The following is a 72089-nucleotide window of genomic DNA, read 5'->3' on the forward strand; positions in this document are numbered from 1 at the left end:
TGGAAGGGGTGGAGTGGGGGCTGGGCCGGGGCCAGAGGGGGGTTGAGCACCCATGGGAAAGATGGAACGTTGGCGCCTCTGCAAAGAACAGCAAGAATAATCACTGAAAGGGGGGAAGGGGGAATGCACACTCCCAGACCATAATGAGACCATCAGTCACTGTCTAATAAAGACAATTTAATGATAAGCAAACTCTCCTTTGGTTGCATGTATTTCATTAGGCAGCTGCAGTTTCCTATTGACCTTAGAGGCTCCAAACAAAATCAGTCTTTTTCCAGGTTAGACCAAATAAACAAGAATGCTAGTGGTTTCTCTTGTTTGGAGCTTCATGCTGTAGCTGTGAAACCCTGCCACTTGACTGATCCATTTGGGTGTCCATACTGTAACTAACAAGTCAATTAAACATTCAAGAGATTTTGTGTCTCCAAATTGATCTAGAGCTAATCCAGGCTGAAGGACTTGTTCCCAGTGATAAGGTGTTGGGCAGCAAGAATGCACATTAGAACACTCTTGCCTACTGCTGAGTCCTGCATACAGGACAGTGCTGGTCGATCCCTTTGCGGGATCAGAGCCATAGCGTTTTGGAGTACCAGTTTGCCCACCTGTAAAATGGGTATAATACTAATTATCTACATTATCGGGACAATGTGAAGTCATGGCAGATTGAGGAGTTTTGAAATTGTTGGATGAAATGTACCATAAATGTGAGCAATGTTATTATTTTATTATGGTAGCCTTAATTTCTTTTTTAGAAAGCTACTTTTTAGTCCAAATAATCTAAAATGTTAGCAGAATACCAGAAACAATGTGAGGGCAGAGGTCTGACTCTTTCTTGGACTGAAGCCTCCAAAGGGCTGGGAAGGAGGAAATGTGAAGAGGTCTAAAATTGTGTGTTTGATTAAACACAACTTTTTGATAATATTAAGGTTATTTTGTATTAGGAGCAGAAAAAATTAAAGAGCCACATATTGACTTTAACACCTTATCACTGGGAACAAGTACACTGATTTCCATCATCTAAGGATCTGGCCCATAAATTTAATCCTCATTCTTTCATTTTGGGGTTCTTGTTTATTTAACATAAAAACTTGGATTGGTTTGCTACATGGCTGAATAGAAATCCTGTTGAAATGTATATAGGAGTCAGTAAAATGTGTCCATTCTCTCAAATCTTTCACCACCGCAATGCTCCCTGAATCTGATTCATGGAATTGAAAGGCTGGCAGTCCAAATGCAGCAGAGAATAATCAAGAGAGCAGAGAGCTGCTATACACCCTACCGGAGGCATGCAAATGCTTGGTATGTGGCAAATGTTGCCATATTTTTTATTTTACATTATGGTTAAAAAATAAAGTGCCAGACGGGGAAATGGACAGCTTCCTCATTGGGATTTATATGTTTATGTGTGTCCAAAGTTGTTTCAAACAATTATGCATTTTACCTTGATCAGATTAACAAAGTCTGCTAGCCAATGAAGGATCCATAGCTCTTCCACTGGTTTCTGCCTGGAGGATGGAGAAAGAACATGTGTTCCTTTGGCTCTTATGAAAGGGCTTAAGTCTTCCCAATCTTGAGGGGCCCTTTGTAAACAAACCCTGAAAGTACTGGATGTTCCCACAAAAATTGTTTATGTAATCAGGCTTATATTGTTTGCAAAGGGGCAGCACTTAGGCTATCACGTGGAGTAGACCTGGTTTAAGATCTGTGTTTTGGATAACACAGAGCAAGCTCCGAGGAAGCATGAGACTGTACATCAGTCCCAGATCTTTATTTTTTCTCTAGAAAACTGATCCTAAATTTTAAGAAATGACCACACTATTGGTATGCAGTATTGTAGTAGCTGTGTTGATACTAAAGAGACAAGGTGGTTGAGGCAATATCTTTAATTGGAACAACTTCTGTTGGTGAGAGAGTCAAGATTTCCAGCTGAAGAGCTCCCTGTAAACTCCAAAGCTTGTCTCTCTCATCAGCAGAAGTTAGTTCAGTAAAAGATATTACCTTGCCCACCTCGTCTCTCTAACCAAGCTATTGTCATTCTCATTGTCAGCAATTAGCCCTGGGTAATTAACTGAAGATAAAGCATAGTGCACTAGGGATGGGTAACTATTCAATTCCTGACCCTCTGCCTGAGTGCTTAAGAGTACGTCTACACAGCGACTAGACACCTGTGGTTGGCCTGGGCTCGGGCTGCAGGGCTCTTTCACTACTGTGTAAACTTCCAGTCTCAGGCTAGAGTCTGGGATCTAGGACCCTGTGAGGTGGGAGGGTCCCAGTACTTGGGCTCCAGCCTGAGCCTGGAAGTCTACACAACAATGACCCAGCCCCATAGCACAAGCCTGAGTTGGCTGTCACAGGCAGCCACAGATTTTTCTTTGCTGTGGAGACATACCCTAAAGGTCCACTTAACTCTGCTTTATTGATTATAGCTGCTGACACATTTGGAATCTGGCTTCAGGGTTTGAAGATGATGCAATTTTTATAAAGATTAGTGTTTTCCTGATATTTTATACACGGAAAACCCCACAAACACTTTCTCCTGATTCCTGGTTCTGAAGACTTGCCATCAGTGCTGTTGTGATGCTGCATCAAAATGAAGTCTATGCCCAAGGTGCCTAACAACTGACTTTTCTCATTTCCTTTGGATTAAGTCAGGGGATGTGACTATGCTGTTAATGTGCTTAGTAAAGCTTCAGAGCAGTGCAAAGGAAACCCAGCCTCACAGCTGACTTTTAGGGCCTATCTTTGCTACAGTTATCTTGAATTATCCACTAGAACTGTCGATTCTGTGAAATCGAAACATTATGCAGAGATTATTCAATTTCACTGAACTTCTGACACAACCCTGCCTGTTTCCTGCCAGCTCCTCGGCCCAGCTCCTTGGCAGCCCACCAGTCAGGCTTCTGAAGAGCCAAAGTTTCCAGGATCTCTTGCTCTGGGCAGATGGCCATGCGGACTGCCGCAGGACCAAAGACCACAAGATTTCCCACAATCTATGGCTCTGGGGCAGCCTGCAAGGTAGACTGTCTTGGAGTGGGGGCACCATTCCTTTTCTCAGATAATTTTGAAAATTAGGGGATTTTTCTAATTGGAATTAAGCCAAATTTTGAAACAAATTTAAAATCTAAAACTCTCCTTTGGAAATTCAGAGTCCTAACCTCATTAAGGTCATAAAAGACTGAGGGTGAGATCCTGGCTGCAGTGAAGTTAATGGGGCCAGGATTTCACCCTAAGAATACTATTATTGTTATTATACATTATTTGCATTACCATAGTCCTGGATCAGGACCCCATTGTGCTAAGTACTGTACAAACACAGAATAAAAAGGCAGTCCCTGCTCCAACAAGCTCACAGTCTATGTAGATTGTCTTTTCTGCTCACACCTTTCCCCTCTGGCCCAGCCTCGAGAAGAAAAAAACAGCAAATGGAAAACAAAACATATCTACCTAAACTGTAAAATAATATTTTCAGGTCTCAGAAAAGCAAAAATAAAATAATTAATAATAATAAATCTTTGGAAATACAGAGAGTGCCTGTTGTTCCCAAGTCTTAGAAGGTCTGTTGTATTATATAAAATTTATGCTTGGGTCTGAATCAGTGAAAGGCAATGATTCTATGGGGTTTTGTTATGTTTTTCCCCCTTCCCCTCACAGGTTTCAAGTCTTGATCGTACTACAGCTATAGCCGTGATTTTGTAATCAGAGTCACAGTCAGCGTAACTATTTATTATAGGTTATTTGGCTCATTTTGTGTCCACACAGCAGCTTTCCTGCCATCACAGCTTTGGTTTTTTGCTGACACCTTCTCCACAGAAGTTGCTTTTAGGGTTTCCCAGAATGCAGTATCTGGAGGGACTGAATGAAGGCTCTCAGTGTAGGATGAAGCCAGTGATCTTGCACCAGGGAGTTATTAAGTCAGTATCCTGAATGTGTAAGAGGTGTGTCCCTGGTCAGATATCAAGAGGACAGGACAGTGATCTGGAATTAAAACAGTATCTCTGTTTACTTCCAGGCTGTCAGGGACAAGGACTAAAGGATCAAGGGGAAAGGCAATCCTGCAATGTGCTGAGTGAACCTTGCAGAAATAAGAATAATTACATTCTTTCCTCTGAGCTTTTCCTGGAGCCCCTAGCAGCACAACATCACCAGATATTAAATGTGTGATGCTCAGAAAGGAAGTGTACAAATTAACCTATATTCAGATGATATATTTTATTAATTTAAAAACCTCTGTGGCCAGTGCAACTGAGCAAGGACAAGGAATATCCTAATTTAATGTTCGTGTAGGCCAGCCGTAAATTACTAAGGGCACTTCCTAGAGAAAGAAGGAAGGCAATTGTGACACACTGTGCCTCCTTGGGCTATTCTTGAAGTGGTGTTCTTTACACGCTGCACTTTGTTCATGGCTGTGCCTGAAATTACACTGTAGGCCAGCGGTTCCCAAACTTTAACAACCTGTGAACCCCTTTCACTAAAATGTCAAGGCTCGCAAACCCCCTCCTAAAAATGAATATTTCCACGTATTTTCCCCTTTACCTGAGTATAAATTATAAAAGCAGTGATCTTGGACATATGTTTTTATGACATGCTTATTACACACTATTTATTATTAATATTATTTATCATTATGGTATTTTATTACATTATGAAAATGGCAACACTCTTCCAAGATCTCACTTTCATAGCTTGTATCACTTGAATAAGCCTGTGTTTGATCAAGGAGTATCAGATGTGAAACAGCATGATGGTATTTAAGAAGCCAACTCAAATCGTTCCTCCTACACAATCATTCAGGTCTTGAGCAGTCCAGGCAAACAACACACATTACAACAAAGCTTAAACTTGTTCTTCATAATAATTTTAAAAACAATACTAGCTGCCTATTTAATGTTAAAAGCAGCAAAAAATATCCACCTCCCTTTCCATTTTTTAATAAGGAGTCTTGAAGTTTAAATCTCCTCAGTGTGATAGATATGCTTGCTTTGATCTGCTTAGCTCTTGGAAGTCCAGGGGCTCCAGGCTGCTGCCCAGAGTCCCTAGGGACAGCTCGGTCCACCATTAGGGAATTTTTTCCCCAAGAACCCCCTGTAACATTTTGTGAACCCCCAGGGGTTCACGAACCCCAGTTTGGGAACCACTGCTCTAGGCCATAAACATTATCCATTTCCAGCTAATATGTCTCTCTAAACTCTGAGAGTATCTTAGAGAATCTAAATAAGGGTTTGGATGTCTTCTCTTGTCCTTCTAATTAGAATAGAGAGAGCAAAATATACCTCTACTCTACTGACACTAATGGGTTGGGGTTACTTTGCCTAGCAATGTTGACTTCACTCTGTAGACATCTGAACAAAACTAAAACCCTGTTTGTCTGAGAGAAAAAAAACAGGCATGGTTCTCACATGCAACTTTAAAAAGATCATGATGTACTTGTGATGGGGTGACTAACCCTACACTGGGCCAATGGGGACGGACCAACTGCTGTAAGCCCAGGAGGCCATGCCCCCTTTCCCCTACTGCGCGTGCTCCAGACCCAGGTGAAAGGGCCAGATAAAAGGAAGCAGCCCAACTTGGTCAGGGCTGGCAGCAGAGGAGGAAGGATGTGTACTGCAGGCTCCTGTAGAGGTGCCTGTGACGCTCTTGGTGATGGAGCCCAAGGATCCGGATTACCCTGCAGATGACTCGCTGACTGTGGAGACTGATGGGGAAGCCAAGCTGCCACCAGCTGAGGAGATCCCATGACACAACTTATGGTAGGAAGTGACCCAGGGAAGGTGGTAGAAGACTATGCCTGAACCCCTAATGGGGAGTTCCCTGGCTTTGTAGGGCCCTGGGTTGGAACCTGGTGGAGAGGGTGGGGCCGGGTTACCCTATCACCTGCACAGGCCACAAGGCATGGCTGCTGTCTGCTCTAGTCCCAGCCTAAGGGCTTAGGGGCTATAGACTGTTTGTTTTGCCCTGCCCAAGGGCCACAGACTGCTGTTTTGCTCAGCATAGGGGGCCAATTCCCTTATTGCTACTACCTGCCCCAGCCAGGAGGCTTAGGGGCTATAGACTGCTTGTTTGCTCTGCCCCGCCCAGGGCTACAGTTGGATTACTGGTCTGCTCTTCCCAAAATGGCTGATTCCCCCAATTGCTACTACCTGCCCCACTAGAAGGCTTAGGGCCATAGATTGCCTGATTGTTTTGCCCTGCCCAGGGGCCATGGATTTACTGCTATTTTGCCCTGCCCAGGTGGCCAATTGCACAGTTGCTACTGCCTGCCCCACCCAGGAGGCTTAGGGGCCGTAGACTGCTTGTTCGTTTTGCCCCTCCCAGGAGCTACGGACTGATCATTGTTCTACCCCGTCCAAGGGGGCCAGGACTCCAGTTGTGGCTGTCAGACTTAACCCGGAGGCGCAGGGACCATGGACTATTTGTTTACGTGGCCTCGCCAGGGACTGGAGCCCAGCTTTCTGCAACTCTGTATTAGCAGGAAAAGCTGACAACCTTGTGACAGGGTGTAACAATCCCACACTGGGTTAAGGGGGTGGCCCACCTTGGCACCCATAGCCCCCATTACAGTACTGATTATATAGGACTGACAGACCTCTACCCTGCTTTCTGGTCTTTCAGATTTGTCCTATTGTAAGCTGTTTCACCCTTTATCTCCCTACCTATGCACTAGTTTGTCTTAAAACTGAAACAAAGCTCCCAGCTTCCTTTTAGCACATTCCATCCATGCTGTCTCTTGCTACCATGTCTGCCTGCTCCTATAAGAAGGAACCTAGTTTTCTTCTCTACTTGGGGTGTCCTTCGGCATATCGAGAGCCTTACCAGCCCTGATCTTTCCACCTCCCCATATACGCCCTTATGGAAAAACCCACACTACAAACATAAGGATAAAACACCAATGTATTGTCAGGACATTTTGATTGAAATGTTTTAGAGCTTCAGGCCTGTCAAGGTTCCTCCCCTACTCTGGACGCTAGGGTACAGATGTGGGGACCTGCATAAAAACCTCCTAAGCTTTTCTTTACCAGCTTAGGTCAAAACTTCCTCAAGGTACAAAATATTCCACCCTTTGCCCTTGGATTGGCCGCTACCACCACCAAACAAATAAATACTGGTTACTGGGGAAGAGTTATTTGGAAACATCTTTCCCCCCAAATACTTCCCAAAACCTTGCACCTCACTTCCTGGACAAGGTTTGTTAAAAAGCCTCACCAGTTTGCCTAGGTGACTACAGACCCAGACCCTTGGATCATAAGAACAATGAACAATCCTCCCAACGCTTGCACCCCCTCCCCTTTCCTGGGAAATGTTGGATAAAAAGCCTCACCAATTTGCATAGGTGACCACAGACCCAAACCCTTGGATCTGAGAGCAATGAAAAAGCATTCAGTTTTCTTACAAGAAGACTTTTAATAGAAATAGGAGTAAATAGAAGTAAAGAAATCCCCTCTGTAAAATTAGGATAGTAGATACCTTACAGGGTAATTAGATTCAAAACATAGAAAGAAAAGGAGTACTGGTGGCACCTTAGAGACTCACTTCATGAAGTGAACTGTAGCTTACAAAAGCTTATGCTCAAATAAATTGGTTAGTCTCTAAGGTGCCACAAGTACTCCTTTTCTTTTTGCAAATACAGACTAACACGGCTGTTACTCTGAAACCTGTCAAAACATAGAGAATCCCTCTAGGCATAAACTTAAGTTACAAAAAAATACACAGACAGAAATAGTTGTTCTATTCAGCACAATTCTTTTCTCAGCCATTTAAAGAAATCATAATCTAACCTGTACCTAGCTAGATTACTTACTAAAAGTTCTAAGATTCTATCCCTGGCAAAGGCAGCATAAAGACAGACCCTTTGTTTCGCTCCCTCCTCCCAGCTTTTGAAAGTATCTTGTCTCCTTATTGGTCATTTTGGTCAGGTGCCAGCAAGGTTACCTTTAGCTTCTTAACCCTTTACAGGTGAGAGGAGTTTTCCTCTGGCCAGGAGGGATTTTAAAGGGGTTTACCCTTCCCTTTATATTTATGACAAGGCCATGTTACAATACAATGAGCTCTTGTTCAGTAATTCACAGCAAACAAGTGAATTGACCCAGAACCCCAGGATGGGCAGAAGTTGGAAAGGAATGCAAATTTACAATCAATACTTATTGGCAAATTAGTACAAACAGACACAAGCCTCAGGATAATGATAGAGAGGCATGAGTCAGTAACCCAAGAGCTATGCCTGTTTATTACTGATAGAGGGTACAGAGGCAGCTCCCTCTCCTGCTGTTGCTGTAGCCAAACAATATCCTTCTCTTCCAGAGACAGGAAGACCAGACACACCCAGTAGCCTCCTCTCAAAATTACCTCCTCAGACAGGGGGCCTGGCCATCTGGGAGGAGATGTGCTCTCTTGGGCCTGTCAGTGGGTGAGCCAAGAAACCCCCATTCTCCAGTCAGCAGAATAACTTTGTTACAGGTGGCTTAGAGATGCTTTCCACCTCCTCAGCTCAACTGAGCATGAATTCCACACAGATGAGAATCTGGCCCCAAACGTCCTACATCGGGCTAGGATATTACAGTCCTGAATGTGCTATATTAGCCCCCTACCCTGCAAGTTACTCCATACAGAGGGACTCTGCCCCTGCACATAGCTCCTTGAACCAAGTTAAACTCAAAGCTTTGATGCCAAACCAAGAGAAACTCAGTGGTTCAGGTGATTTGTGGGGGACCTCAAGTGGATGGAAAATGAAGAAAATGTTGACACCGGAATCACTGGGGAATGGAAACATAGTTTCCCCTGCCTGAGTTTTAAATGTGTCCTTAAATCATTGAAAATAATTAAACTTCATGAGTTTTCACATGATTGTTACACTTGCATTTGGTACACTCCGTGAGCAGAAGCTCTTTTGGGTTGGTAGTAGAATTTTGAGGGCACAAGAATCTGTGGAAAGGAGCTTGCAGGAGGGGCCTGGTATGTGTCTTCAACAGTAAAACCTGACTTGGATGCTACATCTTAATTCCTTCTTCTTATACATGGGCAAGTCTTTGATCTTTGTTTTTTGGAAAATCTAATCTAAAGAGCCATCTAATTTAATTGCAATCTCTACATAGTACAATTGCCTACATATTTTTAAGGCTCAGCCCTAGAAAGAACTTTATTTTGAAAGTGGATCTAGCATTTAAGACGTTGTTGAAGGTGGCTTCAAAGAGTGTATGATGACAAACAGCTGTTTTGACTCCTTAAGAGCGTTCTCCATCATATTTTCAAAAGGGACACAATTATTGCTCTTCATCAGGCAAAGAAAACCTATTGAAATTCAGATGAGACTTCAGAAATGAAGGGTCTGATTGTAGCTATTTTAGAAGAATGATGTGGTGTGGAACAAATAGTTAACAAAGCAAAATAGCAATGTATGTTTTTTATTTTCTGTCTTTTTTTTATTATTATTTCTGAAACTAGTGGATATGTTTTTTGCTATTAGTGCTGTTGATATAATTGGTAATAATGGCACCAATTCTCCACTATGTCCAAGCTGTGCTCAGATGTATTGGAGAGTGGTAGCCTCGGGAAGCCAGCTCTAACTTGTGAGGCTGGTGCTGCTGCATTGAAGGATCAGGCATGGTGGACTCCTCCCACCTCCAACATGCTCCCAGGCTACTCCAGACATGCTCCTAGTGCAGGGAGTGAGGGGACAGCTAACATAGGAAGCAGCCATGCTTCATCCACCAGTTCAGTGGCAGTGCAGATTCCCCAAACATCAGAGGAAATGTCCACTCAGACGCTCTGTCTGGTATAAAGCCACTTTCTGTTGCTAAGTGGCCTTAGCAGACTGGAGAATCTGGTCCAGTATCTGCAACAATGATGTAATTCTCGTTAGCAATGGGCCTAAACTAGAACTTCAGATCCAAAGTCCACTCAGCCAAATATCAGAAAGTGTAACTACAAATCGTCAGGTCTGAACCTGTCCCTGTGGTTCTGGGCCTGAGTCTGATAAAAAAGCAGGAGGAGGCCTGGTTCCAGATGGCAGGCAAGCTGTATCAATGCAGCTGTCCAAGTTTTGCCCACAGTCACACATGTGCAACCCTACCGACTTCAATGTGGTTACATGGATGTAACAATAGGCAGAATTTGGCCATAAGCCCTTGGGAAAAAAACCTGCATATTTATAGAGCACAGTGCATTTTAGTGGTTTCTGATTGTGTCCTGGGTGTTGAAAGGAGAAAATACTGATGCCCAATGTTGTTTACTGTACAATATCTAAAAGGTACTTTGTAACTCTTACGGAAAGATGTTTAGGGACATGTTCTTTTTGTTACTTTCAGCATAAGAAAGTGATACATGTTTTATTTGTAATAAATCATTTTTGGACAGACCAAGGGAGATCCTAATGTTAAAGCATGCTCACTGTAAGCTGATGAGTGATATAGTCACTGTGAAATCACATGAAACTTCATCGTTTAGGTCTCATTACAAAGAGAGCTGGTCAAAAAACAGGAAAATATGACTTTTTCCTCCATGTTTTACACCAAAATTATGTTGAAATTTCAAATTTTTCTACTGGCTCTCATTAAAAATATTAAACTCAGCTCAGGTTCACTGACAGGTTTGCAAACATGAGCCAACTTATGGTTTCGTGTCAAACCTCTCCACTTGGATACCAAACCAAGACAATCTCAGGGTGTTATTGATTTTTGAACCCCAAAATCAAAGTGAAATGGGACATGAGTTACTGAGAAAAGATTAGCCTTTTAAAGGCATTTAGAGGCTAAAGAGGCAGATAGACACCTAGAGGGAGTGTCAAAAGTGCCCACGTACATAATTCTGTTAGTTCCGTTAACTGAGATAGGCATTTAGGCACTTTTGAAAATCCCACTAGGTGCCTAAATACCTTTAAACATTGTCCCTAAGTGATTTGCCCAAGAAATCTGGAGCAGAGTAGTCTCTCATGTCTCAGGCTGGTACCCTAACCACAAGGTCACCTTTCCTCTCTCCCCGGGAGGGGGCTGACAGACTCTCTGATCACAGATTTTGTATGTGCACCACTTTTTCAAACAGTTTCCTTATATAGCAACTGGTCCTACAGAATAGAGATGGGCTAAGACAGAAATAAATGCTGATTTGTAACTTAGATTAATTTCACTCTTTAGACTGTAGCTCAACACCTTGGAGGTTTAAAATATAAAACTATAAAACACCTTGCATGGTATTTGAGCATGAAACTTTAAAGAGCCAGAACACTTAAGGAGCTGTACCAGCCTCAGCCCAGGTGAATGGCTCACATACGATGCAGATCCTGTTGGAACATGTGTGTTCAACAATGAGGTTTCCAATTTTCCTGCTGAATTCTGGAGTGTTTTAGGAGCTGTAAAAAAAATTAATTGTAAATACCTTACAGTTTTGGCAATGAAGAAATTTAAAATTTTTATTAAAGCTAATGTTAAAAAACTTATATAGTACACAGGTTAAGAAAAGTGTCTGTACATCTGGGTATAGTGCTTAGATTATCCACAGATACAAAGTTTGTTTTTAAAGTCATAATATACATAAAGTGCATAATCAGCAATAACCCAAACAAAGGTGAATAAATTTAATAATAAACTTTAGATATCAGAATCCGAATACTAGGGTACATCACTCATGAAAAGTTATACAGAGTTGGTAGTAGAAAGCAAATAAAGGAATGAATGTAGATTGTCCCTCAGTAATTGAGCATTTAGGATAGATTGTCCATTTGGAAAATACAATCCATGAGGAAAGTATTTGTTACTTTCTGCACTGTGCTTCTCATCAGAACTCCAGCTCATCCCTCCTAGTATTGCTGATGTCCAGTGATGTGTTCTGTGTAGATGTCCCTCAACCATGTTGGTGTTGGCCAAAAATGCTGTAACTGGATATTGCACAAAGGATCAATCCAGTTACTCCAGTTAGCAGGCAAACATTTTACCCTAGTAGATTAAAAAACAAAAGGACACTATTCAGTGCAAGGTATGCCTAGAACTATGTATTGTGCTGGTTTATCTTTGCTAAAGGAAAGCCAAGTAATATTTTTGGCAAAAGTTTGTGTGTCTGTGTTTAAAAATCTTTGAGAAGGAGGTTTACATCTGACTCTCAAGTTCTCTTCTCCCAAGTAGGATAATGGCTTCATTTATAGTTATTAGTGTCAGGAAGGCTGCTTTCAAATGAAAATCATTTAAAACGCTGAGCAGGATCTGACAATTGAGTACAGATAAAAGAGAAGCTATTTCCAGAAACAAGGTACAGCAAATATCTGCTTTGGTAGACTGATATCTTGTCAGGATAGGAAGTCCACACAGAGCTAATAGTGGTTAATGAATACTGAATAGAGATTTTTGTCCCTTAGGCAATTCCAAAATGAAAAGCTTCAATCACTTGCCATGAACTTTACATGTCAGTGCTGATACTGATCTCTAGCTGTAGTTTGCTAGGGAAAGCTTCATACATTATGCTGCTTTTGGAACTTGTCCATTCTGGACAGCCAGTCTTTTCTCATCAGCGCCCCATGAAACCTAAAAAATGCTTTATATAGAATAATGTCCATTATTTGGTTAAAGGCTTGATTGCTCTGTTATATTTATGGGTTGATTATAACTAGGAACAGGCAAACCTTAGTTAGACATTCTCCCCAAACAAACAAAGTTTTTGGAGGTCTGGACATTTTTGGTTAATATTTTTTTGAACATTTTTTTCTGAAAGGATTTAGGAATGCAAGTCCCACTGACTTTTGTCCTTAAAACCTATAGCTGCTTTTAACAATCTTCCTCTTAATTAACATCTTTGTTTCAAAGGTCTTCCTGAGATTGTTAATGGAAGAGCCAAAAATCATCCAAGATAGTCTATTCTTGCAGAATCTCCAGACTGACCAGAGAGAGCCTATTCTGATGAGATTTGCACCCCAGCTTTGGAAAACCTAGAGTTTCTGATTGTTCAGATAAGCTTTAGGATCCTCATCTGAGCCAAGCCTAAACTCATCTTGAGGTTCACCTGCCACAAGTGGCTAGAGGAAACCATTTCTTCAGTTACACTAATCTGGAAAAAGGCAGATGGTACATAGAAATTATACTGTTGCTGCAAAGAGTCAAACTTGGTGCTGCTAAATATCTCCTTGTAGCCAGGCAGTTACCCCGCTCCTGAGAGAAAAGGCTAGGCTGATTGGGGAAGCAGCCACAGCTGGGGCCACACCCCAATCAGGCCACAGCTGGCCCTATAAAAGGGCTGTGAGCTAGGAGCTGAGTCAGTCTCTCTAGTTGTGGAGAGAGATGGACTTAGCTGTCTGAAGAAGTATAGGTTACTGTGGACAGAGCAGCACTGGGGAATTCAGGCCTAGAGACCTCCCAGGCTGCAGCCTGACAGGAAGGCTTAGAGAGATACTGGGTTGCAGGGAAAGCCAACAGGTCCGGAAAGCCAACAGGTCCAAAACCCCCCTTGCCAATGATAACTGTTTACAGACTGCAGTCTGCTCCAGTGAGTGGGGGCTAGATGATGACTGGAGTAGCCACTGAGGCAAGGTAGGGTTAGAGGGTTGGGGGTTCCCCTGGGAGGGGAGACCCAGACTGTGGGTTACTGCTGGGGGCAGAAGCCTGAGATAAAGGGGCACTGGAGTTTAGGAGAGACACGGGGCCAGCAGCAGGCAAGACACTGGCCGGGAGGAGGCGCTCTGTATGCTGGAGAGCTAATTCCCAAGATGAGCAGCAGGAGGTGCTGCGGCAGTGAGTCTCACTTTGCTACACTCCTCTTTAAAAAATAACTACAAGTAATATTTGCTCTTATAATGGATCTCAAAGTGCTTTACAACTCATTTGTATATTTATTATTCTTAGTATTGTAGTTATTCCTAGGAGCCCCACCACAGACCAGGATCTTGTTGTGCTAGGTGCTGTGCAAACACAGAACAAAGAGAGGCCCAGCCCTAAAATACTTCAAACCCCATCTTGGAAAGGATTAATATCTCTATTTAACAAATCGGAACTCGGTGGTATAGAGAGGTTAAGGGCCAGACCCAAAAAGGGACTTAAGAGCCTACCTCCCATTGAAACCAATAGGAGTTAAAGTGCCTAAATACCCTTGAGTACCTAAGTGACTTGCTCAAGGTCACCTAGGAAGCCTGTGGAATAAAACTGTTGTATGTATTTATATGGAATATTTGGGCCCAAAAGAGACAAAGGTGTTAACATAATCCAGTCACTGTCCAACACTAAACAGATGTGAACAAGTTTTGGGTTTGATAAAAAGAGAACTCAGTCTGCAGAGCACTCTGGAGAACACACCATTAAAAACCCTTGTAACCTTTTATTAAAGATATAGAAAAGGAGGAAAAATAGTTAAAGTACTTGAGATGTGAAATATTAAATGAGCCTCTCTTTTTAACAACATACCTTGTTCCCTTTCCCTTTAGCTGGACAAGAGTTTTAACCAGGAAAACCTGCCTTGTTTGACAGACACATAGGTGGTAATAACTGTCCTTTTTGGGGCAAAGAGAAGAAGTTAGTTGAGACAGGCTGGAGGAGTTGTTGTTGTTGTTTAATATTAAAGTCCAATCCCATTTCCTAAGAAGACAAATTCACAAACAGGGAGAGACGAGAACAGCAAAGACTAAAAATGCAGCCTCTGTCTCTGGTGCTCACTTTCACTTGCAACCTCTCTGCTGGAGAAACACAGGCCAATCACATGGTCTTATTGGCCACTCCGAGACCTGGCAAACTCATACCACCATTGGACTGTTTGGGGCATTGCTTTTAGTTGCCTCTTTGGTCACAGGCTCACACCAGCATTGCAAAACATGTGTTCTGGAATGGCTAAGCCGGACTCTTATTAAACAGAAGGCAAAATTAGAGATATAGGAAAGAAAAGAAATAAGTTGGGGAAGGAAAAAGACATGGGGAGGGGGGAAGGAGGAGGAGATGAAGGCTCACATCCCAGATGGTGTTCAGGATTTAGCCAAACCAGTGGAAGTTGCAATGTCACTTGGATCCCTCTCTCTGGCCTAGTCCGGGTAGGATATCTCTCAGAATTAGCATGAAGAAGGTCCAGGATCCCTGGGGATGGTCAGGGTGGCAGCCATGATGATAAAGCTTCCTGCAGCAGGTGTTGGCAGAAAACTGCTTCTTCTACTAATTTTTCCCCAAAAATCTTCTTTTTAAGAACCCCAAAAGGGCGTGTTGGGTGGAATACTCCATCCTCATTGTTTTGCCTGCCAATAGGCCTAATTTCTGAAACACCAATATTGGTTCATTGATTTCCTATCCTCTTGTTCCTCTTGTTTACCAGTCATAATTTTAACACAGTACTTGTTAACACATTTTTGTTTGGACTAATTTAGCTTGTCTTGCTTCTGTGCCTTTTTCCATAAACATTTGCTGTTATAGGTTATTGTGAACTTATACTTACTATTTACATATGAGCTCATAATTAGGGTAAATTTGTAGCCCAGTTATTTACAACGTAACTCATACCTCATTCTTAAACCTGTCCCTTAAACAAACTAGCCTTCTTCCTGTACATCTGCTTTATTATAAGCAGCTCCATGACATTTTCCATTAACCTAGTTTCATTCTGCCTTCATTATAAGAGCGTCTCCGAGGGTGCTGAGTTTTGCATGCTTTCGTGTTGACTATTCATAACAATTGTCCTACTCCTTGACCTGAAAAGAAAGAAGCTGGAGGAAGGAAGATGGCTTAGGAGAAAAGGTAACAGAAGATAAATGGATGAAAATAATAATTTTGTACAAACTTAGAACAAAAAACCCCAGGATCACAGCAAACAGAAATTATGCACGGAAAACAGGAGTCACAGGAAGAAGAAAAAGACATCTTACAGTGTGTCGGGCAGTGGTATAAATTATTCTTTAAAATGATGATAGACAGTAGCCTAGATAAATTAGACAAAGACATGTCTAAAAAAAGAAAAACAGCTGAATGAAAACATGTAAGGTCAAGATAGGCATAAGCCAACATTCCAAATCTGGTCACTTCCAAACATCCAGGATGTTCAGATCCAGTTCCAAACTTTGGGGACCAGGATCATAAATCTCCATGGAACCAGCAGAAGGAGGATATAAAAGCATCCCTCGAATATTGGGCTATAGAAAATACAGCATGAAGAGAGGCTGACATAAGGAGTTAAGTACAGAAACGGTGGAGATTATATTGCTGCTAAGCCTGCAAAACTCCAGGAGAAAACAACATCTTTAAGTTTATCAGTCTTGAAGGAGTGGCATTTCTTATCAGGACTGCAGGCTCTCTTTACAGCCCTAATTCCAGACTAACTGGGATTAATATTATCTTTTAGCCATTATCATCTGTGAGATGCCTGGGCTACTGAAGAAGTTGAAGCCAGCTGCTGTTTAAAATGCTTTAAATACCAAGAACAGTTTTAATTCTGAGGAGGTTTGCCCGGTCAATGGATGTTTCAAGCCTTTCATTAAACTTCCCTACTGTTCACTGACATGTGAGCAACCAAAACATCGAAGCGAAGATAAGACTTCCTTTGTGACTGTTTTCACAGAGCTGTGTGATGCGGGGGAAAAAATTTTCAAAAGTAAATGCACCAGACTTGTATGCATAGATTCATAGTATTAAGGCGAGCAGGGACCATTGTGATCATCTAGTCAGATCTCCTGTATAACTCAGGACATAGAACTTCCCCAAAATAATTCCTAGAGCATATGGTTTAGAAAAACATCCAATCTTGATTTTAAAAATGGTCCGTCATGGAGAATCCATCACGACCCTTGGTAAACTGTTCCAATTTTTAATTACGCTCATTGTTAAAAATGTATGCCTTATTTCCAGTCTGAATTAGTCTAGCTTTAACTTCAAGCCATTGGATTGTGTTATACCTTTCTCTGCTAGATGGAAGAGCCCATTATTAAATATTTGTTCCTCTTGCAGATACTTATGGAATCAAGTCACCCCTTAACCTTCTCTTTGTTCAGCTAAATAGATAATCAAATAGTCAATCACTATAAATCATGTTTTCTTATCCTTTAATCATTCTTGGGGCTCTTCTCTGAACCCTCTCCAATTCATCAACGTCCTTCTTGAATTGTAGACACCAGAACTAAACACAATATTCCAGTAGCAGTTGCCCCAGTGCCAGCTATGGAGGTAAAATAACATACTCAAGATTTCCATGTTTATGCATCCCAGGATCATATTAATTCTTTTTGCCAGTGTCACACTGGGAGCTTATGTTCAGCTGCTTATCCACCATGACCCCCAAATCTTTTTCAGAATTACTGCTTCCCAGGATAGAGTACCCCATCCTACAAGTATGGCCTACATTCTTTGTTTCTAGATGTATACATTTATTCATATTAAAACACACATTGTTTGCTTATGACTATTTACCAAGCAACCCAGATGGTTCTCAATCAGTGACCTGTCCTATTCAATATTTACCACTTGTCCAATTTTTGCGTTGTCTACCAACTTTATCAGTGATTTATGCTTTCTTTCAGGTCATGGATAAAAATGTTAAATAGCATAGGGCCAAGAACCCATCCTTGGGGAAGCATACCTGCTTGATGAAGATTCCTGGTTGGGAATTACATTTCAAGACCTATCAGTTAGCCAGTTTTAATTTGTTTAATGAGTGCCATGTTAATTTTATATCTTTCTAGTTTTTTAATCAGTTGTGTGGTACCAAGTAGGGTGGTCAAGAGACTTAAAAAATTAATGGCGATTAATCATGCTGTTAAACAATAATAGAATACCATTTAAAAAATATTTTTGGATGTTTCCTACATTTTTCAAATATTGATTTCAATTACAACACAGCATACAAAGTGTACAGTGCTCACTTCATATTTTTGATTACAAATATTTGCACTGTAAAAAAATAAAACAAATAGTATTTTTCAATTCCCCCATTACAAGTACTGTAGTGCAATCTCTTTATCATGAAAGTTGAATGTACAAATGTAGAATTATATACAAAAAATAACTGCATTAAAAAATAAAACAAATAGTATTTTTCAATTCCCCCATTACAAGTACTGTAGTGCAATCTCTTTATCATGAAAGTTGAATGTACAAATGTAGAATTATATACAAAAAATAACTGCATTAAAAAATAAAACAAATAGTATTTTTCAATTCCCCCATTACAAGTACTGTAGTGCAATCTCTTTATCATGAAAGTTGAATGTACAAATGTAGAATTATATACAAAAAATAACTGCATTAAAAAATAAAACAATGTGAAACTTTAGAGCCTAAAAGTCCTACTTCAGCCAATCCCTCAGACAGTAAGTTTGGTTACAATTTGCAGGAGATAATGCTGCCCACTTCTTGTTTGCAATGTCACCTGAAAGTGAGAACAGGCATTCACATGGCACTGTTGTAGCTAGCATTGCAAGATATGTACATGCCAGATGAGCTAGATTCCTATGTATCTTTATGCTTCAACACCATTCCAGAGGGCATGCGTCCATTCTGTTGATGGGTTCTGCTTAATAACAATCCAAAGCAGAGCAGATCGACGCATGTTCATTTTCATCATCTGAGTCAGATGCCACCAGCAGAAGGTTACATTACATTACATTAGCCTCCTTTAATTCTTTACTAATTGACTCCCCTATCAGCCTCTCCATTGTCTTTCCAGGGATTGATGTCACACTGACAGACATATAATTACCCAGGTCATCCCATTTACCCTTTTTAAAAATTGGTACAATAGCTTTCTTACAGTCTTTTTAACATTCCCCATGCTCCAAGACTTACTGAAAAAAACCAGTAATAATGTTCCAGCAGGCTCCTCAACTAGCTCTTTTAAAATGCTTAGGTGCAAGTTATCTGGACCTGCTGATTTTAAAAAGTCTAACTTTAGTAGCTTCCATTTAAAATCCTTCAGAGATACTACTGGAATGGAAAGACTGTTCTCATCACCCTATAATGAGAATACACCATCTATTTTTTCCCCCAAATACAGAACAGAAATATTTATTGAACACTTCTGCCTTTTCTATATTACTATTGATAATCCTACCATTTCTATCTACTAATGGGCAAATGCCATTGTCAGGATTCTTTTTGTTCCTAATGTATTTTAAAACTACTTCTTGTCCTCTGCTAGCCATAGATTTCTCCTTGTCCCGTGCCTTCCCTTATTTTCTACAATACCTAACTTCTGACTTATATTCATTCCTATAAATTGATATATATTTATTTCTTCCATTTCCTATATATTTTTATTTTATTTTTTTTATAGCTGTCTCCACTTCCTTTCTAAACCAGGTTAGTTTTTAATGAGTATGGCCTTCTTCCTCGATTGCGGTTTTTGGGCATCTAGTAAATTGTTCTTAAATGATTCCCAATTATCATGTACATTTTTCTGACTAAATTCTTCCTCCCAGCTGATTTGGCTCATAACTGATTTCAGCTTTGTAAAATTGATCCTATTAAAGCACCAAGTATATATTACTTGTCTGGACTTTATTCTGCTTGCACATTATAAATGTGATCATGTCATGATCGCTTGTACCTAAGCTACCGTTATTAGTTCTGTGATCAGTTCTTCCTTATCTCTTAAGACAAGGTCTAATAAAGAATCCCCCTGTGCTGGCTGGAACACTTTTTGTGTGAGGAAATCGTCATCCATAATGTTGATAAATTCTAGGGATGTTTTAGTATTGGCAGCATGAGACCTCCATCATATATCACTAAAATTAAAGGTCCCCATGATCACATGGCTTTTTTCCTATACATTACAGATAGGTGTGGAAGGAGGCACTCTGTAGCAGATGCCAACTAATACTGCATCTTGCATTTATCTGTTAGGACATTGATCCATAAGCATTGAAGATAATTTTCTTCCGAGTTATCAGAGACTCAGAAACAGGTAATGCCATTTTCAACATTGTGTGCCATTCCCCCCCCCCTTCCCCCGTTACCTACTTGATCCTTCCTGAATAGGTTATAACCTAGATGTTAACATTCCAATAGTGCAGATCATCCCAACTGGTTTCAGTAATCAATGAACTTCAGTGACTGTGCAAATCCTGATTTTCATTATTATTAATTTGAATTTCAGTACTGCATAGAGACAACCCGCCAATATTGGGGACCCATTGTGTGGAGCACTGTGGACACCCATCATATCAGACTGTCCTTGCCCTGAACAAATTAGTATAAATAGGCAAAACTGTCAGACAGTGGAAGAAACAAAGTATTATTAGCTCAATTTTACAGATAGGAAACTGAGGCACAAAGAGTTTAAGTAACTTGTCCAGGGTTATAGAGGAAGTCTGAAGTGGAGTCAGGAACCCAAATATATTGAGTTCCAATCTAGTGCTTTACATCACAACAATATCTTTTCTTGTGCTGAAGCCTATAGTAAAGTTCATTTATTGATTTCTGAATACTGGTGACATCACAGCAGAATTTTCAAAAGCTTTCTTAAGCCATTGCAACTTTGCACACTCAGCAGCTGATCTCCCAATGATCTGCTGCACACCATCAATCCTCGCTGGTCATCCCATATTACGATGACCCACCACCATTCCTTCCACAATAACTTTCTCAAGGTTATTTCAATCTGTACACTTGATGTGACCAAAGTACGTACTTTTGCACCTTTTAGAGTCCGCTCCTCTCCAATTGTATTTCTAACAAGCATTCGTCTTGTTTTCCATCCAGGAGATACACAGGAGACTTTGCCAGCATCACACCTCAAAGGCTACAGGTTTCTTCTTGTCAGCAGCATTAGTTTCCCAGGATTCATATCCATAATTGCTATGGAGGAGGAAAAAAAGCTTTTCTCCTGTTGAACCTTTGTACATTTTGAGATGCTACAGTTTTTCCACATTTTTCATAAGGAAGGTCAGGTTTGAGTAAGCCTTCCCTACTCTTCCTCCAATTTCTTTGGAGCAGCCTCCTTGGTTGGATAGACATAATCCCAGATAATTAATTTTCTTTTCCTGCGTGTACAGCTTGACCTTTAATCATGATTTCTGCTTGTATCTTGTTGGTTGTTTGTATCAGTGCACATGTAGTGCATTTATACCACATTCAGGAACAGTCTATAAACCTCACTAACTGTTTTTACAGACTCCAACACTTGTTGCATTGCATCAGTGGTTGCAGCAAAGAGTGCCGTGTCATCAGCATCTCTGAGGTTGGTTAAGAAGTGTCCACCAATGGAAATCCTAGTTCCTTCTACTTTATCAAAGCCTTTCAGGGCTTGTCTCATAATAAATTCTGCATACATGTTGAAAAGACTTGTGGACAGTATGGACTCTTGTTTCACATTCTGCCCAATGGAAAACCACTCACTGTCACAAACAGCTGTTCACACTGTCATCAACAGACCACAGTAGACACTTATGATGAGTTCAGTGAGACACTTTGGAATTCTCATCCTTGCCAGCATCCTCCAGGTAACAAATGCTATGGAGTAGTCAATGAAACACATATTCAATGGATGATTATACTCCTTACATCTTTCAGTTATATGACGGATATTTGTGATTTGATCACACATGCCTCACCCTTTCTGAAACCAGCTTGTTGTGGTGGTCATTTTGCTTTTATCATTCACTTCCTGAGATCCTGAATTATGCAGAGCAGCATTTGATTCATGTGCAATATCAGGGAGATGGTACAATAATTACTGCATTCTGTTATATCCCTTTTCTTTGATAAGGGTGGAAAGATTCCTTTCATCTAGTTGTCTGGACAATTGCTAGTCATCCATACATCATTGCAAATCTTCCATGTGAGATCAATACCATGCTCACCAAACGTCATTAGCAATTCTGCTGATAATTTATCTACCCCGGTGCATGACTACATGACTTCTGTGAAGAATGAGTCTGACACATTTCCACAGGTGAAAGAGAAGAAGAACCTGAACGAACTTCGGAATAAAATGAAAATGATCATGCTCAAAGGATGTGTTCCTAAAAGTCACCATTGGCCCACACCTGGATAATGGGGAACATGTTTGTGCTGGTGAAAAAATAACTAACATGGACAGAAAGAGTGGTTTAGACTGAAGAATGTGGCAGGAAATACAAGGAATTGAACTGGTATATTCAAAGGCAGACCAGATGAGATAAGAGTGAATGCATCAGGGCAAACTGCAATGAACTTGAGTAATTCAAAAGATTTGTTCACAGTGGTAAGACTTATCAAAAAGTTTTCCCCCACTACCAAGCATAATAAAAGATCATGATAGCAGAGTTCTTACTGAAAGTAATGATTTCAGACTCTGGTGGAGTTAGAACCACTTATGATACAGGACCACAAAAGACCTGATAGCTCCTGCTCTATACATCTTGTAAGAGGAAGGGCTGTGTTGCTATGAAAAATCTATACACACCTGCAAATCAGGATTTACATATGCATACTGGAGTTTTTGTGTATGTAGATACATTTGCCCTACAATTTTTTTTCAAATGGTAATCACAATCTTAGAGCAATTTATGGTGATTCTGCCAGCTTGTATATTTTATCTACTTGTTCTCAGCTTTGAATTAAAGAGCTGGTTCTGCACATTAATTCACAATTACTGACCATTCAGACTGCTGCAAAGTATTCTCGTATGACAACACAGCCATATAAATTAGACAATACTGAACCAGCAATGAATATTTCATCCTCACATTTGCCTATAGTAAATTGCCAGTCATCCCAGTAAAATGGAGAGGGCAGACAATAGAATTAGGTAGGAGTCGTGAAAGGATTACTGCCAATATGGTCCACAACCTTTTGTATATTTATGGACTCTGATCTCCACAGGTTTAATTAAACTAGACTGTATTTTAAGCAACCTGATTTTTAGCAAAGGGTCTGCAAAATCAATGCAATTACCTCTGGGAGTGGTATTTTTCAAATGTTTTAATCTCTTCTCACCAAAAAAAATAAATAAATAAAATCAAAAGCTGGTCTCCTAGGAAAGGATAATCCTACACCTCAAATGGGTGTTTGTGTATGGGGTGGGCAAGTGATTGAAAAGGGAAAATGTATGGCTTATGTCATCTACTTTCAGGTAAAATAGCAAATCTCATTGCAATGAATGGAGAAGTAGATTATCTCTTCAGTAGGAAGGGATTGGTGCCAGCACAGAGGGGACGTGACCATCCAGCTGCCTGGAGTGCATTACATTAATCATAGAATCATAGAATATCAGGGTTGGAAGGGACCTCAGGAGGTCATCTAGTCCAACCCCCTACTCAAAGCAGGACCAATCCACAACTAAATCATCCCAGCCAGGGCTTTGTCAAGCCTGACCTTAAAAACTTCTAAGGAAGGAGATTCTACCACCTCCCTAGGTAACGCATTCCAGTGTTTCACCACCCTCCTAGTGAAAAAGTTTTTCCTAATATCCAACCTAAACCTCCCCCACTGCAACTTAAGACCATTACTCCTTGTCCTGTCATCTTCTGCACTGAGAATAGTCTAGAACCATCCTCTTTGGAACCACCTCTCAGGTAGTTGAAAGCAGCTATCAAATCCCCCCTCATTCTTCTCTTCTGCAGACTAAACAATCCCACTTCCCTCAGCCTCTCCTCATAAGTCATGTGTTCCAGACCCCTAATAATTTTTCTTGCCCTTCGCTGGACTCTCTCCAATTTTTCCACATCCTTCTTGTAGTGTAGGGCCCAAAACTGGACACAGTACTCCAGATGAGGCCTCACCAATGTTGAATAGAGGGGAACAATCACATCCCTTAATCTGCTGGCTATGCCCCTACTTATACGTCCCAAAATGCCAAGGGCACACTGTTGACTCATATCCAGCTTCTCGTCCACTGTCACCCCTAGGTCCTTTTCTGCAGAACTGTTGCCTAGCCATTCGGTCCCTAGTCTGTAGTGGTGCATTGGATTCTTCTGTCCTAAGTGCAGGACCCTGCACTTATCCTTGTTGAACCTCATCAGATTTCTTTTGGCCCAATCCTCCAATTTGTCTAGGTCCCTCTGTATCTTATCCCTACCTGCCACCGTATCTACCACTCCTCCTAGTTTAGTGTCATCCGCAAATTTGCTGAGAGTGCAATCCACACCATTCTCCAGATCATTTATGAAGATATTGAACAAAACCGGCCCCAGGTCCGACCCTTGGGGCACTCCACTTGACACCGGCTGCCAACTAGACATGGAGCCATTGATCACTACCTGTTGAGCCCGACAATCTAGCCATCTTTCTACCCACCTTATAGTGCATTCATCCAGCCCATACTTCTTTAACTTGCTGACAAGAATACTGTGGGAGACCGTGTCAAAAGCTTTGCTAAAGTTAAGAAACAATACATCCACCGCTTTCCCTTCATCCACAGAACCAGTAATCTCATCATAGAAGGCGATTAGATTAGTCAGGCATGACCTTCCGTTGGTGAATCCATGCTGACTGTTCCTGATCACCTTCCTCTCGTGTAAGTGCTTCAGGATTGATTCCTTGAGGACCTGCTCCATGATTTTTCCGGGGACTGAGGTGAGGCTGACCGGCCTGTAGTTCCCAGGATCCTCCTTCTTCCCTTTTTTAAAGATTGGCACTACATTAGCCTTTTTCCAGTCGTCCGGGACTTCCCCCGATCACCATGAGTTTTCAAAGATAATGGCCAATGGCTCTGCAATCACAGCCGCCAACTCCTTTAGCACTCTCGGATGCAACGCATCCGGCCCCATGGACTTGTGCATGTCCAGCTTTACTAAATAGTCCCTAACCACTTCTTTCTCCACAGAGGGCTGGCCACCTACTCCCCATGCTGTGTTGCCCAGCGCAGCAGTCTGGGAGCTGACCTTGTTCGTGAAGACAGAGGCAAAAAAAGCATTGAGTACATTAGCTTTTTCCACATCCTCTGTCACTAGGTTGCCTCCCTCATTCAGTAAGGGGCCCATACTTTCCTTGGCTTTCTTCTTGTTGCCAACATACCTGAAGAAACCCTTCTTGTTACTCTTAACATCTCTTGCTAGCTGCAACTCCAGGTGTGATTTGGCCCTCCTGATTTCATTCCTACATGCCCGAGCAACATTTTTATACTCTTCCCTGGTCATTTGTCCAATCTTCCACTTCTTGTAAGCTTCTTTTTTATGTTTAAGATCCGCAAGGATTTCACTGTTAAGCCAAGCTGGTCGCCTGCCATATTTACTATTCTTTCGACACAGCGGGATGGTTTGTCCCTGTAAACTCAATAGGGATTCTTTGAAATACAGCCAGCTCTCCTGGACTCCTTTCCCCCTCATGTTATTCCCCCAGGGGATCCTATCCATCAGTTCCCTGAGGGAGTCGAAGTCTGCTTTCCTGAAGTTCAGGGTCCGTATTCTGCTGCTTACCTTTCTTCCCTGTGTCAGGATCCTGAACTCGACCAACTCATGGTCACTGCCTCCCAGATTCCCATCCACTTTTGCTTCCCCTACTAATTCTTCCCGGTTTGTGAGCAGCTGGTCAAGAAAAGCTCTCCCCCTAGTTGGCTCCTCCAGCACTTGGACCAGGAAATTGTCCCCTACATTTTCCAAAAACTTCCTGGATTGTCTGTGCACCGCTGAAGTGCTCTCCCAGCAGATATCAGGATGATTAAAGTCGCCCATGAGAACCAGGGCGTGCGATCTAGTAGCTTCTGCGAGTTGCCGGAAGTCCTGATGGGGAGTCCTGATCCCAACTGCCAGGCTCTCAGGACATCTGCTCAGTATGCATATCCTTCTATGCAAAGTAGGAGGCTTTCCCACTCACCTGACAGCAGAGCTAGATCTGTACCCTCATTGAGCCTCATTTGCATCTGCACATTTAACCTGATGCCCTCTAGGCAAGAGTGAAGAATCAAAATTAAAGAAGCGGCTATCACATTGCGAGGTACAACCCCTGCACTGGTTTGGATTGCATCACCACCTGCCCGGCAACTTTAGGTGCCTCACCATGCTTTGCTGTGGTAGCTCCCTTCTGGACTGCTCACAAGCAGCCTTCCACCATGCAAGCCACACCCTGAGTGTCTATATATAGCTTCACCCTAGCAGCCACACATCAGTCACACTCTGGCTTCCACCAGCCTTGGTTGCTATTTGCATACTCCCAGTCCTGGATTTTTCCCACAAAAACAGTGTGGCACTGTCCAGCCCTCTCCTGGACAGTCCAGATATGAGAGGTCCATTGCCCCCCGAAAGGGTTCAATGTACAACTGTTTGCTACTTTAATGAGGGTTACTCACACAGTTCAGTTTAAAGACAGCACTGGATTCATTTTGGTTAAAGAATAAAACAAGTTGCTTTAACTACAAAGAGGTTTTAAGTGGGTACAAGTATAAGGAATTGAAGTCAGAAATGGTTTCAAGAGAAATAAAGATCAAAGTGCTTTCTAGTAACTAAAACTTAATAAGTTAGACTTGGTTCAAAGTGAAAAGGAGTACTTGTAGCACCTTAGTGATTAACCAGTTTATTTGAGCATAAGCTTTCGTGAGCTACAGCTCATTTCATCAGATGTAAAATTCTTACCACATGTTCCCAGCAACAGGGCTGACCAAATTTTCAGGTCAGAACCCCTCTCAAAGTCCAAAGGCTGGTTCCTTTGTCTTCTCAGGTGAAAGAGCAAGAAGGATGAGAGAGAGAATACCCAGAGCATTTTTGCCCCTCACTTTTATAGTTCAGTCACAGATTCCCAATAGACTAATTTCCTTCTAGCTCTGAGGATGGAGACATGGGATCTTGTGCTGAAAGAGGTTTCATGTTGTTTGTTAAAATGGAAATTGATCTCTTCCTGCTCCCATTTGCTGCCAAAGAATTACTTGCCTGGTGATTGCCAGTCATCTTTGATACATAGCTAGAGGGGAGGGATAGCTCAGTGGTTTGAGCATTGGCCTGCTAAACCCAGGGTTGCAAGCTCAATCCTTGAGGGGGCTATTTAGGGATCTGGGGCAAAAATTGGGGATTGGTCCTGCTTTGAGCAGGGGGTTGGACTAGATGACCTCCTGAGGTCCCTTCCAACCCTGATATTCTAGGTGTCAGTTTTCCTTTGTTTTTGAGAAACTGATTTACCCACTCCCCAGACTTGTCTGGCAAACACATATCCGTCATAACTTCAGCTTATGTGCATAACTTTGCATATAGTGTTGCTACATACTTTCATTGTGATATAATTGACCAGTGAGTTAATAGTTTCAAATTATACCTCACAAGGCATATTTTGTACAAAGATTATTACAGTGGTGCGTAGGGTGTGAATACAGGGGTGCATTCAGTCACAGCTGCATTAACTTCCAAGAGGAAAGTAAGTGGAATTTGTGTAGATTTGATAGGAAAGCATCGTTCCATAAAAACAGGCTGCTTATCAGCTGAGACCTTCTTAATGCTTGGCACTCCACCCAGATCCCATTGAGCATCAATAATAGAGGGAGTTCCTGTAGCACAGGAGGTGAGAGGAACATGCTCTTTACTGCCCTTTCCCCTGCCACATCCTGAGGCCTGTTTTCATGTGACTGGTGTAGTTTTGCTTCCCTCCATGCCAGGAACAGCCATAAAGCCCTCGGTAAGGAAGAAAATGTTGGCTTCTGTCTTTCAAGTGGTTCATATAAACAACAGGGGCGGGGGAATTGTTTTAAAATGTTGACTGTGTCATTTTAAAATTACACAGAAATGCCTGCAACATCCTTTTATAGAGTAATAGGATAATAAAGAGAACAAGCCCATTGCCTCTGTGTTTAATCATAGAACAGCCTGAAGTAGAGTAACAGGATAATGGTGTAAATAAAATATAAACCCACTGCCATTTGGCTTCCCAGATAACAGAGCAAACCCACTTTGAGATAGGTTGAAGTGACCTCCTAACTTTGCAGGGACATAGATGGGGCCAGATAAATAATCGAGGCGCAGACTTTTGACAGCATAGGAGGAGAAGGTTTGCCAGGGCTGGCGAGAGACTGGAGAGCTAATGGTGGCAAAAAGTTAAGGCTGTCCAATTCCAGTAAATAAAACATGCATGCATCTGAGAGTCAACCAAATCTGTCTCTTTCTGAAGCTGTTTTCTTTGCCCCACTCCCCTCAGCTGCAAGGCTCAAGACTCAGTGTACAACCTTCCCCTGTCTCCACACCTACTACAATCTGCTCTGCCAGACCAGAAGAGGAGGGGGGCTTAGTCCTATAGGGGGAGGTCAGTGAATAGGTAATGACCCTGGAACTGCTTTGTTGAGTGTTAAGGGGGAAGATGAGGAAGGTTTCCTGTTAAACGGGGAGGGAAGAGGGGACCTGCATTGTGCCCTATCCTGAGCACTGATACAGGGAGAGAAATCTTGATTCCACAGTTGGCTTGAATTCTTATCCCCACAGCACTCTAAGTCAGCCACACAGATAACAGCTCACATCTTATGTCCCAGGAACATAAGCAGTAAACGCTGGCCTTGCTGTTTCACCTGTCCTAGGGGTTCCCTGCTGCTGTAGAATTGGCAGCTAGTTGCCTTTTCTGGCCCTGGACACTGTCTGCCAGAAGCAGTGAATGGCTGAGCTCAAACCTCTACCTAAAGTTCAAACCTTTTGTAAGACTTGGCTAAAGTTTAGGGTTGCGTTTTTTTGTTTTTGTTTTTTAATGTTCCCTTGTTGCTACATTTCCTGTTTCATCTGGGACTGAAAGGGGAACTTGTAGAAACCTGTGAAAAGAGTTTTCATGATGTTTTTGATCCATTCCAAAACAGACAGTATTAAGAATCCCATAAGAAGAGTGGTGTTGAAGCCCCACTGGCATCTCCACAAGGCTGGCTTTCCAATCTATACAGCCCCAAGCTGCTGGAAATCAAGGAAGGGAGGAAATCAGGTTATTAGCTGCCTTGGATTTTGGTCCCGTTGTTGGAGACAGAAAGGGACTCTTGCATTGAGTTGTTTTGTCACCCTTCAGTTTGGCTATTAGAGAAAGAGAGACAAGAGCTGCTCATGAATTGCAGGGATAACATGGACTGCAGGGCCCAAGTGACAATTTGCTTTGAAGTCATCCATACATGTGAATTTTTAGATGCATCTCTAACTGGAACCATTAGAGTTTCCCCGTCACTAACATCAGAACAGGCTTTCTTAGAAAATAGCAATGCTTAGCGAAGGCAGGAGATCTTGCAGTGGGAGAGGCAAATGCTACAAGAGGAATCCCACGGATGATACCCAAATGAAACTGAATATTCTGACTCCTAAGAGCACATGAATGTGGGCACGAATTTAATGCAGCACTGCAGCCACGCTGACATAATTCCCTATCTTTGCCAGGTTATTTACATCCAATAATATTTATTTAAATATAGGGGAATGGAACTAGCAAGACAGTAATAGCGGCACTTTCTCTGACAAGACTGATCCCTTTAGATTTATCTCACCTTCCCTCCTGCTTTGTCATTGTATCTTCCAGTACTCACTCTCCTCATTAAAATGGCTTGCTCTCTGCTGTAGTCACTGACTTCATTTATGTGTTCATTTCAGTGGCATTACTTAGCAGATAAATCTACATGCTCATCGCCCTCTCAGTGAACGCTTTCTCCTGGGATTTTCCACTTACCCATAGGCTGCTACATAAGTGGGTACGAGAAGGGACTCTGGACCAGCAGCAAGTCACTGAGGCCTCCTGCTTGCCTCAGCATTAGGGCATCCAGAATGGTGGCAAGAATCCTAGGGAAGCAATGCCCGGATAGTAAATGCTACACCCCTTGAAGGGGCACAGTGTGTACTTTCCTCCCATGCTGGCTTCAGGCTGACAGCTTGTGCAGAAGGGATAAGGTGTCATGGCCTCACGCTCTTGCCTTTGGGAAGGCTGGAAGTGTTGTGCCCTCCCACCTAATCTGCATGCACTAAGACTCAGAGTGAGACTGCAGTTTACACCAGGTGTGCAAGTCAGGGACAGCTCCTATACGGGTCAGCCACAGTCTGGCCCTTACTTTCTTTGGCTTCAATCCTGCGGTCCTTGCTCAGTCCAAACTCCCAGTGATTGGCCCAGTCTCTTTAAATTGTCGCCGCAGCTAATTTTGTTTTTTACAGAAATGGTTGCACATTGCTAACATAGACTAGTTTGGCAAAGAGTCCTGTGGCACCTTATAGACTAACAGACGTATTGGAGTATAAGCTTTCGTGGGTGAATACCCACTTCGTCGGAGGCATGCAGTGGAAATTTCCAGAGGCAGGTATAAATATGCAAGCAAGAATCAGGCAAGGGATAATGAGATTAGTTCAATCAGGGAAGATGAGGCCGTATTCTAGCAGTTGAGGTGTGAACACCTCTGGAAATTTCTACTACATGCATCTGATGAAGTGGGTATTTACCCACAAAAGCTTATGTTCCAATATGTCTGTTAGTCTATAAGGTGCCACAGGACTCTTTTCCGCTTTTACAGATCCAGACTAACATGACTACCTCTCTGATAATAGACTAGTTTGGTATTTAATAGGTTACTAAAAATGGTGAATGATGTTCCATGTAATTAACTATATATAATTTTATATAAAATATCCAGAATGTTAAATTTCTCATTACATATTTTGCAATGCAATGATCTATTGCATCACTTTCAATATAGTGTAATATATTTAGCTATACTGGGCCTGATTCTGATCTCCCTTTTACTCATTTTCTATCTCTTTTACTTCATTGTTTTCAGTAGAGTTCCTCTTAATTTATTCTGGTGTAAATGACATCAAAAGCAGACCCAGTGAGTTAAATTCCATATATTTTAAATCTGAAAATTGATCAGCATTGTAATATACTAATCACGGGGGAGATTTCCAACCACAGCTAAATTGTATAGGAGCACAAGTCCCGGAGCGTTGAAAATTACCCCCAATAAATTACAAGTTTTCTTATATGTATAGGGTCAAATTCTGGGTTGTTCAGAGAAAATACAATACATGTGCTCAAACAGCCCAGGCACATGTACATGCTATTCTCTTTTCTTATGCCTCTCTATTTCCTGTGGAAATAGGGCTTTCACCCCTGCTTTCCCTCTTTGCACCTCTCCTGTTGCAGTCTTAGCTTATACTTGCTATTAAAGGGAGTTAATAGGTAATAGTTCATAGGGAGTTAAGTTTCCCCATGCATTCTATTAGTGCTCAGAACAGGAATAATTAATGCAGTTGGCTGTGTAGAGTTCATTGCTTAGTCCCAGCTGTTTCATATGTGCATGCACATATATACACCCTACACCCACATTTAGTGTGGCCGCATCCATTACTTTCCTCAACAGGCTTAGGACAGGTCTACACTTAAAAAGCTGCACTGGTGTAACACTTTAGTGAAGACGCTACTGTGCCAACGGGAGAAGCCCTCCCATTGACATAGCATTGTCTATATTAGGGGTTAGCTCGGTATAACTATGCCACTCAGGGGTATAGATTTTTCCCACCTAGCGATGTGGAATAATGTAAGTTTGTAGTGTAGACCTGCCTTTAGTCATGGAAGAACTAGCTCTTTCTCTCTGAGAGTTTTCTAAGGAGGCAGAACTGGACTGTCAGGGATGGTCTAGATAATATTAGTCCCGCCTTGAGTGCAGGGGACTGGACTAGATGACCTCTTGAGGTCCCTTCCAGTCCTATGATTCTCTGATTATATGACATGGTGAGCTCAATTCAGTTGCTGGTGAACAGTTGTCCCAATTTACCCCCCACATATACACACACCATATTAGCTCTCTTGCAATCTCAGCAAAGATTGATCTACTCTTTCCCCCTAGAAGTCACCCCAAAGCAGATTAAGGTGCATTAGCAAGGCAATGTGGGCAAATGTACACTGCACTTACTGCCTTTGCTGTATTCTCTGGTTTAGTCATCGTGGATTTCAGTCTGTTGTTATGTTGGCAGTTTTCACAAGCACTCCACTATTCTTTCATCTGATTTATCTATATACTTTATATATTGTGCCCATCACAATGACATCTGAGAACATGTTTAGAAACTATTTTTATAGCTTTTTTTATTTGAAGTTTCTCACCTTCCTTCCCTTCCCCCTACCATCCCATATGTCATTTATATATTTATCATAGGAAAGCTATATCAGATACATTTTGTTCTGAAGGTGCTGAGATTTGTGTCCTGGGAGTGACTTACACAGTCACCCCTCTTTTCCCGTCTAAAGGTGTCACCTTCATGAGTCAGGAATACCCCACATCTCAGTAAAAGGAAGGGGGAAACATTTGCAGGCCAACAACAAAAATAATACAACTGTACACACCCATCATACACATGCACACCACACAACCAGCAGGGATTTGTGTTTCCTATCCTGTGCATCTCTCCCACCCAGTAGTTATCAGACACCAATTATGGTAAGCCTTTAAATCCCGGTGAATACTAGCCCAGTAGCTCCCATTGCTCACAGTTTGTTCCAGGATCAATGACAGCTTAAGTCTTGGAGATGAAACAAAACCTTTTTTATAGTCTTCTATAGCAGTGGCTCTCAACCTTTCCAGACTACTGTACCTCTTTCACGAGTCTGATTTGTTTTGTGTACCCCAAGTTTCACCTCACTTACAAGTGATTTGTTTACAAAATCAGACATAAAAATATAAAAGTGTCACAGCACGCTATTACTGAAAAAGTGCTGACTTTCTCATTTTTACCGTATAATTATAAAATAAATAAATGTTGGATTTACATTTCAGTATATAGAGCAGTATAAACAAGTCATTGTCTGTATGGAATTTTAGTTTATACTGACTTCATTATTGCTTTTTATGTAGGCCGTTGTAAAACTAGGCAAGTATCTGGATAAGTTGATGTACCCCTTGGAAGACTTCTACATACCCTAGGGATGTGTGTATCCCTGGTTGACAGCCATTTTTCTATATGACAGGAGAGCAGCCTTAATGCAGCCCTTTATTTCCAAGTTGGCTTCTCCATTTTAGTTTGCTTTACTGGCTTTTGTTATCCTGTGATGTTACACTCCATATGTTTTATGGAAATATGCTAATGTATCTGGAATATGCTTCATGCAAAAAGTCTTTTGTAAGGTATCATTACAAAGCTTATAATCCACTGAGTGTGTTCAACCTATGTATATGAATGTATTATTCTTGTATCTGAAGCTAGAAATATGAAGTATTACTCTGAAGTCTTATTGTAATTATGCAAAGTGTGGGCCATTAATGGTGGCTTGGAATCTTGATGGCTCCCATTGACTAGGATAATTGGCTGTGAATGGGTCTATTTACCTGGTTTCAGAGTAACAACCCTGTTAGTCTGTATTCGCAAAAAGAAAAGGAGTACTTGTGGCACCTTAGAGACTAACCAATTTATTTGAGCATGAGCTTTCGTGAGCTACAGCTCACTTCATCAGATGCATACCGTGGAAACTACAGCAGACTTTATATATACACAGAGAATATGAAACAATACCTCCTCCCACCCCACTGTCCTGCTGGTAATAGCTTATCTAAAGTAATCATCAGGTTAGGCCATTTCCAGCACAAATCCAGGTTTTCTCACCCTCCACCCCCCCACACAAATTCATTCTCCTGCTGGTGATAGCCCATCCAAAGTGACAACTCTTTACACAATGTGCATGATAATCAAGTTAGGCCATTTTCTGCACAAATCCAGGTTCTCTCACTCCCTCACCCCCCTCCAAAAACCCACCCCCATACACACACAAACTCACTCTCCTGCTGGTAATAGCTCATCCAAACTGACCACTCTCCAAGTTTAAATCCAAGTTAAACCAGAACATCTGGGGGGGAGAGGTAGGAAAAAACAAGAGGAAATAGGCTACCTTGCATAATGACTTAGCCACTCCCAGTCTTTATTTAAGCCTAAATTAATAGTATCCAATTTGCAAATGAATTCCAATTCAGCAGTTTCTCGCTGGAGAAACTTTACCTGTAAGCCTTCCTGTGTAAGTGAGGTGGGTAATGAAGAATGAGGTCTTACAGTGACATGTGACAATGTCACATTATACTGGAATCCATCTTAAACCTGATGCTTTTCCATTTAGAAGGAGGAGTGGGGACCCAGAGAGACAAAAGATTTCCGCCTTGGGCCAAAGCTATATATGGGCGTGGAACAGAACAAAGGGGAGGCAGTCATGAGAAATCCCCTAGTTACCATCTGAGCTGGAACTAACAAGGTACCATGGGAAAGGATTGGGCCCAGACTAGGAAGGAGTCTAGTCTGTGAAAGAAGCTTATTGGAACATCTGACGGTGAGTTTTACCTGTATTCAGTTTCTTAATGTATTAGGCTTAGACTTGTGTGTTTTTGTTTTATTGTGCTTGGTAACTTACTTTGTTCTGTCTGTTATTACTTGAAACCACTTAAATCCTACTCTTTATACTTAATTAAAAAACAAAAGTGATTTTATTAATCCAGAGTAAGTGATTAATACCTGGGGGAGCAAACAGATGTGCATATCTCTCTATCAGTGTTATAGAGGGCAGATAATTTGAGTTTACCCTGTATAAACTTTATACAGAGTAAAACAGATTTATTTGGGGTTTGGATCCCATTGGGAGCTGGGTGTCTGGGTGCTGGAGACAGGAGTACTTGCTGAGCTGTTTTTAGTTAAGTCTGCAGCTTTGGGAGCGTGGTTCAGACCCTGGGTCTGTATTGCAGCAGGCTAGTGTGTCTGTCTCAACAAGACAGGGTTCTGGAGTCCCAAGCCATCAAAGAAAATGGGCTCAGAGATAGTTTCAGCACATCAGGTGACAGTCCCAAGGGGGTCTCTGTGACCAAACCCATCATATATCCCTTAAAATTTTTGGCCTCCAGCCTACGGCAGCTGATTCTTATGATCAGAAGAGAGTAATGTCACACACTGTCTTGACACAAATAGTCTACAGGACAGCTAAATAAAGGAAGCCAAGATCTCTGGTCAGCTACCCACTCAGTCAGCCAAGGCATAGGCACCGACTCTGTGGGTGCTCCGGGGCTGGAGCACCCACGGGGAAAAATTAGTGGGTGCTCCTCACCCACTGGCACCAGTCAACTATTTACAGGGCCCACGGGCGTCCGCAGGCCACATCAGCTGTTTCGGCAGGGTTGTTGGGGGGGTGATCAACAGTTTCCAGTTCTGAGCTGTTGCGCTGATCAGCCTGGCCAAAACAGCTGTTTCTGGCAGTGCTGTTTAGCTGTTTTTTGGCCACCAGCCAATCAGTCACAGGGACTCTGCTCCTGGGGCAGGGGCTGAGTGACCCCACCACCACCACTGCTGCCTCCCCATCTCCTTCTCCTGCCTGCTTCTTGAGGGCAGCAGGCCTGCTTTCTATGGCTCTGCAGCTGAGCAGCTCCCAGCCTCGCTTCAACCACTCCCCCAACTAAAGGCAGTAGCAGCAGCAGCTGGAAATTGTATTTCAAAGGGCGTCTACTCTGGGGGTGGGGTGAGAGTGGCTGGATGGGGACTGAAACCCCTTCCCATTTGCCTGTGCTGCGAGCTGACACCTGGCTGCTGGTGGGGTGGCCGTCTCCATGGGGGCACCAGCTGCCTAGCTGTCTGCATCTGGCAGGGGGCTCAGTCAGAGGCATCTCCAAAAACATCCCGCGGACCCCTGCAGCACAGAGAGACTGAGAGTAGCAACCCCTGCCAGGCAGCTGGACTGGATGGACATGGGGCCGGGGGACATCTCCTGGGCTCCTACGGGCTGCAGTGCCCTCCTGCTTGCCTTCCCTGCCCAGGCAGAGACGCCTGCCTCTCAGGGACAGTGGCCATGTCCATGCAGTGCGCTTGGTCCCCCTCCCTGGCATCTGGGTGATTGCCTCTTACAGGGGTGAGGGGTGGAAGGAAAGAGGCAGTGGGGAAGGGGAAAGGGATAGGGCTGTCGGGGGGGAGAGGAAACTCAAGCTATATTAGAGAAACCTTCTAAGCAGTGCAGTCTCTGCCTTGGGGGGTGGATGGAATAGTCTCCAAAGGGAAGGGCTAGTGTGACCCCTGGGGTACAGCCTGGGCTGGAACTATCTCCTGTTTTTTATATGTTTAGTCCATGTGCTCTGGAAAACACAAGTCCAAGCATCATGCGGGAGTGGCAGGCAGGGGTGGCAGGATTTCTGAGTCCCAGGGTTGAGTAATTCTCTGGTGATTGTCATTGAATTGCTAATTGTCATTCACTTGCTGCACAATGACTGGTGATGGTTGTGTAACATCCACCCAGCCATTTGGTCAAGTGCCTTGTTGTTTCTGGGGAGTTGCCTTCTGGGGTTCTCCCAAATTTGCAGCATATTTCAATAACACCATATAGCACAATCTCATAACTTCATACACTTTAATGATATACATATTTCGACAGAACAGTGGGTTTCAGCAAATCATAACCTTCCCCATGATACCTTACATGGCATGCTTTATATGAAATATAAAGAATATATACTGATGATTAATATGGGGCTTACAGAGCACAGCACGCCACTCCCCTGAAGTATAGAGTGTCACAGCTAGAAACCCCAAGGCTTGGGACTTTTAAAAGGAGACTGGACAAAACATGCAGTAAGGATCAGCCCTGCATTGGCAGGGAGATGGACTGAACCAGGATAATTACTGAGCTTTTTCCCCTGTAACTTCTATAGTTCCATCCCACTCTCCTGGGAGTACAAATTCTGGTACTAACGACCTGGTGCCTGGATCCCATATTGCCTTGCACTGGGATTGGGAATTAGTGCTCTGACGTGCACCTCCTCCTATTAGGCCAGTGTCAATCCTGCTGTTAGTACAGCTATTTGCAACTGCCCTTGTGTTAGATGAACCCTTGGACTCAGTCCCCACTAATCTGAGAGCTAAACTGACACTACTATCCTGCTGTGTCAGAGGCATCTCCAAAACCATCCCCTGCAGCACAGAGAGACTGAGAGTACCAGCCCCCGCCGGGCAGCTGGACCAGGATGGGCATGGGTTTCCCCTGGTAGCTTGAGTTTCCCTCTTCTCCCCCATCCCCCCACCCCCCAAAACTGGCAGAGGTGCTCGGAGAAAGGGGCGGAGGGGAGCGAACAGTGGACAGGCGGGGGAAGGGGCAGAGCGGGGGTGGGGCCTTGGATGGGGGTGGGGTTTTGGGGGGGCACCCACTGGCAAAACCAAAAGTCAGCACCTATGAGCCAAGGCTCATTTAGGCTTCAGTAGTTTCAGCATTCAAGATAGCAGGCAGGAGAGGCTGGAAGAAGTTAAAAGACAAGAGGGAGTTTGAGTAGTAAACAAATTATAAATTAAATGTTGGCAAACAGTAAGTTATATTTTAAATATTTATTGAACAAAACCTATTTTCTAATGTTGCTTTCCTAAGTAAAACAAGCGTTTTCCCTTCAGCTTACTGAGAAGACATGTTTCCTTCTGTCAGCCCCTGGCACTAGACAACTAAAGTCCATCACTGCACATATACACATTCCAGACAGAATACAGACATGATTTCTTAATCAAAAGGGATGGTTTGTTGTTGTAAACTCTGTGATAACCCAGCAATGAAGGCTTATTTGCGCATTGTACTTGGCTAAAGGAGGGAGACTGCATCATTGCTGGGCTGCTCTGGATATATAAAAGGATTTCATAGACACAGAGGAGATATAGAACAAATGTATGTCAAAGTGAAGGAGATGTTTGCGATATTCAAAGCTGAAGTGTTGGAGATATTAATTAACTCCCCCCTTTTAAGCAACAGCAGCCTGTGCCAATTAAGGAGAATGAGGAAAGGGTACTCTAAGAACACTTTATAAATAATACCCCACTACAGAAATGACTAAGTAATGACTAAGAAGTGAGTCAGTCATAATTTTTTCCCTTTCTAATCTCCAACTCATGGAAGAATTTGAGCAGAAGCCTGCTAAATGCCACAGTAATGGATAAGGTAAGATTGTCTGTAGTCTGCACCTTTCACGCACATGGATGGAACAATCAAAGAAGAACTTTCGAAGTTCTCTCTCAGTTCATGTTCCTTTGTTCTGAGGGGGGTGGGAAAAGCAGGGTTTGTTGGTGTCATTTTGATGGGATCCCTTTAAACAAATCATAAATATGCCTGGAAACAGAAATTTGTCATATTCAACGTTGGGTTTATAAACATGCTGCACAATAGCAGCGTAGCCCATCGAGAAAAGTGTGGGGCCCCAAGACAACATGTTTTTTGGGGCCCCCATCTCCTCCTATTTCACTTTATTTACACAGATGTTACAGATTTTTAGGAGGGCCCTGACGGCCCAGTACAATTGTGCCCCTGCTCTCTCAGTCCATAGGAAAGCATGGTCTAGTGATTAAACTCTTAGCCTGGGACTCTAGAGAGCTGTGCTTGTTTCTCGGCTCTGCCCCAGGCTTTGTATGCTCCTTGGCAAGTCACTTATGCCCTGAGTCTCAAAGGTATTTAGGCCTTAGTCTCTCTGTGCCTCAGTTCCCCATCTGTTAAATAGGGATAATTGCACTGCCTACCTCACAGGGTGTTGTGAAGATGAATACATTTAAGATTACATTTAAGAATTACAATATATTAAAGATTGCCATATCGAGACCTAAGATAGATATATAATTCAGTGTGAATGTCACAAGCTGTCACCTGTTGCGTGTGCTGCTCAGTTGTGAATATGTTGGCCTCCAGAGAGACACTAGTCAACGTCATATCAATGCTTTAGAATGACCACCTGATTGAAATGCGGTTTATTTTTTAAAGCTTCTGTGAAGGTTTTTTTTTTTTTACATAATTAGTACCCTCTTTTCTTTAGCTGACCAGCTTTGCTAAATTACAAAGACAGAACAGAAAGCTATAAGGCACTGATCAGATGTGAATAATGAATTGAGAAATATGTATGGTGAATGAAAATGAGGGCGTTCATGGATAAATTAATTATATATAAGAAGTTATATATTTATAACTTATAATATTTATAAGTTATATTCTTAGATATAAGAAGTATTATATTTAAGAAGTTTTCAACTTGTCTCTTTAAAATCCCCCTCTAAGCATCAGTTTCTCCATGTAGTCCCCACACCAACCTCTGATATTTTCAGTGAAAATGGCCTTTGTTTTATATTGAGGGAACACCAGAAAAGAAAGAAAAAAAGTAAAGTCTTTGTGAGAAAGCAGTGTGTGTGTGTGTGTCTCCTCTTATGGTCTGTACTGAAATCTCAGATGAAAATGGCAGTTCTGTTAGCAAGAGTGCTTGGAAAGTCAAAGGTGCAGTACACGGAAAACAAAAGATACCACACCACACAACATATACCATGCTGTTACCTGGTCAAAACCCACAACTCTCTGTAGTCAAATTGCCTTCACGTTGATAGTTACAGTTATCAAAAGCCAGTGGGTAAACCTTACATCACTTCCTGAACTCACCCAAGCCTGGCCTTAAGGCAGAATGTCCAAAGGTGTTACCTCTGCCACCAGGCCCAAAGAGCTTTCTCCTAAAACCTGACAGCAAGGTCACCTCAGACAATCTCATATGCTGCCGGCTGTGTTTATCTCCACTTTCTGTTTTTTGGGACAGCTCAGGGGAACATACACACAGCTGCACTAGCTACAGTGCATGTGCCTGGCAGCCCAATTCGGTCTGGCAATGGAGCTCATTTTTCATGCACCCCTTTCATCTCTGTAATTTGCACTGTAAATCGACCCACTCTCATTTATTCACTTTGACTGACTGATTTGTCCCTAATTCCTGGACATCAGGGCTCCATCCTGCAATGTGCTGAGCACCTCCTGTAAGGCACTGAGTGCTCTGAATTCTTAGCAGAGTCAGTGGAAGCTGAGGATGCTCAACCCCTTGTTGGAGGTACTCAGCGCCTCACAGGGTCAGGTTCAAACCAGCACCTTCTCTTCTAAAGGGCAGCTACATGGCAGTCTGATTATACCATTAGTGCTACAGGACTTTTGAGGTAGGCTGGTATAGATTATTCAGCAACAGTATACTAGTTCCCTTCCCTCCCCAGAGATCGAGCATTTTATCCCTGCACTCCGTTGCTACTAGCGATTGTAGTCTTGACAATAAATCCAAATTTGGGTTTCCCAAATGACAGGCCAGAAGCACCAAGCTACATGGCTGGCTCATATTCACTTTCATTATATTAAAATCTCAACAGATTAGTCACAGGCTCTGCATTTCACTAGTTCATTTCATCATGATTTCCACTGCACATTTCAGCCATTAACCAGCTGTATCCGCTTTAATACTGCTGTTTTTAAAAGTTGGCTTTGTTTCCAAGTATCCAGCTCTGAAACCTGTAGGATGGAGGAGTGAATCCCAGCTCCTTCCACTAAGGGCAAGCATAACTAAATATTTTACCAGCCGATAAAGATTATTAGGAGAGATACAGGTCCACATCATGTTCATATCAGAAAACAAACCAGGAAAAGCAATCCACCAGACTGCTGTACTAGAATAACGTTTATTTTCTTGATGTATCTTTTAGGTGGACCTTCTAACATGTGACAATGTAAGATATCCTTTATTCATATAGGCCTTCATCCAACACCTCATAACACTGCTGAAGTCAATGCATGTCTTCCCTTGATGTCAATGGGTATTGGACCCCATATTAAATTCCAGGGTCAGTAATATTAAACTGTCAAATCTAATCTGCAAAACAATTCCTTCTCCTGCGCATTTGGGGTTGAGGTTTCCTGAAGGAAGACAAGTCTGTCTTTGTTGTCTGGGGCTCTGGGATATGTATTTATGGCACAACCAGCAGGTTATTATTTATTATAGACTATTGATCTGAGTTTGTAAGTTTTAACTTGTGTAAAAGGACAGCAGAGGATTGGGTGCCTGTTGAATAAGAATGATAGAGTTTATACATTGAAATAAATACAATAAATAAATACTAGTTAGAAATATTATTTTAAGTCTGCAGTCCTGCACAGGGTGCAGAAAATGTCTTTCTCTAATACAGCCCAACATGCCTGGTTCTGTACATTCCAAACGTCCATCAAAATGAACAGAAATTCACTGGGAGATCAGCTGCTGAACCATATTGGTTCTGGTTCTCCTTTACACCATAGTAGCAGCATAAAATGGCCTCAAGGTGGGTTTAAATTCTGAAATTTAGTAATAAGAACTTTAGTGCAAATGAGAAACAGTCCCAGGATATTCTGGAAGCAAGAATGAGGTTATTCTGAACCAAGAAAAGACAAGAAATGTCCATTTAAAATCCATTCCATCCCCATCCCTTCCCATAGTATAAAAGCATATTGTTTGCTTAAAAATATACCCACTTCCTCCCAAATGGAGAACATTCTCAGATTTTTTTAATGTACTTACATATACCATAGCACTAAAAGAAAAGGAGTACTTGTGGCACCTCAGAGACTAACCAATTTATTTGAGCATAAGCTTTCGTGAGCTACAGCTCACTTCATCGGATGCATACTGTGGAAACTGCAGAAGACATTATATACACAGAGACCAGGAAACAATACCTCCTCCCACCCCACTCTCCTGCTGGTAATAGCTTATCTAAAGTGATCACTCTCCTTACAATGTGTATGATAATCAAGTTGGGCCATTCCAGCACAAATCCAGGTTTTCTCACCCCCCTCTCCAAAAACCACACACACAAACTCACTCTCCTGCTGGTAATAGCTTATCCAAAGTGACCACTCTCCTTATAATGTGTATGAAAATCAAGTTGGGCCATCTCCAGCACAAATCCAGGTTTTCTCACCCCTCCCCCAAAACACACACACACGAACTTACTCTCCTGCTGCTAATAGCTCATCCAAAGTGACCACTCTCCTTAAAATGTGTATGATAATCAAGGTGGGCCATTTCCAGCATAAATCCAAGTTTAACCAGAACGTCTGGGGGGAGGGTAGGAAAAAACGAGGGGAAATAGGCTACCTTGCATAATGACTTAGCCACTCCCAGTCTCTATTTAAGCCTAAATTAATAGTATCCAATTTGCAAATGAATTCCAATTCAGCAGTTTCTCGCTGGAGTCTGGATTTGAAGTTTTTTTGTTGTAAGATAGCGACCTTCATGTCTGTAATTGCGTGACCAGAGAGATTGAAATGTTCTCCCACTGGTTTATGAATGTTATAATTCTTGACATCTGATTTGTGTCCATTTATTCTTTTGCGTAGAGACTGTCCAGTTTGACCAATATACATGGCAGAGGGGCATTGCTGGCACATGATGGCATAAATCACATTGGTGGATGTGCAGGTGAACGAGCCTCTGATAGTGTGGCTGATATTATTAGGCCCTGTGATGGTGTCCCCGAATAGATATGTGGGCACAGTTGGCAACAGGCTTTGTTGCAAAGATAGGTTCCTGGGTTAGTGGTTCTGTTGTGTGGTATGTGGTTGTTGGTGAGTATTTGCTTCAGGTTGGGGGGCTGTCTATAGGCAAGGACTGGCCTGTCTCCCAAGATTTGTGAGAGTGTTGGGTCATCCTTCAGGATAGGTTGCAGATCCTTAATAATGCGTTGGAGGGGTTTTAGTTGGGGGCTGAAGGTGACGGCTAGTGGCGTTCTGTTATTTTCTTTGTTAGGCCTGTCCTGTAGTAGGTGACTTCTGGGAACTCTTCTGGCTTTATCAATCTGTTTCTTCACTTCCGCAGGTGGGTATTGTAGTTGTAAGAATGCTTGATAGAGATCTTGTAGGTGTTTGTCTCTGTCTGAGGGGTTGAAGCAAATGCGGTTGTATCGCAGAGCTTGGCTGTAGACGATGGATCGTGTGGTGTGGTCAGGGTGAAAGCTGGAGGCATGTAGGTAGGAATAGCGGTCAGTAGGTTTCCGGTATAGGGTGGTGTTTATGTGACCATTGTTTATTAGCACTGTAGTGTCCAGGAAGTGGATCTCTTTTGTGGACTGGACCAGGCTGAGGTTGATGGTGGGATGGAAATTGTTGAAATCATGGTGGAATTCCTCAAGGGCTTCTTTTCCATAGGTCCAGATGATAAAGATGTCATCAATATAGTGCAAGTAGAGTAGGGGCGTTAGGGGACGAGAGTTGAGGAAGCATTGTTCCAAATCAGCCATAAAAATGTTGGCATACTGTGGGGCCATGCGGGTACCCATAGCAGTGCCACTGATTTGAAGGTATACATTGTCCCCAAATGTAAAATAGTTATGGGTAAGGACAAAGTCACAAAGTTCAGCCACCAGGTTAGCCGTGACATTATCGGGGATAGTGTTCTTGACGGCTTGTAGTCCATCTTTGTGTGGAATGTTGGTGCAGAGGGCTTCTACATCCATAGTGGCCAGGATGGTGTTATCAGGAAGATCACCGATGGATTGTAGTTTCCTCAGGAAGTCAGTCGTGTCTTGAAGGTAGCTGGGAGTGCTGGTAGCGTAGGGCCTGAGGAGGGAGTCTACATAGCCAGACAATCCTGCTGTCCGGGTGCCAATGCCTGAGATGATGGGGCCCCCAGGATTTCCAGGTTTATGGATCTTGGGTAGTAGATAGAATATCCCAGGTCGGGGTTCCAGGGGTGTGTCTGTGCGGATTTGATCTTGTGCTTTTTCAGGGAGTTTCTTGAGCAAATGCTGTAGTTGCTTTTGGTAACTCTCAGTGGGATCATAGGGTAATGGCTTGTAGAAAGTGGTGTTGGAGAGCTGCCGAGCAGCCTCTTGTTCATATTCCGACCTATTCATGATGACAACAGCACCTCCTTTGTCAGCCTTTTTGATTATGATGTCAGAATTGTTTCTGAGGCTGTGGATGGCATTGTGTTCTGCACAGCTGAGGTTATGGGGCAAGTGATGCTGCTTTTCCACAATTTCAGCCCGTGCACGTTGGCGGAAGCACTCTATGTAGAAGTCCAGTCTGCTGTTTCGACCTTCAGGAGGAGTCCACCTAGAATCCTTCTTTTTGTAATGTTGGTAGGGAGGCCTCTGTGGATTAGTACGTTGTTCAGAGGTATTTTGGAAATATTCCTTGAGTCGGAGACGTCGAAAATAGGATTCTAGGTCACCACAGAACTGTATCATGTTCGTGGCGGTGGAGGGGCAGAAGGAGAGGCCCCAAAATAGGACAGCTGCTTCTGCTGGGCTGAGAGTATAGTTGGATAGGTTAACAATATTGCTGGGTGGGTTGAGGGAACCATTGCTGTGGCCCCTTGTAGCATGTAGTAGTTTAGAAAGTTTAGTGTCCTTTTTCTTTTGTAGAGAAGCAAAGTGTGCGTTGTAAATGGCTTGCCTAGTTTTCTTCTGCTGGGCTGAGAGTATAGTTGGATAGGTTAACAATATTGCTCATGGTCTCTGTGTATATAATGTCTTCTGCAGTTTCCACAGTATGCATCCGATGAAGTGAGCTGTAGCTCACGAAAGCTTATGCTCAAATAAATTGGTTAGTCTCTGAGGTGCCACAAGTACTCCTTTTCTTTTTGCGAATACAGACTAACACGGCTGTTGCTCTGAAACATACCATAGCACTGTAACCTTTGTTTTTCTTTATCTCTTCCCTTCTCTACTGCTTTTTACCTCTTTACATTTAAATCATACCTAAAACTAGAGCCCAAATACTTATTCCTAGGAAGCACCATTTTTATTAGTAAGGGCCTGATCCAAATTTCATTGAAGTCAGTGAAAAGATTGTCACTGATTTCAACGGGCTTTGGATCAGGTCTTATGAATTTGCAGAATCTGGTCCTTAAGTTGTAAATTCTTCAGAGCAAGAACCATGTCTCCTTATTTCTACTATAAAACACCTACACACTTTTGGGTGCTGCAAAAATAATAAATAATGCTAATAAGTAACAGGTAAAATGACATTTATCAATTTATGAGTTAGTATGTTAAATGATTTTTCTTGAGGGTCCTCAAATCAGCAGTACGGGGAATCTGGGCTAGTAAAGATTACACTCAGGAGTAATGATTTATAGAATCAAACCCTACGTGAGAAATAACACATAAAGGGCTGACAATAAATAATAGGTGACTCTGGGGTATGTGAAGATGAGAGTTAACATTATAAGTGATCATGAGTTAGCATTATTGTTACATGAGTGCTCACACACATACAAACAGGTTTTTCATGCTGAACACTAGCTATCTATCAATTTATCTGTTTAACACAAAAAAAGTTATATGTTGAATTATTCAATTTTTAGTGCACTTTAAATTTCTTTCTTTTCTTTCTTTTGCAGCAACCTAAAGTGTGCTAGGTCTTTACTATGCAAATAAAAAGGAATGGTCCTAACCTCAGAGAATTTACAGTCTACAAACTAATGGAAAGACTTACCTTGAATAATCCCAATCATAAAAATAAAATCATGTCAAACTTTTCTAATCTTACCTCTTGTTTAGTCTGTGACTGGTTTTGACGGAGAGGAGGTTAGTAAAGGGTCTAAGCCATTTATTTCAATCTATGAATGCCAAATTAATGTGCTAAAACAGATGTATTGTATCATTCTAATGGCACTTTGTCACACACTTACATACTATGAAAGAAATGAATAAAATACATTGAATGTTCATTTTTCCAAGGCTTTAGTTTCTATTATATCTCCATGTGCAGATGGGGGAACTAACAAATTATGTCAAACAGCCTTATGAAGACATAATCAAATATTCTCACACAAGCTGTTCCATTCTAGTCAAGAATATCTCAAATATTAATTTTCACTTTGTTCCCTTTTCTGTTTCCTGAGTTTGCTTCACACACTAGAGAAAATAAATGTTGCAGGGGACAGGGATTGAAGGAGTTTTAATCAGAAACAAATGTATAAGGAAGAAGCTAACTAAGAATCAACAATGGAAGGTTTTATTTGCTCTCAACTCATCAGTGTGTGAAAATCAGAGAACACCCCAAGCTGCAAAGTCTGGGTCTGGATTAGAATTTTCCCAAAGTTCAGGGATATTCATATCAACAGTTTAGATTCAGTCCATCACAGGAGTAGGGGCTGGTTGAAAAGTCTGGATTTTGAATGCAATCGGAGATAATACATTTCAAGGAATATTTGGATCCATGCTTCTCTAGTTATAAAGTAATCATTTGTTAACATGCATCAATAAGGATATACACATTGAGTGACAGATTATGCCTAATCCTTGCATGGGTGCATGAAATGGGAGTATGCAAAGGAGCCTGCACAAGGGCGATCACTCTCTATGCTTGGGGAAGTTTAGGGACTGATCTCTCAAAGCATCACTGGGCTGCCAGACACTGTAAGAGGACAGGGAGGAGGTGGGTCCATGGCTAGACTGCACCCTAATAGGTCCAGTTGTGGAATGGTGTGATTTATACACCTCCCCAGCATGCCTGAGAGTTCCAGAAGGAATTCCACATCTTCTGAGATCTCCCCTGGGATGGACAGGAGGTTCTCCATGTTGCCCATACCCATGGCTGTGCCTTCATGGTACAACTGGAACTTAGACCCTTATTTTGGGATGAAACAACCACTCTGAAGAAAGTAACTGTTGACCTGAAACTCCATCCAACACCCAAAGTTTTGATAACTCTTTATCCCCATTATATTCCCTGTTCGCCTCACTTAGCACTGCCCAGTTCCAGGAGGACTGGAAGCAGAAACGCTGACTTACTGTACTGTGGTAGCCGGTTTCTGAGATTCTTTTCCAGCACAACTTTGCAGACACAAGTGATTGAAATAGTTCAGGGCTCTATCCTGCAAAGTGCTGAGTGCCCTCAACTCTCATTGACTTCAATAGATATGGAAAAAGCTCAATGCCTCCATTGGATCATCTGATAACCAGATTGTAAATATAAATAGAGACAAACACTGATACCCACTTTATTTGCCCCTCCCAAAAGTGCTCTCCCTCATCTATCACAATATTATTAGCAGAGTGAGACCTTATACAGTTTTTATTAAATAGGCTGCAGTACATTGTGAATTATTAATATAACTACTTGAAACTAAACTGCAGTTGCCAAAATAAATTAACCACATATATTTTGTCATGCATTATCTTAGTTTTCTACTGTATTCTTTCACTTCCTTGATAATTGCAAATTTCATTAATTCATAATGGCCTCTCTAGTCATTCATATAATTTATCAGGGTTCTGCTGCCTGTGGGTAGAATGTTTCAGTAGCAGAATGTTACAGGAGTAGAAATCAAATTTAAAAAAAAAAGTTATTTACAAAGAAATTGAAAAATCAAAAATTGAGGAGAGCATTGAAAGTGAGATTGGGACAAATACAATATTCTAACATACTCTTTTCCAGGGAGGTATTTCAATGGAAAATGATGATCTATTTTTCTTTACCTCTGTAATTCAAAAGAGAAGACGGTTAATTGTTCAAATCTCTGTTACAGATGAGATGGTCGGATAACAAACTCGTTAAACATATTTTGGACATTTCAAACACTGGATTTCTACTGGATCCAAATAATCAGACAACATAAAATATAGAGCTGGGCAAAAAAAAAATGAAAATTTTCTATAAAAATTCAAAATCCAGAAACTGTTGACCAGCTCAAATAAAATATATAGTTCAGGTCCAATTTAATGTAAAAACAACTTTTATTGCACTTTATGAGACAATAATGTAGAATGGATTGAGTCTAAAGTAAAATATGTATTTAAGATAATAATAGTAGCTAAAATCTTTCTTGGTACTTATGAAAATGGGGTTAAGAAAACTTTAAAAAAATCCATAAGATGTAATTCATTAGTGCCAAATTATGACCCTAGAGAAAAACATCTAAAGAGATGGAGCTTAAGTAAAATATGGCTTAATGTAGCTAATCAAAAACAAGCAGTCCTATAGCCAATATTAAACCTTATGTATGTTAAAATTGGTGAGATGGGATCTTCTTTCTTAATGTCATTCAGTTTTTATCAGAGGAACTGGAATACAAGATCAAAGTGTAATTACTTTTGTTGATTTGGTGGATGTCTCAGTGCTTCTTGGAAATAGTTCAGCAGATTGTGGACCAACTGATCAGATTGTTTATTTGACTATTGCATCAAGTGATAAGGAGAAAAGAGGGAAAAAATGAGTTATGTTTTCATGGTGAAAGAAGTTCCCCCAAACAATATATCAGAAGTTATATTTGTCATTTGAAATTATTTCTTATTATGGAAAAAGAGAGCATATTTGTACAAATATCAAATACTTGATATTTTATATGCAATTGTGATACTATTACACGTTAAGTATTCTAAAGAAAAAGGTCAAAGAATATGTTATCTTTAAAAATCTGATTTCTGTTCTACTAAATTATATTGTGTCACAAAGATATGCGATCTCATTAAAATGTGTGTGATAGATAATATGGCATGTAACCCAACATGATTAAGTGCAGCGATAGCCTGCTCAGGGCTGGCTGACTGACTGAGATGACCACAAATGGGAACAGAAATTGTGAATTAAAACAGTTGTTATTTCTTCTGACTCCCTTTGGTTAGCCTATGTGTCACCTCCAAAGAATGCTTGGAGCCCTCTGTCCTAGACAGCTGGAGTTATGGAATCGAGCATCTTATCACCAAACCAGTCAGATGGACTGAATGATATAAGGTGCTACCCTGGGTGATATGATGTTAAGTGACCTTAGCCCTGAAGGCGCACTTCTTTTTAAACTGGATAGCGACTGTCATTTTAGATAATGCAATAGAGCCTGATATTTTCAGTAGAATAGCCAGAAAAACAATCTGTCCAGAAATGACTTTTTCACATTATTGGTGTCTGACTTAGGATTTCCATTTCTGAACAGCGGAGCACAGTTCTGGCTTTTTGTCAACATTTGTCAGGGTTCCTTCCCCACTCTGAACTCTGGGGTACAGATTTGGGGACCCACATGAAAGACCCGCTAAGCTTATTCTTACCAGCTTAGGTTAAAACTTCCCCAAGGCACATATTCCTTTCTTGCCTTGGGACCACTGCCTCCACCAAGTGATTTAACAAACAATCAGGGAAAGGACCACTTGGAGTCCTATTCCCCCAAAATATTCCCCCAAGCCTACACCCCCTTTCCTGGGGAAGGCTTGAGCATATATCCTCACCAATTGGTTACAAAGGAACTATAGACCCAACCCCCTGGGTCTTAGAACAATGGAAAAATCAGTCAGGTTCTTAAAAAGAAGGATTTTATTTAAAGAGAAAAAGGTAAAAGAATCACCTCTGTAAACTTAGTCTGGTAGTTAACTTTACAGAATAGCAGAAAATTCAAAGAGCACAGAGGAACCCCCTCTAGCCTTAGTTTCAAAGTTACAACAAAACAGGGAAAAACCTCCCTCTAGCAAAGGGAAAATTCACAAGTTGAGAAAACAAAGGTAAACTAATACGCTTTACCTGGCTGTTACTTACAAGTTTGAAATATGAGAGACTTGTTCAAAAAGATTTGGAGAACATGGATTGATGTCCATCCCTCTTAGTCCCAAGAGTGAATGGCCCACAGAAAGAAAATAAAAAAACCAACACAAAGCTTCTCCTCCCATCAGATTTGAAAGTATCTTTGGTCCCTATTGGTTCCTTTGGTCAGGTACCAACCAGGTTACTTGAGCTTCTTAACCCCTTACAGGTAAGGAGGAAATTTAGGCTACCCCTATGGTTATGACAACATTGATGACAGAGATTTTTAAAAATATGATACAAAGAAGGTTCAAGAGTACAATCTAAAGTCCACAATAAACGTAGGATGCAGAGGCAACTGAAAAGAGCTACAGAAGCAGACAGTCCACTTGGGCACATCAGATGACTTCCTAGATCTTCTACCCTGCTCCATTTCCACTTACATTTTCTTGACCACTTCCCAGACTGTGTTTCCTCCTTGTTTAACAATGGGTGACAATCAAAAGTTAATTTGCAGAAGTACCCAAGAGTTAGGATGCTGCTCTGAGGCTTATATGGTTGGTATGCACAATTGAGAAGGAAATCTCATGAGACTGGATTCTCTTGAGCAAATTTAGGCATTTTCTGCTTCCTACTGGGTCATAAACATTTCAGGAACAGGCTGTCTTGTGGCATTTTGACATTTTTGTTTCTGGTTTTAGCTGAAACCTAAAAGAACAAAATTTCTAAATAAATAAAAAATAAAGAAAAACAAAAGGATTCCTGAGCATTTTCAGACACTGAGAAACAATCATATTGAGCTGAGATTTGAGTGAAGTTCTAGAATATTACTTCATTATACTCACTTCTCCCATTCCTGTGGATGATCTGACTTCAGTATGCTGTGAACCAGTCCCTTATTGAATGGCTCATTTGCTTTTGGCCACTGTTCCCTGATTTTATTATTTCCACTATTTCAAATCTGTTCATTTCTGCTGCCAAATAATGAGAGATTTCTTATCACTTATTTGCATAAAGAAAAATAAAGCAGAGAAATTCAGGAAGGAGCAGAGATTTAATCATAGATATCAGAGCTGGAAATGTCCCTGTATAGCTGCTCTCATGGCAAAAATGTTTCCCTTCACAATTTTTGCTTTTACCTATGAAGTACATGGAATTCTTCTGGTAATACATAAATAGAAGACATCAGTTTTTACATTTGGATGTTGAATCCCCTTTCTCCATTCTGTTATTCTCTGTTGGTAATACCGGCGATTGGCAGTTCTTCCATATTTACATCCAGCTCATAAAGATCTGGTGCTATCTTACTAAATCTGTTGCAAATTATTTACATCCAATATACAAAATACAGAAACAGAAGTTACAGAAATTGTATTTGTGTTTGAAGAAACTAATCTCATTTCATTTTATGTGTCCTGCAGAGATCATTTTGTGTATTTTTCCTACCTAAGGCTTGGCAGATAGGGTTGTTAATTTACAAATGAGAACAAGGTTGAGTGCAGGACTGGGAGCCAGGAATCCAGTTCCCTCTGGAAATGTAACAAGAACAAACAAGGCTTTAGATAAGTCAGTTAACCTCTCTACGTCCATTTGTAAAATAAGGATATTTAATTAGCTCACAGGATTGTTGTGAGGATTAATTAATGTTTGTAAAGTGCTTTAAGAATAAGTGCAAAGAATGTTGATGTTTCTCAATCCAGGAAATGCCTCAAGGGACTAATTTATTCTTGTATATTAACAGATAAATTAAACATAGAACTTAAATGATTCTTGGAGAACACAAGGAATAGCAGAATGAGAGAAAACGTGGAATGAAAGAGAAGTGATCCAAGAACATAAGAGAAGAAAAGGGAAAATGAGAGATGGGTAAGAATAGAATTAGGCTTACATAATCAAATAGAATAAAATGAAAGCTGTTAGACAAGAGTACAAAGTAAGAGGTTGTGGAAGTACAGATTGGGATGCATATGCATTTGGGGCTTGAAAAAATGTTCACTATACCAGTATTTTCAGTACCAGTGTAGCAGCATTCTCCTCAGCTCCCATGTCACTCCCTGTCCAATACACTCAGAAAGATCTTTGAAGAAGAATCAGTCTCCCTTCCTTATTCAAACCACCCCTTGATCTTCTATGAACTGGTTCCCTTACTTCACGGGGTGCAATTTTCTGGGCCTTGTTTGCTCTTTGAGAAAGAGAGCTTCTTTCTTTCCTTTTCCCGAACAATTTTGTACACCACTTTTGAAAGGCTCCAGCAGTGACTATCCAGATACCTTTTCAACTAGGCTAAGATGTTCAAGCCTTAGTTTCAAACTTTCACTTTCTGTCAGTTACACCATAAATGGTTCTTCCACTACTCCATCCTGAAGCCTTTCCTTGATGTGTTCATCTTTGTATCCAGCAAGCTTGCTAGAGCCTAAGTCTATCTCGATGTGATAAAGCTGTCTACAAAGTATAGAAGAGAGACTATGTCTATCAGATATACAAGTGTCCTCCATATCTCAGCTCTTTCTTCATCTCCATTTATTACTTCTCTTTATGACTGGAAGAAACATTTACTACATCCTCTTCCTTGTTTGTTCCTGTTCTGTTTCCTGAGTTTAGTACTAATTAAGCAATCAGTATAGTCATCATTTAGGCCAGGGAGTCAAGTGGACTAAATGGGTCAGCTAACACCTACAGCTGCTTCTCTGTGTGCATTAGAGGGGACCACTAGAAAGGCAGTCTCAGTGTATGTAATAGTTTAATGTATACCCAGAGCAAAACTTTCCTGAAGAGGGTTAGGATGTTGTGGAGGGTGGAGAGTGAGAAGATTGGCTGGTGTTGCAGCTGTGTGCAAACCCCTTCCACTATCCTTCACCAGAAAACACAGATTTGCTACAGCATGAAAGTTCACTGAGTCATAATTTGTTCAAGATTGAAAAGCCAGTCTCTTGGAAGTGAATTTGGCCAGAGTTCCAACAGCTATGTACTTGGATTTAGCTGCACATACCAATCAGTCTGTATCTGAAAAGATAGCAGCATGCCTTGAAACCAGTGAATATGAGAAATTTGACAACTTTACTTTGAGCAGGATAAGAAGAAAATCCTGGTAACTGATATTTCACTTGAATGAAAAGCCTCCATCTTCAGACCATTTGGGTTTTCACTTTCGCGGCTACAAAGTGTGCCAGACCAACTCTCTTTCATTTTTCATCACTCCCCCCAACCTTGTTTTTTGTTTTGGGTGGTTTTTATTTTCATTTTTACACTGAGCACTGCCAACAAAAACCAGTTCCCACCCAGAGTTTGCTAGTTGTCATAATTAATAACAGGACTGTTTTGTGAAAAATGTGCTGGTGTTTTAGCACACATTTGATGATGTCTTTCTCTTACTCAGAGAGACTCTGCAGTCAGAGCAAGGCCTGCCCATTTTTTTATGTCTCACACTGGCCATATGAAAGTATCGATGACTTCCAAAAAAAGAGCACAGGCATGTTGAGCTAGCACGTACAGCTTGATGTTATGAATCCAACGTCATCCATTTAAGGGGCAAATATTCTTTCCCATAGTCAGGCATTTATCTGGAAATTAAATGGCATCTAGTTTAATTATAGACTATTACAGCATGTGTTCCCTCCCTTTTTAATGCCCAGTTCAGAATGTAGTTGCGGCACAATATCAGTTTAAATAGAGATGGGCGGATCAAGCCAGATCTGGTCTGGATCTGGAGCAGGGGTTAGCAGCTTGGGGTTCAGAATTCAAATCTGAAGTCAAAGCCAAGCTAAGGGTCAGGTTTAAAGTTGCTGAAAAGCCCTGAGGTGAATCCCATGAGATCAGCCCTTCTTGCAACTTCTTTTTGTCTTTGCCAACATTAAAAAAGGATCTGATTCAGCCTATAAAGCCAACAGCATACAGGTGGTCATTGCCTATGTCCTAAATTTATAAATGCATGCTGGGAGGGCTTTGCATCTTAGCTGGCAGTACATATCTACAGAGCCTAGTTATGATTCAGGTCTATCAAATTCCAAGGAACTCAAGGTTGAGTTTAATAATACTTCTTGCACTTGTATAGTATTTTTCATCTGAAGATCTTAAAGTGCTTTCTAAGCATTAAAAAAGTAGAATGAACATCTATCTTCTGAAAGAAAGGAAAATGCAGTTTGAATGAATGGATGAGAGGGATTCTGGTGTAGTGGCAACTGGCAAGACATCCCATAAACAGACAGAGATTAGTATAATTTTGGCTGAGTAGAGGGACCAGAATGGAGATCTGAGCCTCTGAACCACTCTAACCCCAAATTTGGTTAATTAAGTGGTGATGTGAAGTGACAGATTGATAATCCTGGAGATTTAACTCCTCTGTTTATCCATGGAACAAATAGAGGCAAGCACCAGGTTGTACTTCCCCACCAATATGACCCAGCCCAGACTTGGTAGTGAGACACTGTCGCTTAAGGGAGTAATTTAATTTCACTGCTTGCCCTTTCTCAGCTGAGCATGCCAAGAAGAGGGCCAATTCGTGCCAAACACACTGGTCGTTTTTGTTATCTGGACACTTGTTCAATGGGAACTGCACTAAGTCACCTTGACAAAGTGAGAGATTCATTTGCTTCCAGAGAATGGTAACATCTTTCACTCTCCTGACTTGGGCTGGAGTTGAACCCATGTACTTACAGAGGAAACGCTCACTATGCCGTTAGTCATCCACTAAACCAGCCAATGCGCCCTCTTCTTTTAGAGCAGTTAATCCAGCATGGGAGCTTCTTAAATTTTCACATCAGCGGGAACCATGTTTTGCCGTAATGAATCAGGATGAGAGATGGCCAGATGTATGGTGACTGATGGTGAGAGATTTATTTGCATGAAACATTCAGTACTGTGCCACTTTCTGGAGCCTGACCTGTGTCTATGATTAAAAGGTTTTCATAGCTCAGTCAAGTTCTTGATGAATGGACTGGTTGTGTGAAGAGCTGATACGAGGCCTGGCTTTCTTTCTGAATTTTCTGTACGTGAAAGGCCAGAGAGATCATTGCTTCATGTGAAAAGCCATAGATCTCTTCCAGTGATGAAGCATCTGGGAGTTTCTCTTGACTGATCACAGCATTTGGGCATCACACTTTGTCACACTGGGCATTGCACTTCCAAAATGTAATACATTTGTAATGTCTGCTGGGAAACATTACAGGAGAGTTGCTCTATGTATTTTCCCCTTGAGAATTTGTGTTCTTTGTCTTTGAAGCTTTACCTTATTTGGTGCTTTTTCCAAATGGCACCGAGAACATGCGACATACCAGGAAAATAGCATATTAGCATACTGAAAAGAGATGATAAATGGCTGTCAGTGTGAACCTCCTCCCATTTCTTCTCTTTCTTGATTTATTCTTCATTCCCTTCAGAGTTTGTAACATTTATCCTAAGACATACTTTGAATAATAATAATTAATAATAAAATGTAAGAAACCCCTACCCTTCAAGCATATTTATATCCCAAATGTCTCTTTCTGTCTTTTATACCAGAAGATTTTTTTTCAGGGCAAATTTGAGCTATGAAAGCAAATAAACAGTTCTGAGCCTGGTGAGGTGTACCTGATCCTTCTGCAGAGTGAATCTGGTGGCTCATTCTACTTTTCACTGAAGTAATATTTTAGAAAAGAAAAGGATCTTTTGTATAAGCTGTAAAAAAGAAATAAATAATAATTATGTCAGACAGTGTTGGCAAGTGGCACCTCTAAAATCCAAATGTCAAATCCTGCCCTGACATGAATCTTAGTCTTTTGGGACTCGTTCCTCACTGTTTGGCACCCTGGTGAAGCCATTTGCCCCTGTGGAAAGCAGGTGAAAAGTGGAGGTAAAACATCATGGTAACATTTCACTTTCCACGCGTTTAAACGGCTACACAAGGTGCAGGGCAGTGGAGAATCAAGCTCTCTGAGCCAGATTCATCCCTGTGCTTGGGCAGGCTCCAGTGAAGGGAGGGATTCGAGGTGTTCCTTGTACTGTTCCTATTCAGTGGTTATAGGGAAACTGCAGCCTCTGACACAGCGTCCAGGCTGCCATAAGTTGTGCCTATGCTTCATTTGCCCCTATAGGACTTTGCAGGGGAACAGACTCGCCATTCACAGCGAGGAGTAGCAAAGCAAGGAGCAGAGGGTGGAATCCTTATTCCAACTCCACGGCCACAACCACTGAACCTCAGGAACCAGTAGAAGGCACCTACCTTTTAGGTTTCTGAAGAAATCTGTAGTTTCTCTGAAAACTATGCTTTACCATATGATAAACACTTCCAAAGCCAGAGTTAAATTCCAGGATAGGGCACAGAAGATTTTTTCAATAGTTTCAAAGGCAATACCAAACTTCTCTCCTGTTCAAACCCTCTGGGCACCTTTACACTGCCAATTACCAAAAAAGTGTGTGTCAACTGTCAGACAACCGCAGATAATCCATCAGGCCAACATCACATGGGTTGTTGGTCCAACTTTCTTTTTTCATCTAGTTTAGCACAAGAAAATGAGTTTTGGCATGAAAATGTTGCTTCTAACTACAACTCTGTAGTCAAGAGAATCAGTTGCCAAGCTGATTTGGAGGCATACCGGAGCTGGAGGAGCTCTGGCAATGGAGATGGGGCAGTTGGGCCTTTGAACTGTTCAGCATCGTGTGTGGACAAGATCCTTTCTAACCATGTTGTCTTCTTCTTAAGCACCAGTTTCCCGATCCTTACCAGGTTTGGAGTGTTCAGTGAGCTTTTTTTTTTTTTTTTTAGTATCTTTCGGTGATTCATTCAGAAATGGTTATCTTTGGCCTTCCCAAACCACATCATAAGAATCATTACACTCGCATGCACACTTGTCATGAGTGAATTTCTATCCAGCAGTCTTTCTTCCCAAGCTTTGAGGATTTGGATTTGGATAGCTATTGGAGCCTACTCCAACACAGCAAAGAAGGAGAGGCCCAGACAGTATCATCCCTTTTGGCTCATCTGATTCTGCAAGGTACAGAAAAGCATTTGTTTCCTCTCAAGATATTTTAGATGAACCTCAGCTGCAGATAATATTATTGCACAGAAGCAAGAGAGGAATTGGTGAAATGATACAAGGTGTGAGTCCTTGGCTATGAAACCATCACAAATACAGGGCTAGCTACACCTCTGTCCCTGGGCTGTCTGAGTCTACCTCCTCCCATGTTAGTGCTCATGCCTTTACCTTTCCTAGGGTGGAATACCATGATTCTCCCATTCTTAGACTGGGCCCTGGGCTACAACACCCAGTTTACCAACTGTGTTTATCCAGCAGGTCCGACTGGGTTAGGTGCCTGCAGTTCTTCCCTTCAGGAATCTCTGACCAATGGTGAATATAGTGTCCAGACAGTCTTATTAAACATAAGTATTGTTATTTTGCAGTAGGAGAAAAGCATAAGAGGAAAAAAGATTTTAAAATAACAAACAGCCTTCATTGTTTGCAGTGTTGTTGTAGCTGTGTTGGTTTCAGGATATTAGAGAGACAAGGTGGGTGAGGTAATATCTTGTATTGGACCAACTTCTGAAGTTGGTCCAATAAAAGATACATGTTACCCACCTTGTCTCTCAAACAGCCTACATGTGTCTATTGTATCTAAAAGCATATCAGCCTCTGATAGTAAGCTAGGTAGGCCTAATTTCTTCAGATACCCCCAACAGGTGCCCGCCTCTCAGTCTGCTTCCTCTGATCAGCTGCCCCATACAACTCCCCTCTCTCTGGGGAAAGAATCCCTTTTTAAACTGCTATAGTTCTTTTGATCTCGAGTATTCCTGGGTCTTTTCTTAACAACATTCAAGTGGCTGCAGAAAAGTGACTTATCTTGAGTAATTTCTCTTCCCTTTCTGGTTGTTTTTCCTTACAGTCCCTACTAAACCAAAATATTCATACTGTAAACATCCCCAAAACCAGATGAACACGCAGCATTCATAAATTATTACAGAGCAGCTCCAGTTCCAACAAAGATGACTCTGGTTTTCTTCCCATGAAAGAAACAATATCAGAGCAATCTGTTCATTGCTTTAGCAAATAGGCCAAATTCAAGGAAGGACTGCATGTAAGTGCTCCCCAGAAAAATACTTGCCCAGCAGTAGTAGCTAAGGGAGGAATTTGGCCATTCCTGTTCTGGCTTCTCCCAGTACCTATGAAGAGATCACTTTGCAAGCCTTCTGCAACTAGAACCGTGAAGGAGGATTCTAGCTGAGTTCCAGGGGTCAGAAAAGGCATGTACAGTGCTTGTGTGTGCTTATATAAACTGGCAAAGGCTCGGGCACACAGTCCTTTCCCCACCCACACTGATTGCAGGGGAGGGGGGGAGATAGCTCAGCGGTTTGAGCATTGGCCTGCTAAACCCAGGGTTGTGAGTTCAATCTTTGAGGGGGCCATTTGGAATCTGGGGCAAAAATTGGGGATTGGTCCTGCTTTGAGCAGGGGGTTGAACTAGATGACCTCCTGAGGTCTCTTCCAACCCTGATATTCTATGATTTTAACTTCTTCCAGCAATAATTATAACAATTTACTAAAAATCATTGTTGCTGTTGTTGAGGTCATTGTTACAGATAGAATATCCCTCTTATTAAGATAGTTTGTACCTATTATTTTTAGAAGTGTACTTAGAAGTGTGTTCCATTAAATATTTGTGGCAGTGGGTTCCAGAAGTTAATTACATGTTGCATAATAGGCATTTCCTTTGTTCTATTTTAAATGCCCTGTAATTCCATTGATTAATTCCTCTTGCTGTTCTGTTATGGGACAGTGTAAATAGTCATGCCCATCTGGCTGTCTTTATACTAGCTGTTATTTTTCTCCCTGAACAAGTTACTTAGACTCCATTACATTTCATCTTGTATGGAAATCCTTCCTCTCCCATCCCTCCAATCATTGTAGTTATTTACAAAAATGGGCAGCAGAATGGTCTGCAGTTAAACCACAGGTCTGAGAATCAGGAGAGCTGAACTCTTTTCTCAGCTGACCATGGCCGTGAGCAAAGCACTTAGGCAAAAGTGGCTATTTGGGTGCCCAACTTGAGATACCTTGGCCTGATTTTCAGAAGTGCTGAGTCCCCTCAACCCCAAATAAAGTCAATGGGAGTTGTGGGTGCTCAGCACCTTTGGGAATCAGGCTGTAGGTGCTTCACATTGAGCACCAAAAAGTAGAGCCACCCCAAAATTAGCTGAGCCATTTGAAAATGTTGGTCTTCATCTCTCTGTGCTGGATTTGGGTCTCCCTGGAGTCAATGTGAATTTTGGTATTGATCAAAATGGAACCTGCATTTGACCCTTTGTGTCTCAGTTCCCCCATCTGTAAAACTGAGATTATGGGTACAGTGCTGTAAGCTCCATCTGAGGAAATCTCATTGAGCCAATGGAAAGTTTTGTATAGAGATGTCTTGCCAGCTCAAGCCTGGTAATGGTTATCGAATAAGGGCGTAGCGAGCCTTAATTCATTAACATTTTTAAAGTGCTGGGAGCGCCTCTGATGGAAAGTGCTATAGAAATGCGATATCACTCAGGAGGATATTTACATAACCCTTCCGTTTTACTGGCCAGTCAACTAGCAGCCACTCCCAACACACTGCCTAAGCAATAGCTCTATGTTTTTCTTTTCTCATATTTCTTGTTTAAGGGCAATACACCCAAAAGCAGCCAGTGTGAGCTCATTGCATCAGAGCATGAAAGGGCTGGTTTTCCCCAAAGTAACATTAGTGGAAGTTCATTCCATGGGAACTGAATTTTGAAGTCAGATATGAAGCTTTGGCCAATTCCCATTCCTTAATACAAAAATATTTATTACAAAGTAAGTAACAAAGTATACAGTACTTAAATAACAAAAACAAACAAAAAGCCCCACCCTTAGATGTCTGATCTTCTGAACCTCCCCGACTTTAATCATTGATGGTCTTCCACATATAGAAAGAGAGAAAGGAGACCATGGTTTCACAGTTAGAATGTAATTCTCTTTGGGTCTAATCCAAAGCCCATTGAAGTTAAAGGGAGTCTTTCCATTGACTTCAGTAGGCTTTGGATCAGATCCTCTGCTTGTAGAAAGCTTTTAGTTTGATAGAACTAACATATTCCTTTCATATGGATGGACAGAAAATTGGATGTTCAATATTCTATGCTATGAACTGAACTTACTGTATTGTGCGCAAGTATGGACCTGAAGTCTCATTAAAAATCTCTTTCCTGTAACTAAGATGAAATGTAAACATTATGATTCCTTTAATAAGGTGTCCTGTCCTTGGTGCAGAGAGCTTAGGGCTAAGCCAACCTTGATTACAGGATGAGCCCCACCTGTAAGGAGTCATGTGACTTCCGTAAAAAAGAATCCTGGGTTAATTGTTGATAGAAACTCTCCAGTGAAAGAGCTGAAGGGGAAAAAGTTAGGCTGGGGGTAAGAAGGTTCTTACAGGGCCCTGAATCTAGGGAAAAGCTCAAAGCAGAAAAGGAAGCTGTAAGAGACTGAGTAAAGCAAGCTCTCCAGCAGGGAGGAGACTCTGAGACCCAGAGGGGAAGTAAAGAGGTGTGGTAGGAAGTAGCCCTGGAAAAACTTCAACATGGGTAAAGGAGCAGACCTAGTTGAGCCGTCCAGGGTGCGACTTGGTTCCCCTACTGGCCCCAACGAGGTTTGTACAAGCCCTTCACAATGGCAGTAGAGCCTAGCAGGGGTTCAGTAGGCTGAATTGATGACTGGCTGCAGAAGAGCCCCAGAAAGGCTTTTTGTTTCTGTTAAAGACAGTTGTGGACTCTTAGGGATGGAATAAAGATGGTGACCTATCTGGAGGCCTGAGTTACCAGGCAGAGAAACTGTCACTGTGATGGAGTGACCATGGGCAGGGGCTGTTAATCCAGTGACAGCTGTGATGTCATACCTGGCCACAAGGGGACATCTAGTGGTGAGTGGACTTCATTGCAATTCTTTATACAGTTAAATGTTGAAATTCTTACTACCTCTGATGACTTAGCCATATTGACTAATTAGAGCTGTATTATATTTCTATTAACATCACCCTGCTTGTTCCTAAGATATCATTGCAGTCAGCTTCAGGGAAAAGTAAGGTTACTGCAAAGAAATCTGAACAGACATTTGAATTTAAAGCATATTTTATCATGTGAGTTCTTCCTAGTGTTTGTTTGTTTGGCAGCCTAAGTTTTATTGAGGAGGAATGCACTCACATGCAAGTGAGCAGTTTTGCCAGTTCAGTATGAAGGACTGCAAAAAAATCTTTTCACTGCAAGCCGTCAAAATAAAAGACAGCAGGTTTCCACTCACTGGAGCTTATTCTGAAGTCCTTACTCAGGCAAAGCTCCAACTGATGGCACTGGGATCTTTGCCTAAATAATGACTACAGAATTAGAGCACAATAAGATTTTCATTGGAATATTTTAATTTTTAAAATCAGGCAGTGATAGTCTTAACACTTTTCCTGATAGTTTACTTAGATGACTCTATGTAATGTTATTTCTGAGCTTTACGAAACACCTCAAAATCAGGCAAGATCCTCAGCTTAAGTTTCTCATTGGTGAATAATGTCCCCAGTATGTCTGGTAAAATGCATTCTTTTAGCATAGCTCAATGTGCTTAGTATATCCAAACCAAATGATGGTTCCATGAAGAACTGCAAGCAAGGCGTTACTGAATCAGGAAGGCAAAGCCCTCCCTTTCCATGGAATAGTGCTGAGTGACAAAGTCCTTTGCCTGAATTTAGGGGGACTGAAAAGCTGGTCCCGTGTGTCTTGATAACAATGGGAAAAAAGTCAAATAATAAGAAATGTTAATATTGGCGCTCACTGTGCCCTCTGACCTCCAACCCCTGCAGAAATACCCATTAGCAGAGAGGTCCAGTGGAAGAGAACTCCACCAGGATTACCTTGATTTGGGGGAAATTCTTCATTCCTTTGAGGGTGGAGTTTAACATCATCCTCCCCTGAGAAATGAGCTGTGGTTCTGCCCCCAAAACCCACCAGTCTCAGGGTCTTTGTAGAAGGCCTGTAACACCAGAGTGGTTCTAGGGCCACTTCCCTCCCCCTTCTCCTTGTAGCATGACTTCTTTGGAACTGCACTGCCAGGGAGTAATGAGATGGCTGCTATCTCCTGGACAACCATCCTTCAAAACGGATTCCCAAGCTCTGAAGGAATGGGGCTTCAGAAAAGCTAAAGGTGTAAAGTCACACCATCTTTCTGCCACATTTCTCCTGGGATGGGAGTTTCAGGTAGTGGAGCCATACCTCTGGTCTGCCCCCAGCCTTGTGGAGAGACCTCAGCAGGGTGTAGGCGAGAGGGACAGTGCTGCATAGGGAGCTGAACCATCCCTATACAGAATAGGGGAGGGAGACTCATGCTGAAATTACCTCTGTGCTGTCCAGCTGAGGAACTATCAGCCCTGAGTTTTCTCTGCTCAAATACGTCTAACAGACAAACACCAAGACACAGTTAAATATAAAGGGGGAAGCTTGGCCAAATAGGAAGAGGATCAACACACACTTGCCTTCAAAGAAAAATGACTAGGCTTGTATAGCAAGCACTCCCAGAATGTTCTGAGCCATCTTTTCCATCTGACATGATGTGGAAGACCACGGGACTAATGGGAATTCAGCTTTTAAAAAACAGGATACTTCTTAAGTGAATAGGTTTATGAAAGGTCAATGTATCTCTAAAACTCACATCAATAACCAAATCCCACTTGCTATCAGAGAATCAGATCTGAGAGATAATGGATATTTCTTGTCATAAAATCCTAATAGTTTGTCAAAATGGCTTGCCACCTTTTGTAAAATGAACTTGCATTGGTTTCTCCATCTCTAACACTATATTTATAATTTGACTTTAATTTTGTTATCCCCACAGATGGAACTGGGGAGCACAGTCTGAGCAAAATGGAGACAAACTGTGCTGAGTTTGAGATGAAGTGCTCGAAAATGATGAGCTAGTCAGCAAAATGTTTCTGCTGTGGTTGTAAAACATGCCTGGATCGTTAAAAATTCTATAATAGTCAATTAAGCTGGGTTTAATATTTGCCATTCAAATTCATTTCTAGCTCTGAGAATTTTAGGTAAAAACCTCTGTAGAGAACTAAAGCCAGAAACCCTACCCTATGACTTAAATCCTTACTGCCAAATTGCCTGTTCATAAGAACAGCCTTAGTGTGGTATGTATCACATGCACACAAATGGCTTGCTGTGGTGTTGGGGAATTAAATGGGGAGGCTGCGGGCTACCAAACAGTCACCTGGGTGGACAGTCATTTAAAAATGGTGCTGACAAACATAAACTTAAAGTTGCCAGAGCATGGCATGAAGACAGCTGGCCTGCGCTTGCCTTTTGTTTGTCTGAAAAATCAATGAGAAAAAGCTCTTAAATAAATAAGGAAGAAGGAAAATTAAATTGCCAGCAATCCCTTCAGTCTGTGCATTTATAAGGACAAGCAGCCAAGAACCAGAAAAGGACATTTCTCTTAGGATAAGCCTTTCCCTTTGTAACAAGGCTGAAAGTAAAAAGGGGGTGCTAGTCTAGTTTGCCCTGACAGATGTGGATGGAAGTCCTGCTGCAGCAGCCCTAATAGCACATACATCTGCACTGTGCTCATCACGGCTGGTTCTAGGGGCAAGTGAGCAAGGTGGTCGCCCTGGGTACATGGTACCGCTGTGCCACCCAGCTTTTTCCCTCCCCTCTGATTGGCTGTCTGGTTTTGCTCTACTGATTAGCTGACTGGGTATTCTGTTTTGTTTGCTTGGCTGCTCAGTGGGGAGACGGGGCAGAAATGGGCAGCAAAATGATTAGGGTCTCTCCTTGTGCTCATGTAGAAGGGGTGTTCTCATGATCAGGGGAGAAGGCAGCATGCCATGTGGACTAGGCTCTTCTTGACCCTTCATACCATTCCTCCCTCTTTCAATCCTTTCTATGCCACACATGCTGAAGGAAGCATGAGGCTCATTTTTAGGAAATAGATATAAGAGTATTCTATGTTAATGGATTAGTGCGGGTTTTGGAGATAAGGGGCTCGATTCATAGCCTTGCCTCAGCCCCTAGGGAATGCTAGCGGCATAAGGGTTTCCCTGGATGGGACAGAAGTTTTACTCTGGTCTATAGCCTCAATGTGCTGGGGACATGGCTGCAGAGAGCCTGAGTGCTACTGTACGCTGGCTATTCTTGGTTGCCAGAAAGCCCTGTTGGAGGTTCTCAGCTGAGCAAAACTTAGAGCAATCCTGAGGTTGCTCTATACTACACTGGCACCTGGACAGCCCAAGAATGAAGGGAGCACAAAGGTGGCTTAAAGCCATATTTACTGCTCCTTGACCCAAGTGCTGTATCAAGCAGAGAATAGCTGCACCCATGAATCTGAACCCAAAGCACTTCATATACAGGACTATCAACCCAGGGAAGGCTTCAAGAAATAATCCTTCAATTTCTCTGGATGTTAGGGGGGAAAATCTTTTTCTACCCCAGCTGTCCTATATTCAAAAGTTTACTCATTTAGAAACTTAGCACTGTGATCATCCACAGCTCATGCTGGCTCCAACAGCACTGCTCTGACAATCTGTTTCCTCATCTGTAAACAGCATCTGTCCTCAGAACAAATCAAACCAATTTGATCAAAATTTGTAATGCATAATGGCATTATTAAGTTGAAGGATCTTAATTAGGCACATTTGATTAGACTTCAGGCAATAGCACTCACCCTTTCTCTTTTTGAAACATAATCCTGCTCAATGAAGTGCTCTTTCAATTATAATTTTAATGAGTGCCCAGTACTACATCACTGCAACATCTTTATAATTTATTGTTAATGTTTCTTTCAGTTATTGAGGACTATGCATAGCTGACAAATCTCAGTATTGCCGTAGCATGTTAAGGATAATGTTACCAGATCAATCTTTCATTACTCGGGGGTAGGGGAGGGATCAGTATTTTCTGTGATACCACTGGATGATAAGAAAAAGCTTATCTTTCACTGCAACTCATTAAGTTTTATTCATGTGCAATTTATCTTGTCTAATTGCTTTGGCCAGTTTTCATCATTAATGGAGTAGCATTTGGTGTTCATCTCTTCTTCTTTGGCCTACAATTGACAGTGGACCATTGTGTGATAGTGGGAATTAAGGACAGGCCATAAAAACAGAATGGGTTGGACTACAAATAGCCGGAGGAAATTACACTTTTCCCTATCCCTAGGGAAAAATGACACATGCAAAAAATCAACTACTTAGAAACAAGTGGGCTGCTACTAGCTGGACACACATGGAATATCATACACGAAACTTGCACTCTGATGCCATCTTCAAATAAAATGCATCTACACTGAGAAAGCTTCAGTACCTATAATACTGTATAGGGGATCCTTCCTCTGTCTTTACTACTTTGCTCTTTTGATTAAGAGTACCAAAGTATGTGCAACTGGGTCTAGACGGAGCTCAGCCACTGCGCAGGTGCACAAGAAGGGTAGGTAATGGTACAAAGGACATTCCTTCCCGTCCCTCCATTTACACACATGCAGGATTCAGTCAAAATTTCAATCCCAGCACTCTCTTCCTAGTACCCTATGGGGCTCTGGCCTTCCCAAAGGAAAGGCAAACAGAGTCCAGAATTAGATTTCTATTAGGCTTAGGCCTTGAGCCTGACCATTAGGATAATCAGGGCTAAATTTGGAGCGGGGCGGGGGGAGGAGGAGGTTTAAACAGGTGTGAGAGATTTCATTGCTTTCTCGTTAGATCCACTGAGGCTGAATAGTAGAATTGCATTTCTTGACATGTTCTTGCCAGATTTTGGCTGCATCTGAACTGACACCAGAAGATAGGCCCATTCCAGTTTTGAAACCACTAAGAAACTGGATCATGGGAGAAGAAAGGAGAGGGGAAATGTCAGCTCAGATGCAGAATCTACAACCTTCTCCCATCCCCTGAAATCCTGAATGGGCTTTGAGACAAGGTTCCAGCATAGGCCCATGAATAATGATCAGCAAGGAGAATAAAAAGTCTTTGCTGGTCAAGAGACTACAGCTGAATGTGTGATGAACTAAAAGTATTTTATATCAGTGTCCATTTACAGAATGCCTTTGTAAATATGTATGTGTGTGTGTGTGTGTGTATATATATATATATATATATGTATATATATGTATAAAGGGAAAGGATAAATCCCATAGACAACTTTTTCTAACAAAAACCTTCCAACAAAATAGGGATTTCTGACAAGTCTTCAATCTGCTCCTTTTTAGAAAATTATTCACATTTTTCAGTTTGGGGTGTTTGATATATCCCTGTAAAACAAATGGTTGTTCTCTTTGCTGACACATGGAGGAAAGGAGAAGTGCACAGGGGTTCTGAACACTGGGCCTGATTCCCTAATTTCTTGTACATTAGATAGTCAGTTACAAATAAGTGTAAAATACTGCCAGTCTTACTTGATAGGAATTTAGACCCACTTTGCACTGGTATAAATGGCTACCCAGGGTGCAGGGCAATAGTAAACTGGGCCTTGTATATTTTGTCAATTGCTCAGTACAGAATTACTAAGGAGACAGTGTGTCTGTTCAGATCCAATTTTTAAAGGATGGTGGCTTAAAAGATATCCAAATCCAGCACTTGGATACTGAAACCAGGAAGGGATAGTTATGGACTTTGCTTGGAGGTAGTAGGCTGTGGTGCATTTGGTCCATCTGTTGGTTGGTTGTCTGTACATGAGCTGCATAGCTGAGCTGTGCAGTCTCTGAGTAAGCACCTGAGCCTGGCCTGTTAATTGGTGTCTTAGTAAAGGCTGTGAGGCTCTGGCCCACAAAGGCCTGGAAGGATTATAGCACAGGGTCTCTTCCATCCTTGTTTCCCCAAGGGTGCATGCCCCAAAGAGGGAACAGAGAAGAGCTGAGAGGGGGCCAGGTTGCACACTATAAAGCGGGTTCTCAAACTGGGGGTCAGGACCCCTCAGGGGGTCGCGAGGTTAGTACATGGGGGGGAGGGGTCTCAAGCTGTCAGCCTCCACCCCAAACCCCGCTTTGCCTCCAGCATTTATAGTGGTGTTAAATATGTAAAAAAGTGTTTTTAATTTATAAGGGGGGGTCTCATTCAGAGGCTTGCTGTGTGAGAGGGGTCACCAGTACCAAAGTTGGAGAACCACTACTATAAAAGGATTTAGTAGGTGGCACACTCCCAAGTGTTCCATATGAGGCGGTACAACTTTGTACTAACCCTTAATCTCGGCTGTGCCTAAGAAGCGCCATCTCGCCCTGCAGGTTTGGAAGGTAAATAGTTTTGGGTGCTTTCCTGAACCAATCTTGAGGCTGAAAATTACATGCACATGAGCTTTCTGGTGAGACTTCTAGTAGTTCCTCCTCCCACTCATGATGGAACAACCGTAAGAATTGTTTTTCTCCATGTCCTGTCACATCTCCTTGTGTTCTAGCTAGATTGGTGAAATCCTGACACACACACACACACACACACACACCCCACACACACTGAAGTCAATAGGAAAACTCCCCTCAACTTCAGTAGGGCCAGGACTGATTTTTAAAAGGCTAAACTAGCTTCTGAAAAGATTCAGTTCCATTCTGAGCCAAATATGGGACAAAGGTTCAGGCCTGTTTTATTTTATCTAAACCTGTTTCCTTGTCTAACTGATACACTAGGATACATATGAAACACCCCATTTAGCTCAAGGTCTGCTCAAAGCATTTTCCAAGGCTTTTGGTAACCAGGTTTATTGCCAGTGAGCCAGATGGGCATGTGAAAAGGAGAATGGTAAATGTGACAATAGCTCATTGTTCATAGTGCATTCATGTAACGGAGCTGCTATTCTGTACAATGGCTATTCAAGAATTGATTCCTTGGCGCTGATAGTTTCCATAAAATCCTTAAACCACATTTTTTGGTTTATGCTAGGAAATTCCATTGTGACTATATTGTTGAAGCAAATGTCCACATCTGGTGTAGAAGTCAGGTTTTTGAAGGTCAGTAGTTGATCTATTGTGAAAACTAAAGGTGGTTTGAAAAAACAGGAAAATATTTTGAAAAACTTTTCAAAACTTTGGAAAAACCAGTCACCTGGCTCTGCCTCTGAACCTGAGCTGCGCCCTGTCTCTATATAGACCAAACTTTAACCCTGGAGTTGAACACCCTCAAACATCAAGGTATTAAAATGCCAGTATTTTTTTCTGAAGGTCCCATCTCTAATTTTATCTTACTTTGTGTCAGCTTGCATTGTCAATAGTACACAAACACTGTAACAGATTTTTTTTAATGAATTTTTAAGGATGTGCTCTCATAGCATGTCCTACAACATGCCTTAAGAAAGCAGATTGCACCCTAGGGCCTGGTCTACATTTAAAAGTTGGGTTGAGATAGCTATGGTATTCAGGGTTGTGCAAACTTTCACATCCCAATACAACGTAGTTAGGGTGACTACCTACCTCCATCTACAGTGGAAGAACTCTTGTCAACCTAGGAGCCATCTCTGCAAGGAGTGGATTTACTACAGCACAGGAAACTCCTCCTGTCACTGTAGTAAGTGTCTACACTACAGCGAAGTGTGGCATAGCTGCAGCATTGCAACTTGTAGTGCTTCTAGTGTATGGACGTACCCTAAGTAGAGCCACGTGGGAGAGTATTTGAAACACAAACCCAGGTGAGTACTGGATTCCCTGTCTTCCCAAGACATGCTGGGGAGACTCTGTTGGAGAGATACAATGGGATCAGATTGTCCCTATGAAAGCAGTTATATGTATTACTCTGGGGCTGCATCCAGGCAGCACTATCTGCAAGAGGAGTTTGTTGTATTAGTGTTGCATGTTGTTAAATCAACATGCAACACTAATACAAGCCACTGCTGTTTCCTGAAGGCTTGCTGTCCAATACTACATATTTTCAGCATCATATTTGACATACACCTAGGGATGGAAACATAAAGGCAGACTGCTTTATCTTGGACACATGAACACATACTCATAATTTCTGACGTGAGTCAACAATCTTAAGGTTTTTTTCAAAGCACCCAGCACTGTGATAGCTAAGTGCTTCCTTGCTAATTCCTAATTGTCTTAGTGCAATGTTATGCAAATAGGCTCACAAAACTTAATAGGATATAGTCATCTACTTTTTTTATTGTGTGCACAAAGTCTGAGTAACATAAGGTTATAATGGCTAAGCAAACAGACCATTGCCTGAAGCTTTGTAGCTTGCTGCTGATATAATAGGACTAAAGGGAAAATACTCCCAGAAATGAATTCTCTAGTAAGAAGCATCCTAGTCTATTTCTTGATCTCACCAGGTGAATTTACTGGACATGAGAAGAAAGGTCACCTATCAATTGCTACTGAGGAGTTGTTAGGAGACAATTCCAGCACTGTTCACTCTGACTCAGTTTTCTGCCACTCTACTGGTCTGACCAGGAAAGGGAAAAACCCACAAAGAAGACTTGAATGAGCCTTCTCTGGGATGAAGAAGGCTGGCAGGGTTTAAAAGCACTCTCTTGGAGGAACCAGATACAGGAACTTATGGGGGTGTCTGAAGAAGCTAGATTTCCCTAGGTGGCCATTATGATATGGCTTGAGATAAGAAAGACAGGTATGTAGGCTGTTTTGGTTTTTTAAATTCTTCTGTGTTCTGACTGCTAAACAGTGGAGGCATTAGCCACCTGCAACCCCCACCTGCAACCCATGGAATCACAGAGGGGCCCTATGGCAGCAAGCGGTCCCTGAAAGCCAAATTTGGCTCACCAGGCATCAACTGCTCTGTCCTCTTCAGTGCCTCCTAGGGCCCACAATGGGATCCTCTGTACAATGTGACCTCACACAAACTGTACATACAAGGTCGGGTAGGGGCTCTGGAGTTGAGGTTTGCAGGGAATCTCCATGGAACAAACATTGCTACTGCTGCTAAATAAAATAGAAGCAGCCTTCTTAAAACAAACTATCATTGGTCAGAAGCTTTTGAAAAGAGGAAACACGGGAACCCAAAATTCAGTCAGACCTGCAGGGTGACGAGTCATTGGTAGATGCAGGGAACTGTATCCAGCTCCTGGTCTAAGAGTGAAAGAATTGCATGATTCCACCCTGGACAGGTAAGAGCAAGAGACCCAATACTTGAGCTGGGTAAAGTCAGAGACCAGAAAAGAGACAAAGGTGTAATTTTGGGTAGCTAGTTGGATGACACTAACCTATTTTAGGTCACCTGATATTTTTTTGTTACCTCAGCCTCAATTTTTGAAATACAGCAAGTTGTTGGTAGTAGGAAATTGGCCTGAGCAACATTTGCCCAATTGTTTCTATGAAATCTTGCTATTTACCATATATGTTAACTCCTTCTCAAAACATTAATTAACCCCTGTTATTTCTATAACCAAGCTCCTTTTCAAACCAAATATGAATTAATCAGCTTGTTCCAAACTAAAAGGACATTGTATCTGAGTCAGTTATGGAATCTGGATATTTAATATCTTCCAAATACATGTGAATTCAGTACTTACTGCAGTTAGGAAGAAAAAAGAATATAACTTAATTAACAGTCTGTTATTTGGGGGTAGATTCTTTGAAGCCCGTGCAGCTGGAGATAGTTAGTTTCATGTGTTTGTTTTTTTCCAAACAAACACAACTTGCACCAATCTTCACCCTGATCTCTGAAAGATTCCCATTGGCTTCAGTGAGCTTTGGGTCAGGCCCTTTCCGTTTGTTGTACCCTTTCTCGTCCTTCTTTGCCTGTTTTATCTTTTTAGATCCTAATATCTACAGGGGCATGGACTGTCTTCCCTGACTGAAAATTGCAAATGGTGAGAGCTGCTGTAATGTAAGCAATAAAGAATGGGTGAATTCCTGGGCCTACTGAAGTCAGTGGGGTCAGGATTTCATCCGATACAAATTAAAACTGTCTCCCCTGGCAGCATGTTGAGCATTATTTCTGAACTTGGCACACTGAATCTAAGAGTACCTAAATTTGTGTAGGTTTCAGAGTAACAGCCGTGTTAGTCTGTATTCGCAAAAAGAAAAGGAGTACTTGTGGCACCTTAGAGACTAACCAATTTATTTTGCTCAAATAAATTGGTTAGTCTCTAAGGTGCCACAAGTACTCCTTTTTTTTTTTTGTAAATTTGGTAATTCACACAGAGAAATCAGGGATGTGTAGCCTGGAGCAGCTAACAGGAGGTGTAAGAATGTGTAAAAGAAGGCCTCCCACTGTTTTATTCATAATCTCCTCCAGCTCCACAGGATTAGACTGTGGCCTGGTTTAGGCTGCTTTGGAAATATAGAGTCAAGTGAAATTGGGAAATCAGTGAAGGTTCAAAATGTTTGGATACCTTGAGGTTTATTTTGAGCTCAATTCAAGTTTTGGTCAGGTGTAAATAATGTCTTCACTTAGCCCCAATGTCAGTTGTCATATCCTAATCTCTTCCTACAACTACGGGTGATTCAGCTTCCATTTCCCCGCATATGTATTTGAAGGAAATAATAGTGCGTATTGTACATATACAAGAGTTTAAGTATGAACCTAGATATTGTGTACTCCTTATCAGATAGCTACTACATTAGAGGCCCAGTAAGACCTCCTTTGAACTCAATCACAGTTTAGCTTCAAGTGAAGCCTTAGTGGGTCCTGGATTGTTTCTATTTGCCCAATCCACCTCTCACTGAAATCAATGGAAAGACTCCAAACGACTTCAGTGGGAGCTGAATCAGTCTCCTGGAGCCAAATTCTTACCAGTGTAAATCACCAGTTGAGCTATGTTGATTTACACCTGTCAAAAATCTGTCCCTTTATTTTGATCCCACCCTTGATATGTTAGTCTTTTCTTTGGACCATGTTCTGATCTCAGTTACACTAGTGCAAATATGGAGTCACTCCAATGATATCAGAGGTGCTCCTAGTTTACACCAGTTTAACTAGGATCAAAAGTTGACTCACCATCTTTTTATGTTAAATACGCTTTCCTGTGTAATGTGTCTAATCCACTTCCCCTATAACATTCACGTCCGCCCCTCTGCCTCTCTGCTGTCACTTTGTCTGGCTTTAAAATGAATCCTATTTCATCTATAAGCATCTAATGTTCACCCATCTTCCTTGGGATCTCACCTCTTTGAGTCCTCTATTTGATCGCCTACTCAATGCTCACAGCATAAAGAGCATTAGTCCTGTCTTATCTCCCCAGAAATAATGATCAAAACCTTTTACACCCAGTATAATCATTGCATCCACTGCAAAACTCAGCTTCTTTCAAAAACAGAAGTGATTAAATTAGCTGCTGTTCCGCTGCTGAACAGTGGCTCCTTCTCTCCCTCTTTTCATTACCTGAAGGTGGCAAACGTGCTCATTTGCTTGTCCCTTCTGCAAAGCCCTCTAGACAGATGGTGAGTATTCCTATCTTCCCTCTGGTGCTGTTTTTGCTTTATGGTGCACTAGAGAATCAATAGTATGCATCTCTCATGGGCTTGGGACTCTATATACCCCTGCTAGTCCATGGAGGTTCAGATTCTACCTCCCGGCACCAGCTGCCTAGGGAGGAATCGCCAGAGGAGGTGTCCATTGCCACACCCCCAGTGCAGAAGTTGGTGGGGAGAAATGTCTGCTGAGAGGGCAGCTCAATCTACATCAGAGACTGCCATCCCCTATCAAAGTCTTACATGGTTTAATAGGGATTAAATGAATATGATTCTATGGAATTTTGAGAGCATTCCTGATAAATTACTCTGGGATACCCTAGAATTTAATATAGAATAAGCTCCTTTTTAAAGGGGGTATGGGGCCTGCTTTTTAAATCATGTTAAATAATTGTATAGGGTTTTTCCATAAAGGATAATACCCTTTTGGGAAAGGCTACACATGGAGTGCACTGCTCCAATTGCACTGCAGTAGGCTGCTCACTGTTGGGGCTGCACTAGGACCCCCCCACCCCTCCCCCAATACAGTGAAACTGCCACAATCCCTCTTCCAGCAAGACTGTCTGCTACTGGGGGCCCACTGCTAGGGCCTGTGCCAATGGTGAAGCTGGCTCTCAGCATGGAACTGCTTTGTTAAAGTGGTCAGATGTAACTTCTCTTCAATGAGTTCTCAGGCGCTCTCTCTCTCTCTCTCTCTCTCTGAGCTTTTGGGAAA

Source organism: Eretmochelys imbricata, chromosome 8 (assembly GCF_965152235.1).
Source record: "Eretmochelys imbricata isolate rEreImb1 chromosome 8, rEreImb1.hap1, whole genome shotgun sequence".
Classification (NCBI taxonomy): Eukaryota; Metazoa; Chordata; order Testudines; family Cheloniidae; genus Eretmochelys; species Eretmochelys imbricata.